Raw genomic sequence first — 72,089 nt, 5'->3', positions numbered from 1 at the left:
TATGAGGGCCCTCCAAAGCTTCACTCAGGAATCCACACTTATTCAATTCAGGAAGTGTGTGTTTAAAAACTCAGAAGAGAACCGTTTGACTCTTGTGTGTTTGTAGTGCAGGAGAGTGAATTGTTAGTGAGGTTTGTCGCGCTGCTTTGCGATGGAGCAATTGTGTAAACACAAGCCTCCCCAAGTCTGGCAACATTTTCATTTGTGTAAATGCATTATATGTTCAGTTGATTTTTAAATATTCAATTCAATTCAATTTTATTTATATAGCGCTTTTAACAATGGTCATTGTCTTAAAGCAGCTTCACAAAGATGAAAGAAATTCATAAAAAAATAAAAAAATAAATAATAATAATAATAATAATTTGTGTATGTGTGAGAAAAATGTGTCTAGATAATAACGAGATAAATATCACACCAGAAAGCAATATAAAACTGCAAAAACTGCCCCAGTCTACCTGAATCCCCCTAGCTGAGCACACAGGACAGGTAGGGGGAATTCAAGGCAGAATTTTTAAAAAGTTTAAAAATAACTAAGTATCATCACTGGACTCCTCCTGCGCTTAAGTGGTTCAGTTCATTATGTGTTTCATCAGGTTTGTGGTCCTGCCGCAGTACCTTACAGACTTTGACGTGTGTCACAGTCAGCGTTCGCTGTGCCAGTGATGCTTGGTGTATTTCCTGCCATGTGAGACTGACTGGCAGAATGTATCACACACAGATTTGTTCTTAAGATAACATGTACGCTTAAGCTTTTACTTCAGTTGATAAAAGGCTGCAGTGAGGTTTTACTCTTTATCACGGATCTGTACAATTTGTATTTCCTGAGCATAAACGTGAACACTCACAGCTCTAACACTAAAGACCAGGCAGTGTCTTCACCGGATGTGTGTAACGGTCCTGAGCTAACCTCAACTCACAGAGCATGTGAAGACGTACCAAGAAGAAGTGTGTGTGCATGCGTGTGTGTGTGTGTGTTTAAGTGTGTGTGTGTGTGTGTGTGTGTGTGTGTGTGTGTGAGACTCTATTTGATGACTCTGTGAGACTGTGAGTAAAGATGTCGGCGCTCCTGATCCTCAGCAGGGTGTTAATGCTGGTCCTGTTCAGTCTCAGCGTTAATACACACGGTGAGTTACAGCTTCACTCGTCCACTTCACACCATAATCATCTCAAATAGAATGAAATCATGTGACATCACTGTTACACAGCGTACTCCTGTACTACACTTACTTTATTAACTTTATTAGATAAATTCAGCCAATTAAAAATGCTAATGTTATTTATGTGTGTAAGAAGATTTAATAGATCATAGGCATGGACTTTAAATCCTTATTTAACGTGCTGCTCTTATGTTTTTACCATTTTTCTAAAAAAAGAATTTTAAAACCTTAAATCCAGTATAGTTAGAGTTTTAATTTCACTTTAACTCTGATTTAATTCTGTGTGACAGAAAACAGTGAAACGGTTTTAGTTTTTTTTAGGTTTTTTTCGTTTAAATTTACATAAAACCCAATAGAACTAACAACTGAACAGAGCACAAAATTCTTTTGGATGAAATCATAAAATCTATCAGAAAACCTTCAATTATTTACAACAATCATTTTTTTTTTCTTGTTGTTGCCATTTTATTGCCTGGATTTATTATTTTTTTTAACAACTAAATTTTTCAACAGAAAAATGCTCTTTAAAATGTTAATAAATAAATAACTATTTATATTACTTTGATTGAGCAAAATGAACATTACCTAAACAAAAATAAGATTTTTACTTTTTTTAAAAAAAAAAAAGCTAAATTCAAAGAATGAATTAATTATGAAGTATATTAGTTGTTTACGTGGACATGTACTTTTACTATAAGAATAATTATTCAATAGGTCCAGAGGTGAAAAAAATAGCTAATAAAAATTAAGATAATTCAGAAAAGAAATTTTATGTGACAAAAAAAAAGGTTTCTCAATATCCAAAAAGTATTCAGAAAGCAAAATATTTTATTGTTCATGGTTGTTCTTGCCGTCATTTTCGTGTCTTGCTTTTTGTCTGATTGTGTGTATTAAAGGCGGAGACTGACTGTATCACACCATAAATTAACAAAATTATTCTAAGTATTATACAAAAGACAACCCTCCCTGAGGTTCAGGTAATAAAAACTAAAAATTACTTTATTTAAATATTCACCTCTTTATAGACCTCGATGTAGTATCACAGCAGATACTAAAGCCTTAAAGTCTTCAGGTTACTAACGTTACATTTTCCACACAGATCCTGTAAGCACTGAAATCATTACAGCAGGTAAGGGGGCACTTACTTTTTACACATCACCATACAATCACAATCTCATAATCTTAATCTGATCTTAAATATTTATTGACATGTTCAGGTACTCCTGCTGTTCCAGTTCCAGTGACGGGTAAGTGTCCGAGTTTAAAAACAGACATAAACTTCACCAAAAGTCTTTAATCTTCTCCTTTATTCTCTGTTTAATCTTTTTATTTTGTCTGATCTTGTGTCTTGTGGTTTTGACATTTTTCCTAAATCTGGTCTTTTTTCTGTATTTGATCTAAAGTGTAATATAATTTAAACAATAGAGGTGACGGGTTTTTGCTGTTTTTGGCCCCAGACACTTGAGTCACCAGTGTAATACCCTGTATCAACACATATAGTGCTGATTTATACTTCTTTAATAAATGAAGAAATTATGCCTAAATACCAAAATAATGCATACATATCTGTATTTATGATGATGATGATGATGATAATAATAATAATAATAATAAATACTATCCTTAAGTACAATGAAACCTAAAGTCTAAAAACACAAATTATTATAAAAAATAATTATATGTATTATATGTATAATTATATGTATGATTCATACAAATTCACATTTCATACAAACTTAAATAATTTTTTTGACTGTGTAAAGCTGCTTTGCGGCAATGAAAATTGCTAAAAGCGCTATACAAATAAAATTGAATTGAAATTGAAATTGAATATGTATAATAATGTGTTACACAAAACTAAGTTCTCTCCTGTTTGAGAGAAAACACATTCCTAAAATCCTGTTTTTTGTCCTATTGGAGGATTAACTAAATTAAGGAGGTTGTGATGTGAAATTATAAATAAAAATACATTAAGGCATTTTAGTTTAACTGATTTATAAATGTTATTTACTGTTTAACAGGAATGGAAAATGATTAATTATTAACACTATGACACTATATTTTATTTCTCTATCAGGTGGAAAGAAATCTCTAAACGACGAGGTAAGAATAAACAGGAAGTTGTCTGTAAGCTGTTTCCTGTTGGACTGTAGATTCAGTGTTTGATGTGTTTATAGGTTACCATGACAACGGTGATTTATCTACCGGCAGGAAAATTCTGTGAAAGTTCAGGATTAACACAAATCTACAGTGAACAAATCTCCAGATGTCACCCAGATGTTTAGTGTGTTACGTTAGGGGTTTTACTATTGTTCTATAATTTCAATTACTGTTGAAGTTTCTGGACTTCAGTTAATCTTTTTATATTATAAATGTTATTTCGTTATTTCTAGAAGTTTTACCTCATGATTTTTTTTAATGCTGTTTATCAAATAAACCTTTTTATGTCTTTTCCATAATAAAAATAAACAAATAATAAAGTGAAGTGTTGTTTTGTGCCGTCTCATTGTGCTTTAATGTGCAGAGGGAGGAAGTGAGTTAATTCAGGTGAAAAAGCAGGAAATCAGTCATCAGTCAGGTTGTTTATGCTCAAACATCTTACAAATATGAAACAATCTGTTTCTCTGAAAGCTTTATGTAACGACACTGAAATCATTACACACATTACACTGAAGTTAAAACTGTAGTTACTCCCTGCATTATTCTTAATTCTTTACAGAAGTAAAGCACTAGGGTAACAATTTTGAGTTGTGAAAACTTGAACATAGAACTTAGTGTGTCAAAGGGTCTGATCATGTGGTCCACTCCGCCCATTTTTCAAATTAAACTCTGTTACAACAACAGCTATAGATGCAGAAATAAGGCGCTTGTCTTTTGTTTAAAAGAGACTTGACCTTCCAAAGAGCATCCTCTTTATTCTGGTCATCCTGGATGGCAAGGTCATTTGATGGACTGGCGAAGTTTTAAAAATCTGTCCCTGGTATTGTCTTTTCTGCCCAATACATATAAAGCTCAGTGTATTTGAGGGCAAGGGATGAAAATGGGAAAAAGCAAGTCCCACTGTCCCCTACAAAGGACATGGAATAAAATGTGTATTTTGAAAGGCTTAAAATTAACAGAATTATATTAAAAAAATTTAACGTGTGGACATAGCCTTAGACATGAGAAGAATAAATTTCACTGTGCTGCAATTTATATGAGACAAAAGGCTTCTTCTTCTAATAATCTTGTTCACCAAGTGTAAATAAAGACAGAATAAAAAATCTGTCTGGTTTAATTTTCTGTGTGCAGAGCCCTATGACCTGTTATATAGACTTATAGTTAAGCACTTGTCCTGCACAGTGTATAAAGATTTCTGATCATTTCTTGTGATATAATGATCACCAACTGTACATTTATATGAAGCCGGGGATCTACAGATGATACTACTGATTTGAAGTAACCAGTCTGCAGAATAAGCTGCTCCTGAACTCTTTAGACAAAACCTCAAATACACCCACAATGGATATGAACCTGATGCATTCACTATAGTTCAGTGTGATGCTCTCGCTGTGTGCTGGGTCTCTATCTCAGCCTAGTCACCCCCTTATCACTCATCAGGGACTGCTTCTGTCCTGTACAAATTTTCTATGTTGTCATATATGTCATACAATAGGTGGCCTTAAACAAATTGCACTCTAATATGTGTTTCAACTCTCACAGAGGTACTTAATCATGGCTCTACAGCCAATCAGGGGCGTCTGTGAGTTCACGCAAGTGGTAGGAGCGGATACACTGTCCTCTGAATGTGTTACTCCACCCCCAGCGGTGCGTGAGCGAGCAGTTCGAAAATATGCAGTCTGCTGGTGTCACGTGGCTCGGAGGAAGCACGTGATAGTCTTCGGCCCTCCCGACTGAGTGGTAGTAGTAGCCTTAACGTGGGAGCCCCCTAGTGACGGGAAGGAATTGGACTGGACTAAATGAAAAACCAACAACTTTCTTTAGCTTTGATTACACACTCTGTGGTATCCAGTTCATGTGTGTAAATGATTTCTCATGGTCCCAGAGCTGCTCTCTCACAATCTGTCTGTGTCTTCAGGGAATAAGAAAACTTCCATAAATGAGATACTCTGGTGATTCAGTACATTCAGGTGGTCAGCTGACTTCATTTTATTGCCCCATAACGTTACTGAGTCTCGACCTGAGTAACTGATTAACCCCAGATCATAACACTGTCTCCAGAGGCTTGTACAGTGGACACTATGCATGATGGGAGCATCGCTTCATGTCCTTCCCTTCTTACCCTGACACGCCCATCACTCTGGAATAGGATCAGTCTGGACTCATCAGGTCACATGTCCTTTTCCCATCACTCCAAAGTCCTGTCTTTATGCTCCCTAAAAAACGGAAGCCTTTTATCTAAGAGTCTCACTAGCGAGTGGTTTTCTTATACTGTAGACACACAGCTGTTTAGTCCCAGAGTTCTCATCAAATTGTGTGTGTTATTCTGGTTTTCTTTTCCAGCTGGAGGTTGTGTTTCAGCTCAACCTTATGAGAGCAGCCTTTCTGTCTCATTCTGTTTTCATCTGTACTGTATGTAGTGGTGACTCTCAGGAACCATTTAGGCATTTGGCAGACGCTCTTATCCAGAGCGACTTACAAAAAGTGCTTTAATGGAACCCACCACGCTTTTTTGGGAAGGGTTAGAGAACGCGAGAGCAGAGTTATTCTCGTAGCGGAAAGTCTGGGTGCCGCAGGCGGAGATAAACAGCCCCCGACTCCGGCCTTAGAGCCCTCACAGCAGGGCGAGTGGGTGACGACTCGGCGGCATTCTTGTTCAGCCAAAGCTAACGCTAGGGCTAGCCCACCGGAGCACACCTCCTCTGCACGTCACGTGTCCAACAGGTTTGCTCTCCTCAGTGATGCACCCACTGAGAAACCTGAAAGAGCTCTGGTTATAGGAGACTCTATGCTGAGACGTGAAATTAGCCAGACCTTTAGCGGCGCCAGCGGCAGTGGTTAGGTGTATCCCGGGAGCCAGAGCACCGGACATAGCAGGTAATCTTAGGGCTCTAGGACAGCACAGGTTCTCCAAGATAGTAGTACATGCTGGAGCTAACGATATACGCCTTCGTCAGTCAGAGGTTAGCAAGAATAACTTTATAGAGGTGTTTAAATTAGCGAAGGCGATGTCTGATGGAGTAGTATGCTCTGGTCCCATCCCAATGAGACGTGGTGACATAACTTACAGCAGGTTATGGTCGCTGAACCGCTGGATGTCCAGGTGGTGCTCCGAAAACAACGTGGGCTTCATTGATAATTGGAAGACCTTTGAGGGCAAAGCTGGCCTGTTAGGGCGGGACGGTGTCCATCCCACTCGGGAAGGTGCTGCTCTCATTTCTTGTAGTATAGCTCATAGTCTTAGAAAAGGCCTAGTTAATCGGTGACAATCCAGAGCCCAGGCCAGGGAGCAGACAGACAGGCTAAACCAACCGTCTGCTACCTGCATAGAGTCGTCACTCAGGGTTCACTTTATTGAGACTGTGTCTGTTCCCCGAGCTAAAATCAAATTTAGAAAGACTCAGAAAGTCTGTTTTAGTAATTTAATTAATATAGAGACCAAAAATTCAAAGCTCTAAATGAAGCTAGTCCTCCTGGATACAGCTACATACACCAGCCTCGGTTAACTGGTAGAGGAGGAGGCGTCACAGTTATTCACAATGATAATTTGACTATTGTACAAAAACACGGACACAAATTTAATTCATTTGAAATTCTTTATAGTAACATAAGTGTATTTAACTATATTAAGTCAGCTCAGTCGATCCCGCTAATTGTCATTTACAGACCTCCAGGGCCGTACTCGGAATTTCTTAGTGAATTTGCAGATTTCCTCTTAAACCTAGTCATTTCTGTAGACAAAGTGCTAATTGCTGGAGATTTTAATATTCATTTTGAAAACCCAGAAGACCCTCTGAGAACAGCATTTATGTCCATACTGGACTCGGTAGGAGTAAATCAGTGTGTAGTAGGACCCACTCATAAAGCAGGTCACACTTTAGATTTAATAATATTATTTGGATTAAGTATAAGAAATTTATTCACAATTCCACTATCTGAAGTTATGTCAGATCACTGTCTTGTCCCAATAGTAATAATGTATGCACAGCGCCGCGCTACCGTGTTATATGTACATTCACATCAACTACCAAACAGAGTTTTATCAGTAATCTCCCAGAGTTCCCAACTTCGATTAGATCACCGTCTGACCCCACAGAACTCGATCAGGCGACTGAATATTTAGAGTCGACATTTCACTATACCCTAGATAATGTAGCTCCAGTTAAAAGAAAAATTATTAGAGATAAGAAACTCGCTTCCTGATATAACGATCACACACACACTTTAAAACAGACCGCTCGGAAATTAGAACCTAAATGGCGTCAAACTAAATTGTTAATATTTGAAATAGCATGGAAGGAGAGCATCCTGAACTATAGAAAAGCTCTTAGTGTAGCTAGATCAACATATCTCTCCACTCCTTTTATCAGCGAAAATAACAAAAATAATCCAAAATATTTTTACTAGAAAAAAGACCACTGCAGAAATCTCCACAACAACTTCGTACAGTAGTGAGGACTTCATTAACTATTTTAATAACAAAATCATAAATATTAGGGAAAAAATTCAGAACATAGAATACTTTACTCCCCTTAAAAAGAATGAACTAATTTCATTATTGCTTCTTCAATATTGTCAACCTGTATATTAGATCCTGTACCAACACATTTTCTTAAACAGATAGTACCAGCAATAACAGAACCCCTGTTGAGAATAATTAATTCTTCACTCAGCATTGGTTATGTTCCAAAATCTTTTAAATTAGCAGTTATCAAACCAATAATTAAGAAACCTGACCTCGACCCCTGTCAGCTGTCCAGTTACAGGCCAATATCAAACCTCCCCTTTATCTCTAAGATTCTGGAAAAGATAGTAGTGGAGCAGCTATGCTCATATCTACATAGAAATGGCATACATGAACTGTATCAGTCAGAATTTAGGCCTCATCACAGCACAGAGACAGCACTCGTTAAAGTAGTAAATGACATTTTATTGGCCTCTTATCAGGGTTGTGTAACTATGCTTGTATTACTCGACCTCAGTGCAGCTTTTGACACCATTGATCACACTATTCTTCTTCACAGATTGGAAAATGTAGTAGGAATTAAGGGTACAGCCCTCTCCTGGCTCAGATCCTATCTGACCCATCGTTATCAGTATGTAGACTTAAATGGTGATTATTCTGCATGTTCTAAAGTGGGGTTTGGTGTTTCACAGGGTTAAGTTTTAGGCCCACTGCTTTTTCCCTTTACATGCTTCTTCTATGCAACATAATTCATAAGCATGGTTATTCGTAAGCATTAGTTTTTCATTGTTTCCTTCTGCTTAACCCAGATAAGACGGAAGTTCTAGTCATAGGACCGCATACAGATAGAAGTAAGATTTTAGATCACACCGTAACTTTAGATGGCCTTTCTGTTCCATCAAGTGCAACAGTGAAAGACCTCAGTGTGATTATTGATTCCAGCCTTTCATTTGAAGCTCATGTAGATAATATTACCAGGATAGCATTTTTTCACCTCAGAAATATTGCCAAGATAAGAATTTTTTTGTCGCTAAACGATGCAGAAAAACTAGTTCATGCTTTTATCACCTCTAGGTTGGACTATTGCAGTGGTTCTCGAACATTTTCTGTCATTCCCCAATTATATATTTTTTCATATCTTCTTTGTCTTTGGGCTGTTCCCTTTCAGGAGTCGCCACAGCGAATCATTTGCCTCCATCTAACCCTATCCTCTGCATCCTCTTTTTTCACACCAACTAACTTCATGTCTTCTCTTACTGCTTCCATAAATCTCCTCTTTGGTCTTCCTCTAGACCTCCTGCCTGGCAGTTCCAACCTCAGCATCCTTCTACCGATATATTAACCATCTCTCCTCTGAACATGTCCAAACCACCTCAATCTGGCCTCTCTGACTTTATCTCCAAAACATCTAACATGGGTTGTCCCTCTGATAAACTCATTCTTGATCCTATCCATCCTTGTCACTCCCAAAGAGAACCTCAACATCTTCAGCTCTGCTACCTCCAACTCTGCCTCCTGTCTATTCTTCAGTGCCACTGTCTCTAAGCCGTAGAGCATTGCTGGTCTCACCACTGTCCTGTACACCTTCCCTTTTAATCTTGCTGATACTCTTTTATCGCACAACACACCTGACTTTTCTCCACCCATTCCAACCTGCCTGTACCCGCCTCTTCACCTCCTTTGAACACTCTCCGTTGCTCTGGACCGTTGACCCTAAGTACTTAAAATCCTGCACCTTCTTTACTTCTGCTCCCTGTAGCCTCACCGATTCTCCTGGGTCCCTCTCATTTACACACATGTATTCTGTCTTGCTGCGGCTAACCTTCATTCCTCTGCTTTCCAAAGCATACCTCCACCTCTCCAAATTTTCCTCCACCTGTTCCCTGCTCTCGCTACAGAGCACAATGTCATCTGCAAACATCATAGTCCATGGAGACTTCTGTCTTACCTCATCTGTCATCCTGTCCATCACCAGAGCAAACAAAAAGGGGCTTAGAGCCGATCCTTGATGCAGACCCACCTCCATCTTGAACTCTTCTGTCACACCTACAGCACATCTTACCACTGTCTTACAGCTCTCATACATGTCCTGCACCACTCTAACATACTTCTCTGCCACTCCAGACTTCCTCATACAATACCACAGCTCCTCTCCTGGCACCCTGTCATACGCTTTCTCTAAATCTAAAAAGACACAATGCAACTCCCTGTTACCTTCTCTGTACTTCTCCGCCAGCATCCTCAAAGCAAATACTGCATCTGATGTACTCTTTCTAGGCATAAAACCATATTGCTGCTCACAAATGCTCACCTCTGCCCTTAACCTAGCTTCCACTACTCTTTCCCACAGCTTCATTGTCTGGCTCATTAGCTTTATACCTCTATAATTGCCACAGCTTTGCACATCTACCTTGTTCTTAAAACACTTCTCCTCCATTCCTCTGGAATCCTCTCACTCTCCAAGATCTTGTTAAACAAACTTGTCAGAAACTCTACTGCCACCTCTCCTAAGCACTTCCATACCTCCACAGGTATGTCATCAGGACCAACAGCCTTTCACTCTTCATCCTTTTCAACGCCCTTCTCACCTCACTTCTACTAATATTTGCTACTTCCTGTTCCACAACAGTCACCTCTTCTACTCTTTGTTCTCTTTCGTTTTCCTTATTCATCAACTACTTAAAGTACTCCTTCCATCTTCCCATCACCCTCCTGGCATCTGTCAGTACATTTCCATCTCTATCTTTAATCACTATAACCTGCTGCACATCCTTCCCATCTCTATCTCTCTGCCTTGCCAACCTGTACAGATACACCTCTCCCTCCTTACTGTCTAGCCTAGCATACAAGTCCTCATATACTTTTTTGTTTGGCCTTTGCCACCTCTACCTTCACCTTACTCTGCATCTCCCTGTACTCCTGTCTACTCTCTTCAGTCCTCTCAGTGTCCCACTTCTTCTTAGCTAGCCTCTTTCCCTGTATACACTCCTGGACTTCCTCATTCCACCACCAAGTCTCCTTGTCCACTTTCCCCTTACCCTCCTACCTTTCTCCCTGATCACATTGGCTGTAGTTGTCCAGTCAACTGAAAGCACCTCCTGACCACCCATAGCCTGTCTCAACTCCTCTCTAAAGACTTCACAACATTCTTCCTTTCTCAGCTTCCACCACTTTGTCCTCTGCTCTGCCTTTGTCCTCTTCGCCTTCCTCACCACCAGGGTTATTTTACACACAACCATCCTGTGTTGTCTGGCTACACTCTCCCCTACCAACACTTTGCAGTCACTGATCTCTTTCAGGTTACAACGTCGAGACAAGATGTAGTCCACCTGAGTGCTTCTGCCTCCACTCTTATGTCACCCTATGTTCCTGCCTCTTCTGGAAGAGAGTATTTACTACTGCCATTTCCATCCTCTTTGCAAAGTCCACCACCATCTGTCCTTCTACATTCCTGTCCTGAGGACCAAACCTGCCCATCACATTTTCATCACCTCTGTTCCCTTCCCCAACATGTCCATTGAAGTCTGCACCAATTACCACTCTCTCACCTCTGGGGATGCTCTGCATCACTTCATCTAACTCACTCCAGAATTTCTCCTTCTCTTTTAACTCACATCCTACCTGTGGTGCATAACCACTAACAACATTGAACATTATCCCTTCAATTTCCAGCTTCAGACTCATCACCCTATCTGATACTCTCTTCACCTCTAGAACATTCCTTACAAACTCCTCTTTTAGGATAACTCCTACTCCTTTTCTTTTCCTATCCACACCATGGTAAAACAATTTGAACCCTGATCCTAAGCTTCTAGCCTTGCTACATTTCCACCTGGTCTCCTGGACACACAGTATATCCACCTTTCTTCTCTGCATCATATCAACTAACTCTCTTCCCTTCCCTGTCATGGTCCCAACATTCAAAGTCCCTACTATCACTCCTAAACTCTTGCCTTTCCTCTTCTCTCTCTGCTTTTGAACACGCCTACCTCCTCTCCTTCTTCGACCAACAGTAGCCCAATTTCCACCGGCACCCTGTAGGTCAACAACACCAGTGGCGGTCGTTGTTAACCCGGGCCACGACTGATCCGGTATGGAAATTATATTCGTGATTCGCATCATTGATTTGGCAAATTACGGCAATCCGTGGCAGGGGGGCATTTTAGTGCATAACACCTGTTTGTGTACCAGTAAAGTTAGTTTTATATTCGCATCTCCGAATTCAATAGCTGCGTAAATAAACCCGCAAATAAGATACCCACTTATATTTCATCTCTACATTGTCTTTAAGCTCCATCCGCCTTAAATTACATGTTTAAAAGCATAAACACCATTATTCTCTACGGCACAACGAATGATTTAGGGATCATCGCAAATTGCCGCACAACAACAAAAAGCGTAGAACGATATTGATCTTTCCTTCTGTTTAGCGCCTGAAGGATCAAAAATACACTGGAAACTAGAAATGCCAGACTAGTACTGCCTGATAAAATATTAATTTTTAAACAAAAATACAGAAACATCAGCATACACATTGGAAGAAATGAAATGACATATATAATACCGAATGTTTCCCTATATATTGTTCCTCTGCAATTAACATGCCAACGTTAAACCGTTATTGTTGCACTATGGTTCCACTTTTTCTCTGATGTTATTTTAATTTACTTGTATTAATGATCCATTTCTTTGTGTGTCATTATTTAGTTTCGAGTGTCCGATTAATTAAATTAAGATTAAATAAATCAATAAAGAAAAGCATGAATTAGAATAGGTACTTTCCTATTATTTTCCACTAATTCCCTCCCGTTCATTGCGCCCCACCTGTCATATCTGTATTCCCCACTAGTGGGGCGCCACACACTTTGAGAACCACTGGACTATTGTAATGCCTTAATTAGGTGTTCAACTAGGTGCATAAACAAGCTTCAGCTAGACCAGAATGCAGAGAGTCCTCATAGAACCAGAAGATATGAGCACATCACCCCTATCTTATCTTCACTTCATTGGCTCCCTGTGAAATTCACATTGATTTTAAAATACTACTCTTGACATATAAATCATTAAATGATCTCGCGCCGCAGTACCTGAGCAGCTGGGGGCAGAGCTTTTCTTACAAAGCCCCAAAGTTATGGAATAGTCTTCCAAATAGTGTTCGGGACTTAGACACAGTCTCAGTGTTTAAGTCCAGGCTAAAAACCTATTTATTTAATAAAGCATTTTTATAAATAGATTTGTCTTGGGTAAAGGAGCAGATCTAGGGGACTCATGGACGTAGAGTATTATGGTGAACTGGTATGTTTAGATGCTGTCTTCCTCACTCTCATTGATCACTCTCATTGATGTTTTCTGACGGTGAGGTGATTGGTTGCTTTACATCTCAGTTCCCCCTCATGTTTATGTTTCCCTTTTGGCTCCTCCCTTTTAGTGATGATGTCATAGTTAGTCCTGCCGAAGTCTCTGCTTGCACTCTACAGTTAATATACATTATACATTGTGAGACTGTGACCATACCTAACTGTTATCTCTTCTACTCTTCTGCTCTCTCCTCTTCTCTTTTTCCTCTCTCTCTATCTCTCTCTCTCTGTCTAGCTATACATGTCTCTCCTGAACTGCCAGTGATCCAGACCCCCTCTGTTCTCTGTCTAACTCGTCCTGGTCTCCCTCTTCTGGTTGGAGATCTGGTCACATGGTCTGCCTGGGATGCGTGTGGTGACTGGAGATGGTTCCAGTTTACCATGAAGACGGACCTGTCCTTGGCTGATGTAGACAGCTGTTCTTTGAGGACTTGTAACTTCAGTCACTCGATAGTTCAGGATTGGAGTTTCCTACAGTCTACCTGAGCCTCCAAGAAGGAACTGGACACCATTTTAAGTTTAACACATCTCCTGTTATACTGAACTTTCAGCCTCACACAGTATGAGTGCAGATCAAATCCCTCCTATCTGTTATCACCCAGATGAGGATGGGTTCCCTGTTGAGTCGGGTTACTCTCAAGGTTTCTTGTCTGCTTTGTGACAATGTCAATTGTTAAAAGCGCTATACAAATAAAATTGAATTGAATTAAACATACATTAATTGTTATTATTATTATTACCTTCAAGTGAGTGGTTCATTGTTCAATATCATTGTTCCTATATTTATGAACACACTGTAAAATGTAAATGTCACAAGTAAGAGTAAGAGAGGTAAAGAAATTGCAAAAACATGCAAGAGTCAGGCAAGGAACAACAACAGAACATTAAGATCAAAACCAATAATCATAGTTAAAATCTAAAACGTCACAGACAAAACAGCAGCTTGCTGATGTCAGACTAGAGCTGTACTATACAGCAATACTTTGTATTGAACTACAGATCAGAGTCCATTAATTATTTGATGTCTGACTGAACACAGGTGCTGCAGGTTAATAATCAGGAGATCCTGAACAGAGAAATAAGTGTTGTTGGATGTTGTAGTCCTTGCCCTCCATGCTTGCCCTCCACCTTCAAGTCAAAAATATTAGACAACTGCAATTCACCGACCCACTACACTGGGAGTGTTAAAGTGATTTTAAAGTAATTTTTATTTTTTAAGCTCCACTGTTGTGTGTTAAACATAAATAGCAGTTTTTTTAAATTTAACATCAATAAATCCAGATGTGATATGATCCTGATATAGTTATTGGTGTTAAACATACAAGGTCATTCTCTATTTGTAATAATATATTTCTTTATAAAATTTTAAAGGAATTAAGGATGGCAGATATGAGTGATGAAAATTACAATCTTTCATATACGAGAGTCAAAAATTATCCGCACACTGGCTGTAGAATCTATTTTAATGAACTTTTAGACTTTTTGACATAATCTCAGGGGACCGAACAGGTGAGAGTCTGATGGCAGGATGATCAGGACTATGATTGAGGATGTTTCCGTTCCACACTCTGCCGTTTACTCTCAGGCTCGTAGCGATGCATCCGTGTCTCGTCACCGGTAACGATTTTCTTTAAGATAAAATTTCTTTGTTCTTCAAATAACTTGTTATACAGAATAAAGTTTCCCTCTTAATCACAGATCTGTACAGTTTGTATTGACTACAAGAGAATAAACACTAAAGACCAGACAGTGTTTTATTTGCTCTGTGAGAGATCTTCACCGGATGTGTGTAACGGTCCTGAGCTAACCTCAACTCACAGAGCATGTGAAGACGTACCAAGAAGAAGTGTGTGTGCGTGCGTGTGTATCTGTGTGTGCGTGTGTATGTGTGTGTGCTTATGTGTTTGAGTGCATGATGTGATGTCATGTGTTTGAGTGTGTGTGTGTGTGTGTGTGTGTGTGTGTGTGTGTGTGTGTGTGTGTGAGAGAGACTCTATTTGATGACTCTGTGAGACTGTGAGTGAAGATGTCGGCGCTCCTGATCCTCAGCAGGGTGTTAATGCTGGTCCTGTTCAGTCTCAGCGTTAATACACACGGTGAGTTACAGCTTCACTCGTCCACTTCACACCATAATCATCTCAAATGGAACGAAATCATGTGACATCACTGTTACACAGCGTACTCCTGTACTACACTTACTTTATTAACTTTATTATATAAAAAAGCAGATATTTATTTTTGTGTTTAAATGATTTAATGGTGACAATGGTTTAATGTATTAGTATAAATTTTTAATATAATATAATAATAACATTTATATAATTGCCTATGTAAACATTTAACACATTCTAGTTTTTACAATAAAAGAAAAAAAAAATCAAGCAATTTGAGAAAGAACTCACATGCGCCCCAAAAAAGATACATTTAATCTCAGCTTCTCAATATCCAAAAAAAAAAAAAAAAAAAAAAATCAGAAATATTTTGTTATTCATGGTTCTTCTTCTTTTTCTTGATGAAACTCCTAACACTCATTACCTCATGTCGTTTTGCTCTTTGTCTGATTGTGTGTATTAGAGTCCGAGGCTGACTGTATCCTGTCTATCAGAGTCCCGAGGAACACGGTGTGGAAAGTTAATGTAACAGACGTCCTGAAGATCAACTGTACTGTAGTCAGTGAACCACACTGCTGGGAGAACATAGCAGTGACATGGTGCAGAATTGATGATAATAAAGGTTGTAAACCTGTAATACACTCCAATCACATCAGTACTGAATGGATAAACATCACTGAGAGTGAAAGAATGTCAGTCCTTATTTTCCGGAAAATATCCGTACACGATGCCGGACTTTACAGGTGTAAAACAAATTCACCTACACCTTCTGTAAGCCATGCCATCAATGTTACTGTAACAGGTAAACACTACGACTTCTATATAAACACAATGTGTTCTAACTGTGCTTCCCTAAAAAGATTCATGTTGTTAATTTCAGCCGTTTTGGAGAGATGATTTTATATGTGCCCCCAAAATTATTCATATTTCTTTATGACTATTGATACTAAAATGCAGTTAGATGTGTATGACCTGTAAAATTTTTATTTTATACTGAATTAAAGCATTCCGTGCAAAATTAAGGATATTTTTCCCACAAATTACTAACAGTGGTTTTGTTTCAATCCTCCAAATTACACACACACCTTATGTTATGTGTTTAAATAACATAAGTTACACACACTTAAAATTTCAGGGCTTCGTCATGCTTTGTATGAGAGATAATTTGTAGTAAATCTGTAGTGTCCATAACCATGTAAAATTTATGTTGCTATCTTTAATAATTTTTTCATTTTAGAATAATACACTTTTTCAGTTCGGTCTTTTCATGTGAAATCTAAATTGGCCAAATTTGATCTGAATGACAGTTAAGATCATTAAAAGATTTGAACTCAAATAAGTTACAGACACTAAAACATAAAAGGGGATAAAATTGTATTCAGCAAATGTTACTTTTTATCTGATAAAAAAATATAAATGTGTATGAATATTTACAAAAAAGAAAGGAATTCAAACTTAATGTTTAACAATGTGGAAATTTTTTAAATACAGAAAAGTTCATGATCATGGAGATCTGATCGGGAGATAAGAAGCATTAAGTATTATGAGAAATTATGTTATACGATTCGATCTTAAAATTGACTTTTTTCACCTAGGTGAGACTTTTTAGCACCAGTACCATGTTTAGGACGTTTATATGTAAACCAGCTTAATTCAGTCATGATTGCTAATGACACAATAAGTGTTTACATTACAGACTAGATCGTTTTGTCTTATTTTTGGCAGATTTTTAATTTTTTCATATATTTAAACAGACTAACATTGTACACACTGAAATCTGTCAGGTCCGTAAATCTTTTATCAGCGACACAATTTTTGGAATTTGTGCGGCTGTACACCACCATCATAAATAAATAAATACATTTTTCATTGATTTGTAAAATTTCATCTTTAATTCCAAGGGCTTTAACAAAAATATTTTTGGGATAATAATAATAATAATAATAATAATATCATTATTCAACCTGACAGTCAACCTGATGTTCTTTGCTCCCTGATGTTCAGTTAAAACTGAAAAGAGCTTATTTATTTATTTATTTATTTATTTTAAATTTACCTCTTTATAGACCTCGATGTGGTATCACAGCCTTAAAGTCTTCAGGTTACTAACGTAAAATTTTCCACACAGATCCTGTAAGCACCGAAATCATTACAGCAGGCAAGGGGGCACTTACTTTTTACACATCACTGTACAATCACAATCTCATAATCTTAATCTGATGTTAAATATTTATTGACATGTTCAGGTACTCCTGCTGTTACAGTTCCTGTGACGGGTAAGTGTCCGAGTTTAAAAACAGACTTAAACTTCACCAAAAGTCTTTAATCTTCTCCTTTATTCTCTGTTTTTATTTTTTTTATTTTGTCTGATCTTTTGTCTTTTGGTTTTAACATTTTTCTGAATCTGGTCTTTTTTCTGTATCTGATCTAAAGTGTAATATAATTTAAACAATAGACGTGACGGGTTTTTGCTGTTTCTGGCCCCAGACACTGGAGTCACCTCCCGGCTCACATTAAGGCTGATTCCTCTTTAGTACAGTTTTAAATCAAACCTAAAAACCTGAAGATCTTTTTTTAATTATTGCTCAGTCTGACACTGACAAATGTTCTCTTTTTTTGTCAAATGCACTTTTTATTATTTAAAATTTCCAAATTTTAAATATCAAGTTAGAATTTCTAATTATTTCATTATTTTTTCTTGTATGTATTAATTTATTTGTTGCTTATGGTTTTATTAATTGATAGATTTTAATAGATAAAAAAATAGATTTTAAGGATATATTTCTAGCTTTATTTTCTTTTTAACTTCTATCGGTTATCAATTCTTAAGTGTGTTTTATTAGCAATTAGGATCCACTGCTGTTGTTGTAAATGTGATATTAAAATAAAGTGACTTGACCAGATCTTTCTTCTGAATCCCATTAATATTAAAATGTCTGTTTTGTTCTGTATCTGATCAGATAAAACCCCCCTGAGTGTTGAGGTTCAGTTCAGTGTGATCTACATCAGTGTGTTTGTAGTGGCTGTAGTCCTTACCGTTCCACTTATAATGAGCAGAGGTACTGACACACACTGAGATTACACACACACACACAAACACACAAAAATTATAAACTGTATATTAACAGTATGTTAATTCTGTATAATAATAATGTATTATTAACAAACATGTATAGTGCTGATTTATACTTGTTTAACATGGAGTTAGGAAACAAGAAATAATGCCTTAATGTTTTACATCATACAATAATGATGAATGTACAGAATCAACCAAAATAATTTATACATATTTATATATATTTATTATATATAATTTATAATTTATATATAAAGATAAAACTTGTATAAATATTTCATTGCTATATGTTTTATATTGATATATAATAATCATTGTCCCACAGGCTTATTATTCTTTTTTTGTTTATAATTCTTTTTCCGTACAAAAGTTTGGAACGTAACTAGCCCCATACATTTCTCTTAGACCCATGAATGAGGTTTATTATTTTTCTTTCTATTTTTTTTTTCCTTTATCTTCCATACAAAAGTTTTGCGCGTATCTTCTCTGGTAATGTTTTTCGTAGACACATGAATTAAGATATCAAATTGACTGGCTTATTTGGGAATGGGGTGCTATGACTAAGGGGTGGGTTGTAAAGGGGGCAATTAACCGTCCCAAAAAGACCCATAGACTTAACATTGAGACCAACTTTGATGGATTCTTGATTCTTAGCATGATGCTATCTATATTAGCATGTTGCTAGCAACATCATTAGAATGTCACTAACATGATGTTAAAGTGATTAGCATGTTGCTAGCATGACTCCAGTGTTTTGCCACAGCAAGAACCACTCACATTTTATTCAGGAAATGTACCTCTCTAGTATTATTAATATTATATTAAAATAATATACATCATACTATTTCTCTTTTTCTGTAGCGTGTATATATTTTTTTAGGCTGACTTTATTTGTCTATCTTTTAAATAATAAAAATAATAATAATAATAATAAATTTAAACATCATCCATCCATAAGTACAATGAAAACAAAGTATAAAAACTGTAGTGCAACAAAGTGCGATTTAATAATTGTAATTAAATTTAACATATTTTTCGGTAATTAAAGATCAGTTTATTGCCAAAAAGACTTCTGTTTGAGAGAAAATCACTAAAACCACTATATTGTATTTTTATTCCTGTTAGTTTTTTGTCCTGTTGGTGGATTAACTCAATTCAGGTCGTTGTGATGTGAAATTATACATTTCAGTTGACATTTTAACTGATTTATAAATGTTATTTTCTGTTTAACAAGAATGTAAAAATATTAATAAACACTACAACACTATATTTTATTCCTCTATCAGGTGGAAAGAAATCTCAGAAGGATGAGGTAAGGATAAACAGGAAGTTGTTTGTTAGCTGTTTCCTGTTGGACTGTAGATTTAGTGTTTGATGTTTTTATAGGTTACCATGACAACGGTGATTTATGAACCAGCAGGAAAATTTAAAATTCAGGATTAACACAAATCTACACTGAACAAATCTCCAGATGTCACCCAGATGTTTTAGTTTGTTACGTGTTTTAATATTGTTCTATAATTTCAATTATAATAAAAATTTCTACTAATGTTTCTGAACATCTGTTAATCTCTTTACATTATAAATGTTTTGTTATTTCTAGACCTATTGCCTCATGTGATTTTTTTGTTATAGAGGATTTTTGAAAAAACTCTCTAAAATCATGAAAAAGATATAAAGTGTTAAAAAATAAAGTGAAGTGTTGTTTTGCACTGCGTTTTAACGTGTAGAGAGCAGAGGGAGGAAGTGGTGTTAGTGTAGTTAATTCAGGTGAAACAGCAGGAAATCACAGCTTCTAGTGGTGAACAGCATCAGTCAGGTTGTTTGTGTTCACACACCTTACAAACATGAAACAATCTGTTTCTCTGAAAGTTCTGTGTAATGACACTGAAATCATTACACACATTACACTTTAACTGACACACACTGCAGTTACTCCCTGCATTATTCTTAATTCTTTACACAGTTGTAAACACTAGTGTAACAATATTGAGTTATAAACACTTGAACACAGAAGACTTAGTGTGTCCAAGGGGATCCTGACCTGTGGGGTCTCAGTATATATATATATACACACACACACACACACAGAGAAGAGGAGAGCGGTATATTCTGATTTACATCTCTTGAACATTTCTTTACATTTTGCGCTCGTCCTCATGTACACCTCCAGTACGTAAAGTTTAAATGTTGATGTAGCGGACTTTAAATAAATGGACTACTGACACCAGGCTCCTTAGTGAGATGAATCTGCTGTTTATTAACAGAGGACAGACAATTAACACACACACAGGCTGTTCTGAGAGAGCAGGTGCAACCGGTTCACTATCAATGTCACTCCCAGTATAACTCAAAATATTAATGATGAATAAAAATACCAGTTTTTCTTCTGTCCCATTAGATAAACAAATAAAGATCATAGACTTATAATAAAATAATATAAATGATTGTTTGTCTAATGAAAAAAAGGAAATTATTTCAATCGTTAAACAAAAAAAAAGTTTGCTGTACAAACAGTTACAAAAAACAAAAACAAACAACAACACTATACATACACACATTTTAAACTGGTTATTATTAATAGCTAATTAACAGCTCCCTTGTGCTCCTGCAGTAAACTGATTAAAAGAAGAAAAAAAAGAGGGATAGAAATGAAAAGTTAAAAAAATTGATCTTAGAGAAACAAACAACAAAAACACGTTTCAAACGGCCTGAAGTACCCTGCGAAGTACACTACACAGGGTGTTCAGCCACGTTAAGTGTAATTTCAAACTGCGGGGAGTGAAAATGTTCAGTTTAAAGGGAATTGTGAACGGTGTGGGGAACAAGTGAACAACAGGTGTTCACTTCACTGGAAAAGGAAATGAAAAAATGTCCCATCAGTCATTGCGTCTCAAAAAAAAATGGAGTTCGAAAAATATATTCATTTTCGATACTATCGAGGACGACATCATATTAAAAGGACACAACAATTTCAATTTTAATTTAATCAAGAAATCCTTGTATACAAAATCTCTGTAAATTTTTAATCAATTATTATAATTAATCAGTAATTTATTAATAAAAGTAATACACATTTATTAATATAAAATATAATTTTTATTAATATAATCAATATAAATAAAAGTTATACACATTTCAATAGTATGTTTTATAATGGTAACAGTTTTTATATACAGTACAGGCCAAAAGTTTGGACACACCTGCACTCATTCAATGTGTTCTCTTTATTTTCATGACTATTTACGTTGGTAGATTCTCACTGAAAGCATCAAAACTATAAATGAACACATGTGGAGTTCTGTACTTAACAAAAAAAGGTGAAATAACGGATAATGTTTTATATTCTAGTTTCTTCAAAATAGCCACCATTTGCTCTGATTATTGCTTTGCACACTCTTGGCATTCTCTCGATGAGCTTCAAGAGATAGTCACCTGAAATGGTTTTCCAACAGTCTTGAAGGAGTTCGCAGAGGTGTTTAGCACGTGTTGGCCCCTCTGCCTTCACTCTGCGGTCCAGCTCAACCCAAACCATCTCGATTGGGTTTAAGATCTCTTTGTTTTATCTTAACATGATTGAATCTAATACATGTGAAGTTGTTGAATTTCATGTAGAAACAACATAATTTATTCATGTTCATCTTGGAAACATGAAATTATTATGTACAAAACACATATTACATTTTAGTACATGTAACAGGTAGTCATGTTCATTTTTTTGAGTGTACATCTGCTATAGTGAGCTGGGACATATGACTACTTAAAACATTAGCACATTCCATAACAACACACACACACACACACACACACACACACACACACACACACACACACACACACACACCCACTGTGGGAACAGCAATTATCCTAACACTGCCTGTCTTTCCACCATGTGGAAAGAAACCAGAGTACCTGTGGAAACCCACCAAGCACAGGGAGAACATGCAAACTCCATACACACAGGTAGAAATCGAACCTGGACCCTGGAGGTGCCTGCAGACGGCCCTAACCACTACGCCACCGTCATAATTTACATTTCAGTTGTTTTAAAAATATGGAAGCTGGATTCCTAAAGAGTTTGATGCTAAAATTTGTTTACATTAAAAAATGTTTTAAAATGTACGAATTGATTCCAACGTGTACCTTCGGCTCCGCCCAGGTGCAGATTGTGACGCCTGTGTCTATCATTACCTGTGAATGATGGCTGATAATCGCCTGTGACACACCCACAGCATGACATAAAAGCTGATAATTGCATGTGATTATCTGCGCAAATACCACCGCCCGCCACCTGCCGCCCAAACAAACAAACAAACGTAATTTCCATTTCATATATAGATGTCAACACATTCAGGTAGTGTTTATTTCTAATTAAATATTACATTTTCTAAAATGAAGTAAGATTTTAATAATAGGATTCCTTTTTTACCGTTTTAAGGTAAAAAGCAAGAATAGATTTTTTAGGAAGAATGATTTGAGATTCAACGCTGTTGAGATTTAAAACATGATAATTTTTTCTTACCCATGGGACTAATGTTACAAAGCAAACAAAATGATCATGTCACCAGGCGTTTGGTCAAACATATAAATACTCTGTCTTTTGCTGTTAATGAACAGAGACATTTCTGACAGACAATGAGTTTGTGTGTTTGACGGAGTCTCTCAGTGAGCTTAATGAAGCACAGCGACAGACAGAGCAATTCATTTATTCATCTACAAAAATTTTTAACTTTACAACACTTCTTTTTCTATCCATTAAGTGACCACTAGAGTGGGTTAGTACATGCATGGTGCTGATGAAGGTAAGTAGACATGGAGGATGTTTAAAACAGATTTGGAAACGACATCAGGGTTTGATACAAACACTTTCCCATCAGTTGTGTTGTGTGTTAACAGAATGCTCCAGTACACACACACACGCATGCACGCACACACACACAGACACACACACACACACACACACACACACACACACACACACACACACACACACACACACAATTTCCCTACAAAACATGTACAGTACACAACTGAGGAGCATTTAAATACTTATCCAAAAGTCATAGAGACAGTTATATTAAATAAAAGGTTAAAAATAAATATTGAGAAAACTACCTCACTTAATTGTCACCCATTTTCTTAGTGAACGAGATGATTATTGACATAGAAATTATCTGATACTTATGAATGTGATTTAAATTACCTTAAATAGTCCATTCATGCTTAAAGACTCTCAAATTTGTCTGATTTAAAATAATTCTGCAAAGAAGAGTGGACCAAAATTTCTCCACAGCAATGTGAAACATTCATTGCCAGTTATCGCAAACTCTCACATGCAGTTGCCCAACAGTTATTAAATTAAGGGGTTAATTACTTTTTCACATAGGGCCAGGCAGGTTTGGACAGTTTTTTCTCCCTTAATAAATAAAATCATCATTTACTGTAAATACTGCATTTTGTGTTTACTTGGGTTACCTTTGTGTAATATTAAAATTTGTTTGATGATCTGAATTATTTTAAGTGTGACAAATATGCAAAAACAACAACAACAACAACAACAAAAAACAGGCAGACTTTTTTCACAGCAATGTATGTTAATAAAACATTAGTTTTGGCACACCAACAACTGCAATCAGCAGGTAGTCCTGTGGGACTGTGGGTAGTACAGGAAACCAGCAAACCAAGAAATTAAATCTTTTTTTTTACTTAAGTACATTCCCTGGACTTCGGCCATTGGCATACACAGACCCAGCAGCAATAGCCTTTACCTTTTTGGGTGCATTTTGGTAACCACTTCCTGGTAATTAATCATAACCTACAAAGGGTTTGAGTCCCAAACTTCATCTTCGGGATTAAATAAGGATTTGTGACCAAGTTGAAAACCTGAACCAGCTAAAAAGCATAAATACATAACTTTTAAAAAGATGCCATTTGCTACATGGTATGTTTACTTAAAAATATAATAGTAAACTGCTTTACATACATAATATATATATTAAATAAAAGTCTATAAAAAAGTTTGTTCCCTGGTCATTAGAAAACTCTGTCTTCTATCAAGCTGACTGATTTGTCAATCAGCATCTCTTTGCTTTCTATGAACCTGTATCCAAGCAATTTCATGGTGGGGCCGCAAACTTTCTGAACTATCTTCACATATTTAAGTGGTAAATTGAACCTCCATTTCTCAGCCTGCTGTGATGAGTTTCTTTTGGTGGAGTACATATCATCTTCATTATCAGGTGTTTGAGTATTCTGCAAGAGCCACTCCTTCACTTGGTCAGTGAACGGGATGCCGGTAAACTGATACATCTCAGCTGCTTTGCGCATAGGAAACAAGGCGATGTCCTCAAAACGCACTAGCATGTATCGCCCATTCAACCACGGGGGCCGTTTGAGACCCACTTCAGCAGCCATCCGGATGGACTCACATTGATCTCTGAGGCCGCCTATTTTGTTGTCATCCTCAGTAATGTCCCCGTCCTCTGTCATCTTCCGCCACTCCTCATCGTCTTGTGCGAAAGTCATCATGCGGGATGCTAATATGGCTCTGGGATCGCGGACCAGATGGATAACCTTCAAATCTAATCGTGGATCTTCTGTTAAAGATCGCAGTGTCTCTAGTCGCTCTATTCGTACAGACTTTATGGCATGATACTTTTTCTGCAGGCAGACTTGGGATGCTATCCTGATGTCCAGTGGACCGCAGCTCTGGTTATGACATTCGTAGGACCCGTCAGTTTCAGTCACAAATGGGGTGCAGGCGGGATAGCTGCACAGTGACTGGCTGGATTCAGGCCGAAATAATGTCATCTTTACAAGGCCCTTTTGTGGAGCCTCGAAGCTGTCCAGCATGGAAAAGTTGCATAAGAAAAGCTGATGGAGAGCGTCTCGATAAGCCTTTGTCAAAACCTCTTCTGGAACAAAATCGATTCCTTCACTTTCCAGCCTTTGCTGCACGTTCCAAAGAGGTTCAAACAGGTAGAACATTTCGTTGCCATGCTGGTTAAAAATCTCGCCCACAAATGAAGAGCCAGAACGTGTTGTTGCAAATATAAGAACGTGCTTCCTAACTTCACTGGGCTGTCTGACGTTCTTCAAAGGTAATTTTACTTTCAAATTGACCTCCAGTTCGGGAGATGCCAAATATCGACCTTTGATCTGGAGTGGACTCTGAGGTGTTGACTTCGGAGAGAGCTTGTCCAAGACCCTTATAACACAAAATCACAAGTTAGCATGCGGAAGACAACAACTCAGCTTTAACCTTAGTTTTCATGTTTTGTAATATAAAATTTTTCTATATTTCTAAAACTTTAACTGTGCCTCAATATCACATTTTTTCTATCAATGTCACATGATTCATTTACTTTGGACTTGACACACGTATGTTAATAAATGTCAATTTCAGTGGATACTGCCGTTGCCCCAACGTTGGTCCAAAAATTTCCCCTGTGTCACTTCTCTGCATTTGCTCTACTTGCTGACCATTGCTGTATGTATGTGTGCGCTTGTCAGGAATTATCACTACTTTCCACATTTCCACATTATATTCATAATTCTATAGTACACATGTGAACAATGTGTAAAAGGACAGACATTGCTTTTTTTTTGAGGATTGTTAGCTATTTTTGAGAATAATTTTTCCTAAATATTGTCTATAGAATTATTAATATTTAGTGATCACCCTTCCGTGAAACCAGAAAGTGCGCATCTGCTGACAGAAGTTGCTGGGGAATGGGGCCATGGAACTCTGCACTACACTACACTGGGTGAGAGATGCTATTACCCTCTCCTATGAGGCGCATGGGCTCACTTCGCCTCTAGGAACCAGGGATCATTTATCCAGGGGGATCGCCTCATCTACCGCACTAGCAGGAGGTATTCCCCTGCAGCAAGTGTGTGACGCGGTGGCGTGGTCCTTTCCGCACACATTTGTTAGATTTATAATCTGGATGTTCATGCCACTCCGGGCTCACAAGTCCTCGAGTCAGCTTCCCAGATATAGTTCAGAGACCTTCTCGGCCTTGTGCGCACACGCTGCACAACCTTGGGGTCCAGACACTTGCAGTGCGGTGGCGTTGGTATTCTCGTTCCCATAGCGTTTTCACGCAGCATCGAGTGTAACCTTTGAAAGGGAACGTCTCGGGTTACTTTGCTGTAACCCTGTTCCCTGAAAAGGCGGGAACGAGATGCTGCGTCCCAATGCCGCACTGCCTACGTGACCGGACGTCCGTTCAGACAAATTAATCTGAGAAATGTTTCCGGTTCACTCCTATTTATAACCTGCTGGTGCGTCTCATCAGATGCAGTCACCCGACTGAGTTATATAAGCCAAAATTTGGCGTGTTTGATACACACATGCTTTACAACCGGCAACATGACAAGATGTTTCCCATAGGGTTTTCACGCAGCATCTCGTTCCCGCCTTTTCAGGGAACAGGGTTACAGCAAAGTAACCCGAGACGTTCATTTTGGTACAGTTCATAAGGTATAACAGTTAAAATAAACCCCTGAATTTTTTTTCTTATGTTTTTTAAATAATAAATGCTTTGTGCTTAACTGTAAACAATGTCAAACAGGTCACTAGACCTAAAGAACCTAAAACCTCACCGAGATCAGGTTCTGCTGAAGCTAAACAGAAGCTAAAGTTTTGTGTCTCTTTGCTCCTAACTACAGGTGGGTTAATATTCCTTTAAAAGAGATGTAAATACCCTTGAGTAAGACATAAGAGTGTTAAGAATCTGTGGTGGTAACATAAAAAGCATGCAGTTTGTAGTTTTGCTGTAATATAGTGAGAAAGATGTTTACTTATGCACTATTATGCAAGGCTAATCGACCTGTTGCCAGTAAATACATTAGCATACTGAGCCAAAGCGAGGTTAGAACCATTATGGATTATTGCCATAGTATGTGCCAGTAACGTAAAAGGGCTAACATACAGTACATATTGTTTTGCATTAGGGCATTACATTTTTGCATGTTTATGCGGTTGTCAAATATATTTACTAAGGTAGTCGGCATGTAAAGCATATAATTTGACAGTTTTGCTAGGTTATTTACTGTTTGAATTGCTGTTTACTTTGTTTCATCTGGAGAAAAAAATGTGTGTGCTGTAAAACTAGAACAGTTGTTGAACTGAGAAATGTGGAAAACGTTTGTTTTTCTTAACATTTTGCTGGTCCAAAAGGAATATTTAGAAGAACATATTTTGAAGTCCATTTTAATGTACAATGCTCAAATCAATTATGTATTTCCACAGACTAGAGTCACTCTTCTCCAAAGATGCTATAATGTTGATGATGAAGATAATAATAATAAAGAACAGCGGAGCTACTGTACAGTGACCAAGCTAATGGTGAAAGTACCGAGGTGAATGATGATGAAAAAGATGCAGAGCCACCTGATATAAAAGACAATCTGAGGCAATGGGTACTTTGTATGCTTTATTTTCATTACTAGGTGTTTATTTTGTAGTTTATCATAATTATGGTTACAGTACATACATTTTCTTAGTTTGTAATAATTTTCATCACAAATACAACTAATAAATAGATTGGCCCTTCAGCAGTGTGCTATCTGGTAAGGAAAGAGTGAAAAGAGTAGTGTGGGCTGAATATTTCAGTAATGCATCTCAGCTACTGCAATACAGCAACTAAAATAGACACACACCCTTTTGTCAATACATTTTGACATTTAATATCCAGTCTTTCAGGTCATACAAGTATGGATGGAGAAAAAATGGATCATGATAGAGAAACATCATGATGCATATAGTGTGGTGTGTTTACAACAGCAACTTTGTATTATTTATAATTGAAATTAAAATAATTAAATAGTCTCAAAATACCTAAAAAAACTAAAATATTTGCCTGAATGCAGTACATGTACAATAAAGTTAAAATTCAGAAAAATTTGAAAATTTGAAAGTTGAATTGATGAAAAAAAAAAGGGGTAGAAAAAGGCTCACAAGCAACAGGGATTACCACAGCCTTAAATAGATTCTATTATCTATTCTTACAAGCCTTGGAATTTGTGGAACAGCCTGGCAATGGTTTGCTTCTTACCTAAAAGATAGGTTATATGAGGTAACATGGAGGGGATCTACATCTGCCCCACGTAGACTCTCTACTGGTGTTCCGCAGGGCTAAGTACTTGGTCCTCTTCTGTTCTCCCTCTATACCCAGTCTCTTGGTAAGGTCATATCATCGCATGGATTTTCATACCATTGTTATGCAGATGACACCCAACTTACTTTCTCCTTTCCTCCCTCTGACACTCAGGTTTCCACCTGGATCTCAGCATGTCTGGCAGACATCTCATCCTGGATGGCTGCTCATCAGCTGAAGCTCAATCTGTCACGGTCGGGGCTGGATAAGAGTGAACCCAAAAGCAGACAGTTCCTTCCAAGAGGTCTTATTAAAATCCAGGAATGTTTAGTGTGTTGGCGCAGTCCGAGCAGTGATGTGTGTGTGTGTGTGTGTGTGCTTGGTGACTGAAGGAATGGAAAAGCCTCTAGTGACAAGAGAGGAGGCGGGGCTATGACGTGAGGGAATCTCCACAATCCCGGAAGTAGAGAGCGGGAATCCTCTCGGGTCTTAGGGAGTGTTTCTTGATTTTAAAACGTTTAGCGCACCAAGGATGGAAAGCAGAAAGCGGCAATTTAATTCTTCTCTGTGAGAATGAAGGTCGTTGCGCAGCGCGAGCGCTCTCCTGTGATCCGCGAACACGGAAGTGTCTGTATCGTAGGGTGAAAGCCGGCTTGCGAAGAAGGAGACACGAAGGATGAGAAGAGTCGTCTTTACCAGGCAGGGGTCGGTATACCGGGGTCCAGTAGCGAGGGCGAACAAATCCAAATCCTAAGTACTTATCCGAAGTCCACAGAGCTTGCGAGGTCATGCACGTAAGAAAATACACAGGCAGATAATCCAAAGGGTTAGGCACAAGACGGAATCCTGAAAACGGGCGAGGTTGAACACAGAAATAGAGCAATGGGAAAAAACACTAATGAAACGGGACAAAAGGTACGCAAGTAAGATACATCGACGTGGAGTGAGATCTTCGCCGTCTATTTAAAGCCACCAATCTATTGCCAAATTGGGTATAGGTGTACTCAGCTAATCAGCCAGGGACGCACGGAAAACCTTGGGTGGAGCTATGATCTGGATGTGCTGGGTAGATTGTGCAGGTCTGTGACACAATCTAAGTAAAACCAAACTGTTGTTTATCCCTTGGGACTCATCCCCATGTCAAGACCTTGTGATATCCCTGGACAACAACCAAATCACTCCTTCAGCCACCACCCACAATCTTGTGGTAACCATGGACAATTATCTGTCATTTTCCCCACAAATTGCAACCTTACTCGCTCTTGTAGATTTCTTCTTTACAATATCAGAAGAATTCGCCCATTTCTTTCTTCACAGGCTACTCAGGTGCTTGTTTAGTCCCTTGTTATTTCAAGACTGGACTACTGCAACTCACTCCTGGAAGGCCTGCCTCTGTCCACGATTCGTGCTCTGCAACTGATCCAGAATGCAGCAGCACGTCTCGTTTTTAACCTTCCCAAGTTCTCCCACACCACAACACCACTTCTCCGCTCCCTGCACTGGCTTCCTATAGCTGCCCGTACAAAACGCTGATGCTTGCCTACAAAGCTAAAAATGGCCCAGCACCCACTTACCTCTCTGCTTTAATCACACCACGCACTGCACCACGTTCCCTCAGATCCTCCATCACTGCTCATCTCATCCCACCCTCTCTCAGGGATCTAGGGCGGCATTCATCCAGGCTCTTTTCTGTTCTGGCATCTAGGTGGTACTCCCCCCTGCCCACCCCCCCCCAAAAAAAAAAAAAACTCTTCCCAGTTGTGTTGGACTAATGGCACTTAGTTATTAACCTAGTTAACCCAGTGTAAGTATGTATCCAATGATTTTAACTTTAAAGCACTTTTTGTTAGTCGCTCTGGATAAGAGCATCTGCCAAATGCCTAAATGTAAATGTAAATTAATTGGGAAACTAAGCTATTTGTGGAAGATACAACAGTGGACTGCAGCTGAAGTCAGTGCTTCAAGAGCCACCACACACAGATGTATCCAGGACACGGGCTATGATTGTCGCATTCCTTGTGTCAAGCTGCTCTTGATCTAGAGACAATGTCAGAGGTGTCTTAACTGGGCTAAGGACACAAAGGATTGGACTGTTGCTCATTGGGCCAAAGTTCTCTTTTCAGATGAAAGTAAATTTTCTATTTTATTTGAAAATCAAGGGCCCAGAGTTTGGAGGAGGAAATGAAAGGCCCAGAATCTGAGTTGCTTAAGGTCCAGCGTTTTAACAGTTAGTGGTGGTTTGAGGAGCCATGTCATCTGCTGGCATTGGTCTACTGTGTTTAATCAGGTCCAGGGTTAGCGGAGCCATCTATGAGGAGGTTTTAGAGCACTTCATGCTTCCCTCTGCTGACCAGCTTTATGGAGATGCTAATTTCATTTTTCAGCAGGACATGGCACCTGCCCACGCTGCCAAAAGTACTAATACCTGCTTTAAGTACGATGGTGCTTGATGCATCAACCCTGTGCTTGATGGACAGGCAAACTCACCCGACCTAAACCCCACGGAGAATCTATGGGGTACTGTGATAAGGAAGAGGCAAGACACCAGACCTGACAATGCAGAAGAGCTGAAGGCTACTATCAGAGCAAACTGGGCTTCCATAACACCTCAGCAGTGTCACGAACTGATCGCCTCCATGCCTCGCCGAATTGCTGCAGTAATTCATGCAAAGTGAGCCCCTACCAAGTATTGAGAGCTGTACATGTTCATACTTTTCAGTAGTCCAACATCTCTTTGTTAATTATTTAAAAAAAAAATTCTTAAGTAATATTCTAATTTTCTAAGATATTGAATTTTGGGTTTTCCTCAGCTGTAAGCCATAATCATCGCAATTAAAGGAAATAAACACTTAAAATATATCAGTCTGTGTGTAATGAATCTGTATAATATATGAGTTTTACTTTTTGAATTAAATCACGAAAATAAATCAACTTTTTGATAATACTATATTTTATTGAGATGCACTTGTCCATTCGTGACTGTAACCATACAGTACCTAACTGTTATGTCTTCTTTTCTGTTTTCTTCTCTCCTGTCTTTGCTTTTCCCTTTCTCTCTCTCTCTCTCTATACCTTTCTCTTGTGCACAGATACATATGTTGCTCCTGAGCTGCCAGTGATCCAGACCCACCTGTCCTCTGGACCTGTCCGAGTAGTCCTGGTGTCTGGTTGGAGATCTCATCACATAGATGCCATTGCGGTCTGTCTGGGATGCGTGTGGTGATTGAGGATGGTTTCACTTTACCGTGTAGACTGTCCTGGCCCAGGCTGATGCTGACAGCTGTATTCTGAGAACATGTCAGCTGTGAGATGTAGTACCTAGTCATTGGGAGGTGGTTGTCTTTGCCACCATGCCTTTTTGGGCCTGTGTTGACTTCCAGCGCCCCCCTGTGTGGCAGCCTGCAATGGCAGCTCTGCTTGTTTTCGAGCTTCTTTCTTATTTTCCTTTTATTTTCGTAACTATTTATATTTAAGTTCTTAGCTATCTTTATTCTGACATCATGCACAACCGTTTCGTTATAGTTCTGGGCATTTTTCTGTGGTCTTTACTACTTTTTTCATCTGTGTTTGGAGATCCAGCGCGTGTTTCCTTTGTTAACACTCGGGATCAGCTGTTAGCTCTGCGCCCAGCAGCGGTGCTGCCGGCAAATATACCCAATATCCCCAGTGAGGTGAGAAGGAAGAGACGGGGGTGTTAAGTCGGGAGGGAGCGTCATCGCCTGAGAAGGAGACGTTACAGACCATCTATCCCATCTGTTATCATGGGAAATGTGAGGTCTCTCGGAAATAAGATGAATGAGCTGACAGCGCTAACCCGATCTCAGAGGGAGTACCGGCAGTGTAGCATCATGATGCTAACGGAGTCCTGGCTATCACTCTGCTAACACCGGACACGAACGTGGCGCTGCCCGGTTTCCAGCTGCTGCGAGCGGACAGGACAAGGGAGAGCGGTAAGAGGAAAGCAGGGGGGCTAGCAGTGTTTGTGAACGACAGTTGGTGTAACCCGGGGCACATCACTGTGAAAGAACAACTCTGCAGCAGAGACATTGAGCTATTAGCCATTAGCATGCGTCCTTACTATCTTCCACGGGAATTCTCACATGTACTCGCGATAACAGCGTATGTTCCACCCTCGGCCAATGCAGAGGCAGCCTTTGACTCTCTCCACTCTGTAGCCAGCAGACGGCAAACGCAATCGCCAGGAGCCCTTTTTTTTTTTTATATCTGGGGACTTCAATAATGTATCACTGGACTCTACACTGCCCACCTTCACCCAGTATGTGACATGCACCACCAAAGACAATAAAACATTGGACTTACTGTATGCCAATACAAAGGAAGCATACAGTTTATCACCTCTCCCTCCCCTGGGAAGATCTGATCACAACCTGGTGCACCTTGCTCCTGTGTACAAATCCCTAGTATGTAGGGAGCCACCAGTCACTCGCACAGTACAGAGATGGTCGGAGCAGAGCGAGGAGGCTCTAAAGGACTGTTTTGAGTCTACTGTGTGGGAGGTGCTTTGTGACGATCACGGGGAGGACATCGATAGCCCTGTCACCTGTGTGACGGACTACATTACCTTCTGTGTGAATAACACCGTACCCACCAGGACTGTGCGGTGCTTCTCAAACAACAAACCATTGTTTTATTACACTAGAAATAAAAGCTGTCCTTAAGCAGAAGTGGAGACCCTTCAAATCTGGAGACAAGGAGGAGCTGAAAAGGGTGCAAAGAGAGCTGAAAGGACTGATCAGGTCCTATAGCTGTCTTTCCTTTCATGGGAAAGACAGCTATAGGCAGAAGATGGAAAACCAGGTTCAGAGGAACAATATTAGTGAAGTCTGGAGAGGCCTCAGAACCATCTCAGGCCACAAAGATCAAAACTCTCTACCCATGGGGGATGTGGGGTGGGCAAATGAAATAAATCACTTTTTTAACAGGTTTGATTCTTCTAGGAGGTCTTTAACATTGGCTGCAGACACTCCCACCCCCACTGCTGCTGTTCCACCTCTGACCCAAGGATCACTTTACATCTCCTCTACACATCCTGCACACTTTTCCCCCACCCCCAACAACAGCATCCAGTACACATCCAACACACAGCTCCAGTCTGTCTTTCTCAGCCATTCAGGTCAGGAGGGAACTTAGGAGGATCAAAGCCAGGAAGGCTGCAGGTCCAGACAGCATCAGCTCAAGAGTTGTCAGGTCCTGCGCAGGTCAACTGTGTGGGGTGATGGAGCTCATTTTCAACATGAGCCTAAAGCTGGGGAGAGTTCCAAAGCTCTGGAAAACCTCTTGTGTGGTACCAGTGCCGAAGACTCCACATCCCATGGACTTAAACAGCTACAGGCCGGTGGCTCTGACATCCCATTTGATGAAGACCCTGGAGCGACTGGTCCTGGCTCAGCTTCGGCCCCTGGTGAGCTCATCACTGGACCCACTTCAGTTTGCTTACCAGCCTGGCACTGGAGTAGAGGATGCCATCATTCACTTACTGCATCGTTCCCTCTCTCACCTGGAGACTGCTGGGAGCACTGTGGGAATCATGTTCTTTAATTTCTCCAGTGCCTTTAACATCCTTCCAACAATCTTGAGGGACAAGCTGGAGTACACAGGAGTGAATCATCACCTCACAACATGGATACTGGACTACCTCACTAACCGACCACAGTACGTGAGATCTCAGGGCTATGTGTACGGGGGCTCCATAGGGAACGGTTTTGGCCCCATTCCTCTTCACCATATACACTGCAGACTTCACTCACAACTCCACCAACTGCTTCCTGCAGAAGTTCTCCGATGACTCTGCAAAAGTCGGCCTCATCACTGAAGGGGATGACAAGGAGTACAGGGAACTTAACAAGGACTTTGTAGACTAGTGCCAAAGGAACTACCTCCAGATCAACACTGGAAAAACCAAAGAGCTGGTGATACAAGGAAAAAAACCCTCTTGGCTGTCGCATCTGCTCTTCCTCCCTTATCTTTCCCCGCTTGCTTCTCTTGTCTGTCTTGTGATACTATTCAGAGACTCTCCTCGCCTTGCTCTTGAAAATAAAAAGGAATATGGATTTGATCAAGTGGTCTCTGAATAAAATTGACACGATCTTTTCGACGAGAAGTGTGGGTTCTGGGGAACCTACTTGTCCTGCTGGGACGTTTGCTGCTGGATACACGATGGACGGTTGGGAGAAGTGGCGCATTGTGCGCCTGGCCGCACTGTCTCTGGAGGATGTTAAAGATATCTACCTATTCGGAACTTTGATAACAGGGATTCTGCTGATTGGATTAAGTGGAATACTTGGATATCGAAAAATCTTAAAAGCAGTCAGTCTCAACCCCAAGAGACTGGCTGGCTGGGAAATATTGGTGACGAGAGCTGTCAGTAATCAGACTGTGGTTCTGGACCGCAAATTGGATAACATCTTGGTGAGACTAGCAGTTATGCAACGTGATTTGGACAAACCTGGAGACCAGTGATGGACATTAAATATCTGTGAAATTGGCAGATATTGACCGAAACCTGGAAAATATGATTTTCTTTTCGGCTGCCCCTTTTCCTTCCAGCTACTGCATTTCAAGGCCGTGGCTGGAGACATAACAAACTCCCCGAAGACCAAGATAACGAGACGCTCTGGAATCCTACTTCCCTTCCCCCCCTCAAGGACACCTGGCGCAGACTATTACGGGATGTTACAGGCTTACAACTGACACGCACGCACTCACGCACACACATAACAGCTACAGATAGACACTCTACCTTCCCCATATCCAACGCCTTCGTGTGCTTATTCCCTTCAGTGTGGGCAGGCGGAATCGGGACCAGCGCTCTCTAGCTGCAGGGACTGGAGCTGTTTGCCTACATTGGACATTTCCTATCCCCTGTACCCTAATTGTTGCAATGTTTATGTCTTGTGTTTACATGTTTTTATGTGCTCGTTGCTGAGGTATTTTTTGTACCCCTGATCGCACACTGCCCTTTTCGAAGGACAGTCTGGGAGGGGATTTTTTACCCTCGTTATCCTAATGTATCTATTCCTTATCTTCTATGATGTCGCCGGTTAGGTGGCTGCCGTCGCGACTCTGTGGTCGCACAAAATCATTTCACTGCATATTGTACTCTGTATTATTGTGTATGTGACAAATAAAATTTGAATTTTAATTTGAATTTGATAGACTTCCGCAGGCACAAACATCCTCCACTACAACCACTGAACATTCAAGGCATGGTCCTTAAGTCTGTGGAGAGTTATAGGTACCTTGGTGTTCATCTGAACAATAAACTGGACTGGACTCATAATTCAAATGCACTCTACAAAAAAGGGCAGAGCAGGCTCTACCTGCTGCGGAGGCTCAGGTCTTTTGGAGTGCAGGGCCCACTTCTGAAGTCCTTTTATGACTCTGTGGTGGCATCAGCTATCTTTTATGGTGTAGTCTGCTGGGGCAGCAGTATCTCTGCTGGGGACAGAAAGAGACTGAACAGGCTGATTCGGAGGGCCAGCTCTGTTCTAGGATGCCCTTTGGACCCAGTGGAGGTGGTGAGCGACAGGAGAATGGTGGCTAAGCTGTCATCCCTGTTGGATAACATCTCCCACCCCATGCAGGAGTATTTGACAGCACTTAGCAGCTCCTTCAGTGGCAGGCTGCTGCACCCACAATGTGGAAAGGAGAGATTCTGCAAGTCTTTCTTACCAACTGCTGTTAGACTGTACAACTTAGACTCCGACCACATACGCACAAACAAACGCACAAACGAACAAACACACACATTAAATACACCATTGTAGTTATGTGCAATATTATGACGAAACATTTAAAACTTTATAGTGATGTGCAATATCTCCAGTTATGTGCAATACTATGGTGGAATATGCAATTTTTCTTTCTGTCTCGGGGAACCACCATATCTCGGCAAAGTGCAATTTAAAACATTTAAAACATTTAGAATATTACTGTAAATGCCATTCACTCCCTTTATGTATACATATATTCATTGAGTACAAACATATTACTTAGTCAACTGTGTTTACTTATTGTCTAAGTATATATTTATGTAAATATTTTTTACTACACAGATGTCCATATTTTATAGCCAGATTGTATAGTATACATTTATACTGTTAGTATTTGTTATTTTATTTCCCCTATTTTTATTTTATTTTACTTTATTTTGTTTCTTAATTTTTAACTTTGTACTGTCCACTTGCTGCCGTGGCAAAACAAATTTCCCACTTGTGGGACTAATAAAGGTTTATCTTATCTTATCTGAACCACATGTAGAATTGTTCACTTCTTCTCTAAAGGAGACTTTCACCGGTTGTGAAGCACGTGTGTGTCAAACACGCCAAATATTTTGGCCTCTATAACCTCATGCAGGTGACGTCAACCGATGAGGTGCACCTGGAGGTTATAAATAGGCATGAACCGGAAACACCCTCAGGTCAATTTTGTCTGAAGGATGTCCAGTCACGCATGCAGTGCGGCATTGTAGCGCAGCATCTCGTTCCCGCTTTTTCAGGGAACAGGGTTACAGCAAAGTAACCCGAGACGTTCCCTTTCAAAAGCTACACTCGATGCTGCGCGAAAGCGCTATGGGAACGAGAATACCCACTCCGCCGCACTGCAAGTGTCTGGACCCCCAGGGTTGTGTCGTGTGCGCACAGTACCCCCAAGGAGTCCTAGACCCCGCAAGCCTGGCATCCAACCATGCCTGACCGATGTCTTGCGGGAAGGCAGCCTGCCGCATGCCATGTTTGGAAGCCCCTCTTGCCGGAGCAATAGATAAGGCAAGCTTCCTGGTCGAACGGCCCTAATCACTAGAGGCGAAGTATGCCACGCGCCTCATAGGCTAGAGCAATAGCATCTTTAACCCGACTCGTCTAATGGCGACGGCCCTTGGGCTGCGGCCCTACGACATATGAAACCCTGCTCTAATTTACGGCCCCGGCTTAATGCAGAGGTGCTCTGTAAATTGAAGAGCATGAGCTGGACACAGCGAATGAAGACTTACTGCTCCGGAGCTAACGGCGGAGGACCGAAGGCTTCGACTGTGGGAGATAGTTGGGTAAGAATGCAGAACGGCCTTTTTTTTTTTTTTTGCAGAAACTTCCAGCACTGTAACAGTTTGGCAGTGGACTGGGTCTACATGTTTTATGTCCTGGAATGTAAAAGATCCTGGAGGACAGAATTTGTCCTGTCCTCCTAGGCTAGGGCACTAGCATCTCCAACCCAACTCGTCTAATGGCGGCTGCCCTTCGGCTGCGGCCCCAAGACATATGAAATCTGCTCTGATTTACGGCCCTGGCTTAATGCAGAGGTGCGCTGTAAATTGAAGAGCATGAGCTGGACACAGCGAATGAAGTCTTTACTGCTCCAGAGCTAACGGCGGAGGACAGAAGGCTTCGACTGTGGAAGATAGTTGGGCTGAAATGTAAAAGGTCCCGAGGGACAGAATTTCTCCTGTCCTCCTAGGCTAGGGCACTAGCATCTCTAACCCGACTCGTCTAATGGCGGCTGCCCTCCGGCTGCGGCCCCAAGACATATGAAATCTGCTCTGATTTACGCCACTGGCTAGTGCGGTGGTGTACTGTAAATCCTAGGGAGCATGAACTAGACGCAGTTAATGAAGTCTTACTGCCCCGTAGCTGTAACGGCGGAGAACAGAAGCTTCGAAGACAACTGCAGAAGATAGTTGGGTGAGGATGCAGAATAGCTCTAGCTAGCCAATGGCAAAGCCCAAGCACAATAAGAAGGCTGATGAGGCCCGTGAATAAGCCTGCAACTAAGGGGTGCTTTCCACCAGCCCCATCAGTCAGGACGTAGGTGAGGAGCGGCTACGTATGTTCTGAGTGCACTAGGGCAAAAGCCTGAGGTCAATTTTCTTGCAGAAGCTCCAGCACTGAAGCAGTTCGGCAGTGGACTGGGTCTGCATGTTTTGCCATGTCCTAGTGTAGTTTTCCACGCTAGGACATGTTAACCTCCTGACTGCTGGAGGGAGTATTTCAGGGCCAGAAATAGAGTCATCGTTTCGGGGCAATTGATGTGCCACACGAGCAGATGACCTCTCCAGATCCCTTGGGCTGGGCGGCCATCTAAGGCCGCACTCCGGCCCCTAAGGGAAAAACGTCTGCCGTTAGCAACTTGCGACGACAGGACGGACCTAGAGTGGGACCCAGGGTCAAAGACGAGGGTCTGAACCACATAAAAAGGGTACGAAGCTCCCGGCGCGTAACCCTTATTACCTCTGGGGATTGGCCCTTGGGTGAAATCCCCAGGCACTTAGCCACCACAGAAGCGGTGAAAGTTACTTCGTGCTTAGCTTGAACTCCTTTAAAGTGTTCAGAATGGACTCGACGCGCGCAGGAGACAGCTGTGCCCTCATTGCGGTCGGATCTCACATGACACTCAATGTATACTTTGTGTAGGAAAGAGAATGCTTTCCGTGGCGTTGAGACTCGATCCTAAAGAAAACGAGGTGAGCTACGATGACATGTTAATGCCAAGGCGCTAGCTCCATGAAGAGGGTACGAAGCTCTCGGCGCGTAACCCTTGTTGCCTCTCAGTTGCTGGAGGGAGTATTTCAGGGCCAGAAATAGAGTCATCGTTTCGGGGCAATTAATGTACCACACGAGAAGATGACCTCTCCAGCTCCCTTGGGCTGGGCGGCCATCTAAGGTCGCGCTCTGGCCCCTAAGGGAAAAATGTCTGCCGTTAGCAACTCGCGACGACAGCACGGACCTAGAGGGGGACCCAGAGTCAAGGACGAGGGTCTGAACCACATAGAAAGGGTACGAAGCTCCCGGCGCGTAACCTATGTTGCCTCTGGGGATTGGCCCTTGGATGAAATCCCCCGGCACTGAGCCACCACTGAAACCACTCTGGGAGCAGTGACGTTACCACCTCGCCTAGCTTATACTCCTTTAGAGTATGCTTTAATGAGTTCGGCGCGCGCAGGAGACAGCTGTGCCCGCGTTGCGCTCGGATTCCACATGACACTCAACCTCATACCTCATGTAGGAAGGAGAACGCTTTATGGCGTTAGGGCTCCACCCTAAGAAGTGAGGTGAGCTAGGGCGACGTATTGACGCCGACGGAGGGGTGGTGATGGTGGTGGCTGTTAGGTGTTCGGTTTCCTGAAACACGGCAGGAGGAACCCGAGCAACTAACACTTTGTCCTGAGGATACTGGTTTTGCACAGTGCTTCGTGCTTAAGGAGACATAGCTGGCAGTAGGTTCCCCGCTGCCAGCCTCTCTAAAGGTGCACGAACTTTAACACCTCGGCTAAATGGGTGTATCACTGGAGACCGCTGCTCTCCGAAGAGGATTTTCTCTTTTCCCAAGAGGATGAGCTCCCAGGGAAGAGATAGCCCGTGAGCGTCTCTCTGATCTGGGACATCATCATAAAGGACCGCGCTTTCATCCATGACATTGGAACAAACCAAATGTCAATAGCACAAAAACACAGGATAAATATGGCTTATTCCATGAAAGAGTTAAATCATGGAGGTCGCCAGGAGGGGAGGGGCCATCACTGAGGCCCCTCCTCCTCCGGCCACCCGACAGACACCTGTCGGCTGACCGTGAGCGTTTGGGGGATTTATTTAATTAATTAATTTTTATTTTTACCGCGAATCGAGGTGTACGCGTCGGACCACGCGTTACCACCTCTAACACAAACTAACACACCGGCTCATCACTAGAGGAGCGCTCTGGAGTGATAGTTTCCATCTCCGCGGGAGCGAGAGAGAAAGTTCTTCCCCCCTTCACCAGAAGCGCCGAAGCGCGCTGGAGAAGTGGAAGGTAAAAGACCCATAATCCGGCGAGAGAGCGAGAGAAATGCGGCCAGATTGCATGCCAGAAATGCGCTGCGGGTCGCGGTTTCACTTTAAGACGGCGAACCCGAGCGCGCGGGACATTAATAGGGAGAAAATCGCAATACTTACCTGCTCCCTGAAGCCCGAGATAGCGTGCTCCTCCCCCAAACACTCAAACAGAAAACGCGAAGATCGCCCTCAGCGAGATATTCTTCTACACGGAGGGACGGACTCGTGTCTAACTCGGCCATCTTTCTGGTGAGTAGTAAGACACTTCTATTTTCGCTTTCTGTTAAAATGCTTGCACACACGCACACACACAACATGGATCCTGAAGAGAAAATGATCTGAGGGTGTTTCCGGTTCATGCCTATTTATAACCTCCAGGTGCACCTCATCGGTTGACGTCACCTGCCTGAGGTTATAGAGGCCAAAATATTTGGCGTGTTTGACACACACGTGCTTCACAACCGGTCACGAGGAATCGTTTCCCATAGCGCTTTCGCGCAGCATCGAGTGTAGCTTTTGAAAGGGAACTTTACTGTCACAGGCCTGTCACTGTCCTGTAGTTGATGATGGCCAGGGAGTGGCTGTGGATTGTCTGTGGGTGCACCCTTTGTCTCCTTGATGGCACGGGACAGACTGGTTCTTGCTGTTCTTAGGGCCACCTTGTTAAATGTTCTTAAGGCAGAGTCAACAACAATATAATTGATGCCCTTGCTAATACAACTTGTGTGATGTCACATACTCCTCCAAGTATTGATGATGCAGTTTGTTGCAGCCTCCCTGAAAATGTGCCAGTCAGATGTACTGTAGCAGATGCAATAGGGGGTAAAAAATGGAGTAGCTCAGTGGTTAAGGCATTGGACTACGGTTCGGAAGATCCAGGGTTCAAACCCCACAACCACCAAGTTGCCAGTGGTGTGCCCTTGAGCAAGGCCTTAACCCTCATCTGCTCAGATGTGTAATGAGATAAAAAAAAAAAAATGTAAGTCGCTTTGGATAAGAGCGTCTGCCAAATGCCTAAATGTAAATGCAATAGTCACCAGAGTCTCCATGCTGAGCAGTTTGCTGGTGTTGGATGCAGTAAAGTTTGTTTTCCAGAAAAGGGATAAATAGGAGAATGGGAGATCTGGTCTGCTAGGGTTAGTTTTTAGCCTAGCATGGAGCCTTGTTGGCTCTGATTTTTTACATAAAGCTTGTGACATCCTCTCCCCTGATCCCTGTCATCAGGGTATGCCAAAGCCTGGAGGCCTAGACCAGTGGCGTTTTCTCTTGGACACCAAGGAAAGCCAGGCTTCCACAGTTTTTTTCAGCCTGTACTTGTCATTGAAAAAACAAAACAAAACAAAAACCTTCAACAGGTGTGTGTGTGTGCTGTTGTTGACTGACCCAGGCAGGTTTAATGTGAGTATGAGTTTATCCACTTGCTCGTTGTAAATACGCTTGACTGCTTTTCAGCACATACAGCCATGGCCAAAAGTTTTGGCCCTTAATTTGATTAACAATATGCCAGGGTAAATTGCAGAAGTCTTGAAAAAGAAGTATCACCACTGCATACACTTAATGTAATTGTAAATAAAATCTTTGACACTTATGAAATGCTTGTAATTATACTTCAGTATACCAGAATAACATCTGACAAAAAGATCCTAAAACAAAGACACAGCAGACTTTATGAAAATGAATATTTGTATCATTCTCAAAACTTTTGGCCCCTGGCTGTACTGTATAATCTCTCCAGTGCGCGTGCGCACACACACACACACACACACACACACCTAAATCTCACTCTCTTTATTCCTCCCACTGACTCAATGCAGCAGATGAAACTCAGAAACTGGACATCTTTTACTCAGATTCATGTTCCATGCCACTCACCTGACCTTCACTCCCCTTACAGAATGGCGCATGACCACGCCCCCGCCACCACAATCACTCTCTGTTATAAACCTTTATTGATCTAATAGTTTTATTGTAATATATAAATCACATTTTCACGCAGTATGTGTTAATGAAATACGTGGATTCTATCCATGAGACATTTCATTTCTTGATTGCTTTAGGTCACAATGGTAAAAAGGAAATTAAAGGTGTTTTAAAATATTGTCAAATTTTTCATCCAGAAAAGGCTAAAGTGGGGGCAGGAAGAAGATATAAAGAGAAATACAGGAGGGAAAGTGAGTAGGCAGGAGAGACCAGGAGAGAGAATCAGAGGGTGAGACAGAAGTAAGCGGTGATGGTGAGGCAGACAGATGATCCTGCTGTAGTTCAAGTTGGACCTCAGGGTATGATTTCAGGCTAACTGTCGGCCGTCAGCTCTGTCAGTAGCAGTTAGTTAGTTTCCAGGCATAAAAGGATATGGTGGCAGAGCTAAATAACTGGTTAAAAAACTAAAAATCATCATCTGTCAGTGATAAATGGTGTTTGTCAAACTGTTGCATCAAAGCGATATCACACTCGAGGTCATTAAGCAGCTCTTCATGTTTATGAATTAGATTTTTCTTCTGTGAGCTACAGAACTGACTGCTCGCTTATCTTCATGAAAAAAATGAATTCCTCTGTTTTTGTTAATTCCTGCATAATCCCAGTCCCAGTACAAGCATCTGTTCACACCCAGACTCCTCTCCTTCATTCTGGTACATTTTTCTGACAAGCATTCTGATCAAAACAGTGCACTTCCTTTTCCTTTTATGTTTTATCTGATTAGAGCAGATGATCTGTTGATCCTGAAAAATATTGACCTTTGGCTTCTCAAATCTGGTCCAAAATTCTTCTCCAAATTTTAATCACTAATATCATTTCAGAGAAGCAGATCAGAACATTTAGATAATTAGAGGAAGCGTGCTTTAAGGATGTAGAGATAAATGCTTACTTGGAGAAGATGTTGTTCTCCTTCTCAACGATGACCACAGCCACGATGAACAACAAGGAGAAGATGTACTTCTTCATAACGTTGATTACTGTGTGCCCAACCTCCAATATTCTTCTCAGCTTTAACACACACACACACACACACACTGCCTAATTCTGAAACACAGCACACACAGAAACCAAAAACACATCAGCATGTTACCGAAGTGTGACAGACGCAAGCCTCCTGATGTTCCTTTTGTGATCTTAATGAATAATAAAAATAAATAAATAAAAAGTTGTAGGAAATGGGAGTAAAGTTTTGGAGAGAGTTAAGACAGGATTTTTATTTAGTTTTATTGGTATTTTTACTCCATCCACACTACAGGCAATTTGAAAACGCCAATTATCCTGATCTGCATGTATTTGGACTGTGGGAAGAAACCAGAGTACCCAGAGGAAACCCACCAAACACGGGGGCAACATGCAAACTCCATGCACACAGACCCCAATGCAGGAATCAAACCTGGATTCCAAAGGTACAAGGCCACAGTGCTAACCACTAAGCCACCGTGCACTTTTCCACAGTTTGTTATTTAAAAATTGATTAAATTTATAATTTTTCTCAAAATTGTACAAACAATACGACATAATGACAACGTGAAAGAAGTTTGTTCAAATTCTTTGCAAATTTATCAAAAATAAAAAATGAAATAATCATATGTACATAAGTATTCACAGCCTTTGCCATGACAAATTTTTTTTATCTCAGGAGCATCCTGTTTCCACTGATCATCCTTGAGATAATAAATCCAGCTGAGTGGACATGATTTGGAAAGACACACGGCTGTCTATATGAGGTCCCACAGTTAACAATGCATGTCAGAGCACAAACCAAGCCATGCAGTCCAAAGACTTCAAAAGGAACCTGAAGGACTCTCAGACCATGAGACACACATTTCTTTTTGTTGAAGCACCTTTGGCACCAATTACAGCCTCAAGTCTTTTTGAGTATGATGATCCTGGCTTTAGGTCAGAGATGCCGCCAGTGTATCTTATTTGATGCTGATAAGATTACAAAAATAAACCTTTGAGTGTTTCACATGAGCTGTGCTGTAAAATATAAGAGCAGCACCGTCTAGAGTAAATTGGATACCATTCCAGTCTTACAGGCCAGCCCCACCCTCGAAAGAATTCCAGTTGTGTAAAACACACAGCACCACCTGAACAGCCGGAACCCTTATGTAAGCTATTTTGTATTATAGCGATATTTATTTGTTAATATTGGGATGGGCCCAAAGCATTCTACAGCTACTATATATCAATAACTCTGACATGAATAATTAGATTTAAAACCCCTGGCTTGCTTTAGAGTCTAAGATTGTTGTCTTACTGCTAAAGTTAAAGGGGAACTTTAAATCTTATACCTACATATATCAGTTTAAAGGGACCTACTCTACAACAATAGATTTATTTTTATGGGTTTTATTTTATTTGTTATTTTTTTCCAGAATTATAAAGAAATTTAAATTGATAAAGCAAATTGCATTTGTTAACGTAACTGTGCCAAGATCCAGTTCTTTACACTATTCTATGGTCACAATGAAGAAAAATTAATTCTAGTGTAGTATTCTCCCCAAACTCACTGAATAAAGTGTGTCAATATAATTGTGTCAGGAAAGATGTTTCAACTCATTAGCAAGGAAAAATTTCAGATTAGAAGATAATCGAACCCAGTAAGCTGAGTTCACAGTGACCGATCCCAAGTGAAAAATGAGTACGCCAAGTATAACCATTTGTACAGTATACAATATAAAGTATAACTAAATATAACCATTTTTAGTTTTTGTATTTCTTTTTTTTTTTATGTTTTACAACTTTACATCTAGGCTTCAGCACACACCTTAAACTATACAACAGGCTACAAACGCAGATAAACGCTTACCTGAAAATATCTCCTCCTGGGACAGACTGATTTTTCAGGTTTCTCTCACAGGCTTTATATAACCAGCTTAGTCATTTTGAATATAACACATTTGCATATAACACATTTGCATATAACACATTTCAATGCAAAGTAATTTGGTTGTCTATGAACACAGTAGACATTCCAAGTAGGCGTGTAGTATCTGAAGCAGGGTTTATTATGACAAATTAAAAGAGAGGATTAAGTTATTAATTATAAAGTCTTAGAGACCAGCAGCAATAAGAAACGTATTAATAAACAAAGGAATAAACAAAACTAAACAAAAAAAGAAAGTGATCTAACCACATACAATATATATATAAAATCATAAAAGGTTTGATTAAACTTGACGTTAAATCTGAACAATAATTAAAATCTAAATGTTGAGTTGAAGTGATGTGCCAGATTTAATAACCTACTTTAAACTGCTGATTATTTGGTTGATGAAGAAAGACATACAACTCAGTATAAACAAGGCATAAGATACTCCACCTTAGAGAATGTGATTTCCTTTTTATCAATAATTACAAATTATTATAAGCATATAATTATTTGTGATTATAAATTATAAATATATAAATTATTATAAGTATGTAATTATAAGTTGATCAGCTGGTTTCACCTTTTAACAATTTCTACAAACTCTTTAAAAGTGAACAATGCGTACTAACGCTAGTACAGTACACATTTTTGAAAGCTTTACTTTAAGCTTTGTTATTAGTGTACCAAATTATTATTACTGAATTTTTAAACCTGGAAGAGCTTTTACTTGTTGGTCACTTGACTAACACGCCTTTAAGCAAAACAAGCTAAATTTTGACTTTTTTGATGAACATAAAAAAGTCACGAAAAAAATACAATTTGTGTATTATTATCTGAGTTTATCTTTAGCGCGCGCGCACACACACACACATACACACACGCACACACACACACACACACAATGACAGGGCGTTGGTGTCTTGGTGGCAGACTTAACCACATAAACCACATTGGCCACATAAACAACTGAGCCGAACGTTTCTCTCTAATCAGTATAAATATAACCTCTTCTTTCTGCACCTTTTTGCCCCACGTGGAAGTAACATTAGGTGACGTGACAAATTTGTAAGAGGAAACTTTTGCTTCCTTTCCTGGGGCATATTTATAAAGCTTCTACAAATCTTCTTAGAAAGCTCCTAAGTTATACCATTCCACTCAGAACAATTTGCTACTGAATCTACACCGATGCAAATTTGTTATGACCTCTGGAGAGCTCGGTAGAGGTCGGTAACGGCTCCGTACAGCCTCTCTTGGGCTCGGTGTGAATTCTGTCATGTTTGTTCTTAAGCACCGTTATTAAGCTCTTATTGATTCTTAAGCCTGGGTCTCGTCTCCTTAACTGTTCAGCAGCATTCGGCAACCAAAAATCCTTATACTAAATGTAGATGGAAGTAATGGTGGGTCCCAGTGCTGGATTTGCAAATATTAGAGCGGGTCGGGTGAGTCAGGTTCGGACTCTTATTGGGTGGGGTCAGGTGCAGGGAGGAAAAATGCAGCATACAGCACAACAAAGTGCTGTTAATTATGATATTATGAGCCTTTACTTTAAAACAAAGTCTATTTTGCCTAATTAAAAAAAAATCTAAACTGTATTACGTTAATTTGTGTTCATGGACGCGCAGCACTGGCAAACGTGGACATGTAAACTTTTGAAAAGCATGTGATTTGAGGCTGAGCTATAATTGTCAGGGAATCAGAACGGACACAAGTGCAGGTTTCCTTTAATATTTTATTTGTTGCAGAGATGCCTTGATTCAGGCAAAAAAATAAAGAAGAAGAAGGGAACAGGACCCAGCCTGGATGCAATTAGTGAAATCACTAATTGGATTTTTTCACATCATTTTTTCACAACCTTCCCACATTTGTTCTTAGCGAATCAATAATGTTTTTTAATATTTGCGCTCATGTGATTGGACCATTCTAAACGAGTCACCCGGCACTTTCACAAAAGTGGTGGATGCGGCCTTAACCCCACTTCGTCTGTCAGGTATCAGAGTCCTGAATTATATCGACGATTGGCTGATTCTTGCCCACTCTGCAGAAATGGTGGCCCGTCATCGAGACTTAGTTCTCGGTCACATCAGAGTGCTGGGGTTACGGCTAAACGTCAAGAAGAGTGTGCTTACCCCGTCATGCGTCACCTTTTATCTGGGCGTTATATGGGACTCCACTCGGATGTCAGCCCGCCTCACGCCGGCTCGCATTCAGTCACTCCTTCTAGCCATCAGGGGCATCAGACTAGGCCGTGCTGTCACTGTGAGGAGCTTCCAGCGGCTGCTGGGCCTTATGGCAGCAGCATCAAGCATAATACCGCTCGGCCTGCTGCACATGAGGCCGCTCCAGTGGTGGCTCAAAACCAAGGGTTTCTCCCCCAAAGGAAGTCCGTTCCGCGTAATTCGGGCTTCATCCCGTTGTATTCGGGAGCTAGGGGTATGGAAGAAGCCTGGGTTTCTGTCCCAAGGCCCTGTTCTGGGCGCCACGTGTGACACTGACAACAGATGCCTCAAGAACAGGATGGGGAGCGATCTACAGGGGCCGCTCCGCACAGGACCTATGGAAGGAACATCAGCGCGACTGGCACATAAATGCTCTCGAAATGATGGCAGTCTGGTTAGCGTTGAAGTACTTCCTTCAAGATGTCAGGGGCCAGCATGTGTTGGTTCGCACCGACAACACAGCGGTGGTCGCCTACATCAATCATCAGGGGGGTCTGCGTTCACGCTCACTGTGCAAATTGGCGTCCCAGATCCTCCTGTGGGGCCGGGGCAAGCTCATCTTGTTACGGGCAATGTTCGTCCCAGGGTGCCTCAATCAGGGGGCAGAACTTCTGTCCAGACAGAGGTTGTCAGCAACGGAGTGGCGTCTACATCCAGAGGTGGTCGAGATGATCTGGAGGGAGTTCGGGCGAGCAGAGGTCGATCTGTTCGCGTCTCGCGACACGACCCATTGTCCACTCTGGTTCTCCCTTATACAACTAGCGCCTCTAGGCCTGGATGCCCTAGTGCATCAGTGGCCACGCAGACGCCTGTATGCTTTTCCCCCGGTCGCACTGCTCCCGGCGGTTCTAGAGCGGGTCCGCCAGCGGAAAGTTCGGCTCCTTCTAGTGGCCCCTCGCTGGCCCACCCGGATATGGTTCTCAGACATAGTGTCTCTCCTGGACGGACAGCCTCTCCAGTTGCCGATCAGGAGGGATCTATTGTCCCAAGCTCACAGATCGATTCTCCATCCAAGACCCGAGCTGTGGAATCTATGGGCGTGACCTCTGAAGGGGCGCACCTCATAGACGCTGGCTTTTCCCAGGAAGTAGTCAGCACCATACTTAGCTCTAGAGCCCCGTCCACGAGAAAATTGTACACTGCCAAATGGGGGGTTTTCACCTCATGGTGCAGGAACCGGCTGCTGGATCCCGCTCAGTGCCCTGTCGGGACCGTACTGGACTTCCTGCAGGAGCGGTTCTCTGCTGGGTCAGCCCCGTCCACTTTAAAGGTTTATGTGGCCGCCATTTCCGCATTCCGTTCCCCTGCGGGGAAAAGATCTCTGGGCCGTGACCCACTCGTGTACCGTTTTCTCCGTGGCGCGTGGAGGTTAAGACCTTCAGTTCACTCCAGGGTACCCTCGTGGGACCTCACCATGGTGTTGCAGGGTCTGTCTCGGGCTCCATTTGAACCACTCACGGACAGTAACGAGAAGTGTGCAACACTGAAGACCCTCCTCCTCCTGGCCATCTCGTCTCTCCGGAGGGTAGGTGATCTGGAGGCGCTCTCGGTAGCACCATCCTGTCTTGAGTTTGCCCCTGGGCTAGTTAAGGCATTTCTACATCCAAGACCTGGATATATTCCCAAGGTCCCTACTAGAGTGACCAGGCCAGTGGTGCTCAAGGCCTTCAGTCCTCCACCCTTCCTGACGCCGGAACAGGAGAGGCTAAACCTTATCTGCCCGGTTAGAGCTCTCCGTCACTATGTCCACGTCTCCTAGGCGTGGAGACGGTCTGACCAGCTATTCGTGTGCTTCGGCCCCCAAAAGCGGGGTTTACCAGCGACCAAGCATACCCTTAGTAGGTGGATTGTGGAGGCCATCTCCATGGCTTATGGTGCAGTTGGTGAAGCCTCTCCGCTCTCAGTCCGGGCGCACTCCACCAGAGGTATGGCGGCCTCCAAGGCTCTGGCTGCGGGGGCGACACCTCAAGAGGTCTGCGACGCCGCCGGGTGGTCCACCCCGCACACATTTGTTAAATTTTACGCCGTCGACCTCGACCCAACTCCGTCCTCTCAGGTGCTCTCGGCTCAGGCCAGGCACCTATAAGCATGGCGTAGTGGGCATTCTCGTCCCCATAGCTGTCACTTCGTGACGCGGCTTGAAGTTCCCCTGAAAGGGAACGTCTCTAGGGTTATGTCCGTAACCCCAGTTCCCCGAAGGGGAACGAGACGCCGCGTCACGTTGCCATACTTATATGCGCCTGGGCGCTTGTGAGCTTTCGGAAGCTGTAGTAGGTTTGTCTGACAGCTATTTATACTCTTCCGCGTGCCGTATATATGAAGTTGATTAGATATGTCTTCAAGACGCGATTTCTGGAAGCAATCCCCATAGCTGTCACTTCGTGACGCGGCGTCTCGTTCCCCTTCAGGGAACTGGGGTTACGGACGTAACCCTAGAGACGTTTTTTTTGATACTTAAAAGTCATTTGAAATACCTTTTTTAGTTTTTGCATCTAAGAAAAGGTTTTAAAATAAGAATGTATGGCCCTGTAATGCGTTTAATTCATCTCAGTTAACTTTAAGCTATTCCTTGTATTAAGAATAATGACAATGTTTATTTTTGATAAAATGCTGTATACATTTAAAAAATAAAAGATTTTTTAAAAAAGAAAACCAATTAATCTATGTTTCTCTTATATATTTTACATTGCTGTTTAATTAAGCAAAATGACATTTTATCCGATTACTTGATTAATCGATTAAATTTTTTGGTAGAATACTCGATAACTAAAATATTCGATAGATTCAGCCCTACTTCATTTTATTTGTCTAACAAAACTTCAGGTTGTCTGACAAACACACAAACAAAAATTTGTCTGTAAAAATACAGGCATTAGTAGTAGTACTATATACAGTGTTAGTTTAAACCTGGTGTGTTAATTCTAGCTGTTACACAGAGACTGAAAACAGGCCAAGAGCTACGGAGCATTATACCAGAAGTTAAGTACATAAAATTTAACAATAACACATAAGACAATACATTGTATAGTTTAAACTATGTACTTAATAACAAACTATCTAACAAAAACCATGGAATGTAACTTATGCCAATGGAAAAAAAACAGCAATATATTTGAACTAACACACGCAGTGATGCAGCTTCTAGTCATTACATTCGAATAAGAAGTGGAGAAAAGTGAAGCCAATTAGAAACAGGCTGTGAGAAAGTGCCCGCCTTCAGTTCCTTACTGGCTGGTATCGATCTGCCTCTAGTCTTTGCGTGGCTGGAATAGTGGCGTAGTTATAACGCTGCTGAAATTCGGGCATGTTTTTCCAACAGTTTTGTGCTTTTTTTCAATGCAAAGGGTGTGAATACTTATGTACATGTGATTTTCTTTCGTTTTTTTATTTTTAATTACATTTTCTGTGATTTTAAACAAACTTCTTTTACGTTGTCACTATGGGGTATTGTTTGTAAAAAAATTTTCAGAAAAATAATTAATTTAATTAATTTTGAAATAAGGCTGTAACATAAAATGTGGAAAAAATTGAATGCTGTAAATACTTTCTGGAAGCACAATAAATGCCCTAGTAAACAGGTTTTAGGCCTGATTTAGGCTAGATTTAGAGAATACAAGATGGCGCCGGTGAGGTCGGCTGCCGTCACGACTGCTCCAACCCCCGTATTCTTTGTTTTTGTTTTTAAGTTAGTTTTCAGCGTTTTAAAACCGGCAAAATCACCACCATTGAGTACATTAGGTACGATAGAGACACTCTTGTTTCTATTGCTATACAATGTACTCAGAATTTGACGTTTTTAACTCCGGATCAGAGCTGGCTGAGGGAGATCCTGAGAGGAAACAATGAACGTGACGCGAAGCAGCGACCCCGAGGGAAACGAGCCGGCGTCAGGAACAGGCTGAGAGCCCGTGCACACTACACACCTCATGATGATCAAGGGCGTCTCCCAGTGATTTGTTTCCACTGGGTCCGCCACTAAGGAGAATAATCTTAGATGAATCTGCTGCAAATCAAAAGTCGGCGCCGTCCAATCTTTTTTCCATGGTCCTAAACTAATTTTAAGTGAAATGTAAACTGCCTGCCAAAAAAGATATCAATATATATGTATATCTGACCTAATGTAAATTGATGATTTAGCATATGGTTTAGCATACTTTTTCTTAAGAACACCCTTTACACTTTAGCTTATTATTCTGAGAGCAGCACCTTTCAGAGTGAGATGGATACCATTCCAGTCTAACAGGGCAGCCTCGCCCTCAAAAGAATTTCATTTGTCGAAAACACACGACACTACCTGAACACCCCTGGTGTGCCCTGGTGTAAACTATTCTGTATTGTGACGATATTTATTGTTTTGGAATATTGGGATGGGCCCAAAGCATTCTACAGCTATTACATATCAATAGCTTTGACGTCAGTAATCATAGTTAAACCCCCTGGCTTGCCTTAGAGCCTAAGATTACCTGCTACGCCTCTTAAATTCATATTTTCCTGTTGTCCTACTGTTAGAGGACTGTTAAAGGTAAAGGGGAAGTTCAAATCTAAAACCCGCATATATCATATTAGAGGGAGCTACTCTTAAAAATAAAATCAATAATAGATTTATTTTTATGGGTTATCTTTTCTTTTATTTGTTTTTTCCCCCCAGAATTATAAAGTTAACATAACTGTGCCAGGAACCAATTATTTTCACTACTCTATGGTCACAATAAAGAAGAATTAATTCTAGTGTAGTATTTTGAAGTAACTTCTCCTCAAACTCACTGAATAGAGTGTGTCCATATAATTATGTTGGGAAAGATGTTTTAACTCATTAGCAAAGGAAGATTTCAGATTAGAAGATAATCGAAGCTCAGTTCACAGTGCCTGATCCCAAGTGAAAAATAAGTGCACTAAGTATATTAAATCCTAGCATGCCAAAGCACACGTAAGTGGACTAATGACTAGTTGTAAAGTTTTTCTAATATTGTAAGACAATGTAATCTAATATGAAGATTCCTGTCCCTTGAGAACAGACCCCTCACTGTGCTTCCTCATGCCTGGTAACACCTTCTATATCCTGTATCCAGATGAGGATACATCCAAATGGCTCTTGTCTGCTAGAATTCTTTTATTTAATCAGGAGAATGCAAATGCATCTCCTCTCATCTGTCTGTCTCTAGGACTGACTTGTTAATGACTGGTTCTTTTGATGTTCGGGACGTAGCACCATTTAAATGTGCTCTCTTTGCTGAGTATTTCCAAGATGGCGCCGGTGAGGTCGGCTGCCGTCACGACTGCTCCGACCACCTTTTCTTTGTTTTTGTTCTTTAAGTTAGTTTTTAGGGTTTTAAAACCAGTCAAATTACCACCATTGAGTAAATTAGTTATGGTAGAGACACCCTTGTTTCTATTGGTATACAATGTACTCACAATTCAACGTTTCTAACTCTGGATCCAAGCTGGCCGAGTGAGATCCTGAGGGACAACAAAGGACGCAACGCGAAGCGGCGGCTTCGAGGGAAACGAGCTGGCATCAGGAAGAGGCTGAGAGCCTGTGCACACCGCAAACCTCTGCCTAGCATCCTGCTCGCCAACGTCCAGTCACTGGAGAACAAGCTCGATGACCTCAGGGCCAGGGTAAAATTCCAGAGAGACATCCGGGACTGCAATCTCGTCTGCTTCATCGAGACATGGCTGAACCCAGCGGTGCCGGACCACGCCATCCAGCCGGCCGAGTTCTTCTCAGTTCACCCCATGGACAGGACACGGGACTCGGGGAAATCAAGAGGAGGCGGCGTGTGTTTAATGGTGAACAGCAGCTGGTGCAACAGCGCGAGAGTTGTTCCTCTTACACGCTCCTGCACACCAAACCTGGAACTACTGTCCATCATGTGTCGTCCTTTTTATCTACCTCGGGAGTTCACATCAGTCATAATCAGTGCTGTTTATATTCCACCACAAGCGGACACAGACACTGCCTTATGCGAGCTGCATAAGGCACTCACACAGCACCAAACACAACACCAGGACGCTGCGCTTATTGTGGCGGGGGACTTTAACAGTGCCAACCTCAAATGCGCAGTGCCGAACTTTTATCAGCATATTTCAAGTTCAAGTTCAAGTAGGCTTTATTGTCATTACAACCATATACAGTTAGTACACAGTGAAACGAAACAACGTTCCTCCAGGACCAAGGTGCTACATGCAACATAAACTTACAACATAAATTAACAGAGACACTAAACTAGCTAACCAAGAGGCCTAGTTAACTGGCTAGCAGAGACAGGACAGAGAGACCTAACATAAATTACAACATAAATTAACAAAAACTAACTAGCTAAGTATAACTATTTTTACAGACAACATAAAGTGCACGTGCAAATGTGCAAACAAGAGCAACAACAAAGTGACAGTGCGCAACCACGACATAACAGAATATAAAATATGGTGTTGAGGTAGTGGGTAAACATAAACGTAACAGTTACAGAACATAAAATATGGTGTTGAGATAGTGGGTGGACGTAAACAATCTTTAAAAACAGCAGCAAGAATTGATTAGTCAGTCCAGTCCCAATATTTTGAGGTAGTTGAGTTAAGCTGTGTGATAATGTTTGTGTTAGTGTGTGTGTGTGTGTGTGTGTGTGTGTGTGTTTATCAGTCCAGTCCCTTTTTGTTGAGGAGACGGATGGCTTGTGGAAAAAAGCTGTTGCACAGTCTGGATGTGTGTGCCCGTTTGCTTCGGTACCTTTTTCCAGATGGCAGGAGTGTGAAGTGTGTGTTAGAGGGGTGTGTCCAATCAGCCACAATGCTGGTGGCTTTGCGGATGCAGCGTGTGGTGTAGATGTCTTCAATAGAGGGGAGAGAGACCCCGATGATCTTCTCCGCTGTCCTCACTATCCGCTGTAGGGTTTTGCGATCCGATATGGCACAATTCCCAAACCAGACAGTGATGCAGCCGCTCAGAATGCTCTCGATAGTTCCTCTATAGAAGGTGGTCAGGATCGGTGGTGGAAGCTGGGCCTGGGTCTTCTCAGAAAGAAGAGACACTGTTGGGCTTTCTTGTGTAGGGAGCTGGTGTTGAGGGACCAGCTGAGGTCCTTCTCTAGGTGGACACCCAGGAATTTGATGTTTTCGACGATTCCCACAGAGGAGCCGTTGATGCTTAGCGGAGAATGGTCGCCTCGTGTCCTCCTAAAGTCAACAACCATCTCCTTTGTCTTGTCAACATTTAGAGACAGGTTGTTGTCTTTACACCAGTCCGTTAGCCTCTGCACTTCCTCTCTGTACGCTGACTCGTTGTTCTTGCTAATGAGACCCACCACGGTCGTGTCATCAGCGAACTTAATGATGTGGTTCGAACTGTGTGTTCCTACACAGTCGTGAGTCAGCAGTGTGAACAGCAGGGGACTGAGCACGCAGCCTTGTGGGGCCCCAGTGCTCAGTGTGGTGGTGCTGGAGGTGCAGTTTCCGATCAGTACTGACTGAGGCCTACCGGTCAGAAAGTCCATGATCCAGTTGCAGAGGGAGGTGTTCAGGCCCAACAGGTTCAGCTTCCCAATTAGTTGTTGGGGGATGATCGTGTTTAATGCTGAGCAGAAATCTATGTACAGCATTCGAACATATGTGTCCTTCTTGTCCAAGTGTGTGAGGGCTAGATGTAGTGTAGTGGAGATGGCATCGTCCGTTGAGCGATTAGGACGATACGCAAACTGCAGTGGGTCCAGTGAGGAGGGCAGCAGGGTCTTGATGTGTCTCATGACGAGCCGCTCAAAGCACTTCATGATGGTGGGTGTGAGTGCAACGGGACGGTAGTCATTGAGACAGGACACGGTAGACTTCTTGGGCACGGGCACGGGCGCAAAGCAGCTTCACACAATCAAAAGAATTATTTAATTTTGTATGAAATGTGAATGTGTATGAATCAAAATGGTCAGTTTGTCCCTGGTGAGCAAGCCGAGGGCGACAGTGGCAAGGAAAAACTCCCTGAGATGGTAATAGGAAGAAACCTTGAGAGGAACCAGACTCAACAAGGAACCCATCCTCATTTGGATGAAACAGAAAGCAGTAAATGATCTGCATTTATACAGTGTGTTAGGTGGCAGGCAGTTCAGCTATAATAGCTGATGTTAATTGTAAGACTTGTAAGAAGTTCCAGTCTTGAACTATCGAACTGTCAAGTCCCCAGAGAAACAGTTGCCAACACCAGTCAATGCCAGAACCATTTTCTAGGTAGAGAGAATCATCCCCAGACACCAAACGCATCCCAGAGAGACACACGGGGCATTTATGTGACGGGATCTTCAGCCAGAAGCGGGGCACCAGGATGGGTCAGACAGGTCCGGAGGGCAGAGGGAGTCTGGATCACTGGCAGCTCAGGAACGACATGTGTAGCTCGACAGAGAGAGAGAAAGAGTGAAAGGGAGAGACAGGAGGAGAGAGGAAAGAGAAAGAGGGGGGGAAAGAGAAGAAGAGGAGAGATGGCAGTTAGGTATGGTCACAGTCACACAATGTATAATGTGAATGTATATTTACTGTAGAGTGCAAGCAGAGACTCCGGCAGGACTAACTATGACAGCATAACTAAAAGGGAGAGCCAGAAGGAAACACAAACATGAGGGCTTCCTGTGTTGTAAAGCAAACAATCACCTCACCGTCAGCAAACCTGAGTGATCAATGAGAGTGAAAAAGACAGCATCCAAACATACCAGTTCACCATAATACTCTACGTCCATGAGTCCCCCAGATCTGCTCCTTTACCTATGGCTAATCTATTTATAAAAATGCTTGGCTAAATAAATAGGTTTTTAGCCTGGACTTAAACACTGAGACTGTGTCTGAGTCCCGAACACTATTTGGAAGACTATTCCATAATTTTGGGGCTTTGTAAGAAAAAGCTCTGCCCCCAGCTGTATTTTTCATAATACGCAGTACTGACCAGCAGCCTGCATCCTTTGATCGAAGTAGGCGTGGCGGATCGTAAGACACTAGCAGTTTGCTCAGGTACTGCGGCGCGAGACCATTTAATGCTTTATATGTCAAGAGTAGTATTTTAAAATCAATGCAAAATTTCACAGGGAGCCAATGGAGTGTGGATAAGATAGGGGTGATATGCTCATATCTTCTGGTTCTAGTGAGGACTCTCACTGCTGCATTCTGGACTAGCTGAAGCTTATTTATGCATCTAGCTGAACAACCAGACAGTAAGGCATTACTATAGTCTAACCTAGAGATGATAAAAGCATAAACTAGTTTTTCTGCATCGTTTAGCGACAATAAATTTCTTATCCTGGCAATATTTCTGAGGTGAAAGAATGCTATCCTGGTAATATTATCTACATGAGCTTCAAATGAAAGGCTGGAATCAATAATCACACCAAGGTCTTTCAGTGTTGCATTTGATAGAACAGAAAGGCGATCTAAAGTTACGGTGTGATCTAAAATTTTACTCCTAGCTGTATGCGGTCCTATGACTAGAACTTCTGTCTTATCCGGATTAAGCAGAAGGAAGTTAATTAGCATCCAATTTCTTATGTCCTCCACACATTGCTCAATTTTAGTAAGCTGTTTTTCCTCATCAGGTTTTGCTGAGACATATAACTGTGTATCGTCAGCATAGCAATGAAAACTAATACCATGCTTACGCATTATGTTGCCCAGAGGAAGCATGTAAAGGGAAAAAAGCAGTGGACCTAAAACTGAACCTTGCGGAACGCCAAACTCCACTAGATAACATGCAGAATAATCACCATTTAAGTCTACATACTGATAACGATGGGTCAGATAGGATCTGAGCCAGGAGAGGGCTGTACCCTTAATTCCTACTACATTTTCTAATCTGTGAAGAAGAATAGCGTAATCAATGGTGTCAAAAGCTGCACTGAGGTCGAGTAATACAAGCATAGTTACACAACCCTGATCAGAGGCCAATAGGATGTCATTTACTACTTTAACGAGTGCTGTCTCTGTACCGTGATGAGGCCTAAATCCTGACTGATACAGTTCATGTATGCCATTTCTATGTAGATATGAGCATAACTGCTCCGCTACTATCTTTTCCAGAATCTTAGAGATAAAGGGGGGGTTTGATATTGGCCTGTAACTGGACAGCTGACAGGGGTCGAGGTCAGGTTTCTTAATTATTGGTTTGATAACTGCTAATTTAAAAGATTTTGGAACATAACCAATGCTGAGTGAAGAATGAATTATTCTCAACAGGGGTTCTGTTATTGCTGGTACTATCTGTTTAAGAAAATGTGTCGGTACAGGATCTAATATACAGGTTGATGAATTTGCAGAAGAGATGAGTGAAATTAGTTCATTCTCTTCAAGGGGAGTAAAGTATTCAAGGTTCTGATCTGACATGGCTAGATTAACATCTGCATCAATTACATTGTTCGGTTTCAAAACCTCAATTTTATGCCTAATATTTACAATTTTATTATTAAAAAAGTTCATGAAGTCCTCACTATTGCATGATGTTGTTGTGGAGATTTCTGCAGTGGTCTTATTTCTGGGTAATTTGGCTGCAACATTAAATAAAAATCTAGGATTATTTTTGGTATTTTCTATAAGAGTGGAGAGATATGTTGATCTAGCTACACTAAGAGCTTTTCTATAGTTCAGGATGCTCTCCTTCTATGCTATTTAAAATACTAACAATTTAGTTTGACGCCATTTACGTTCTAATTTCCGAGCGGTCTGTTTTAAAGTGCGCGTGTGATTGTTATACCAGGGATCAAGTTTCTTATCTCTAATAATTTACATTATCTAAGGTATACCAAAATGTCGACTCTAAATATTCAGTCGCCTGATCGAGTTCTGTGGGGTCAGACGGTGATCTAATCGAAGTTGGAACCTCTCGGAGATTACTGATAAAACTCTGTTTGGTAGTTGATGTGAATGTACGTTTCATACGGTAGCGCGGCGCTGTGCGTACATTATTACTGTGACACACTTGAATTGAGACAAGATAGTGATCTGAGATAACTTCAGATAGTGGAATTGTGAATAAATTCCTTATACTTAATCCGAATAATATTATTAAATCTAAAGTATGACTTGCTTTATGAGTGGGTCCTATTACACACTGATTTACTCCTACCGAGTCCAGTATGGACATAAATGCTGTTCTCAGAGTGTCTTCTGGATTCCATGGCCAGAGTACGGCCCTGGAGGTCTGTAAATGACAATTAGTGGAATCGAATGAGCTTACTTAATATAGTTAAATACACTTATGTTACTATAAAGAATTTCAAATAAATTAAATTTGTGTCCGTGTTTTTGTACAATAGTCAAATTATCGTTGTAAATAACTGCGATGCCTCCTCCTCTACCAGTTAACCGAGGCTGGTGTATGTAGCTGTATCCAGGAGGACTAGCTTTATTTAGAGCTACATACTCGTCCTGTTTACTCCAGGTTTCTGTTAAACAGAGTATATCAAACTCCTGATCCGTGATAAGTTCATTAACTATAACTGCTTTAGATGCGAGAGATCTAATATGTAACAGTCCTAGCTTCAGATCAGAGGTGCCGGCTGCGCATTCAGTATGATCTGAGTTTGTGGTCTTTATGTTAATTAAATTACTAAAACAGACTTTCTAAACCTTTCTAATTTTGTTTTTAGCTCGGGGAACAGACACAGTCTCAATATGATGAACCCTGAGTGACGACTCTATGCAGCTAGCAGACGGTTGGTTTAGCCTGTCTGTCTGCTCCCTGGCCTGGGCTCTGGATTGTCACCGATTAACTAGGCCTCTTCTGAGACTATGAGCTATACTACAAGAAATGAGAGCGGCACCTTCTCGAGTGGGATGGACACCGACCCGCCCTAACAGGCCAGTTTTGCCCTCAAAGGTCTTCCAATTATCTATGAAGCCCACGTTGTTTTCGGAGCACCACCTGGACATCCAGGGGTTCCGCGACCATAATCTGCTGTAAGCTATGTCGCCACGTCTTATTGGGATGGGACCAGAGCATATTACTTCATCGGATATCGCCTTCGCTAATTTAAACACCTCTATAAAGTTATTCCGTAAGCCGCGTTACTCGTAATCCGAGGTTCCACTGTAAGTTGTTTCAAAATAGCAAGCTTCAAGTATACTATTAGTCATTTGTTAATTTAAGTTTACTTTGGCATGCTAGGATTTAAGTATACTTAGTGTAGTTTTTTTCACTTGGGAAGATTTTTAATTAATTATAAAAGAATAAGTAGGCCTTCACACATACTTTTAATCACTTGTATAGAAGTTTTACAACTTTACATCTAGGCTTCAGCTCACACCTTAAACTATATGACTATACAAACTGTACGACAAACTACAAACAGACAAAAGCTTACTTGAAAATATCTCACCCTTGGACAAACAGGTTTTTTCAAGTTTCTTTCACAGACTTTGTAATGTTATAAACATTCATGTGCCAGATTTAATAATTACCTTAAACAGGAAGTGTAATTAGCTGATGACGAAAGACCTTAATTAATTAATTTGTAATTTGTAATTATTATTAATCATCATTAATTAATTATTTTTACTTCCTAATTAATTCCCAATTGTAAATTATTATAAGCAAAGATATAAATTATATATAATTATAAATTATTATAAATTTGTAATTATAAGCTCATTAGATACTTTTAGCTTTAACTGTAGCTCGACGCATACTAACGCTAGTACAGTACATATTTTTAAAAGCTTTACTTTAAGCTTTATTATCAGTGTATCAATTATTATTACTGAGTTTTTAAACCTGGTAGAGCTTTTACTTGTTAGTGATGACTAACACGCCTTAGCAAAATTTTGAAATTTCTGATAAACATCCCTGACTCATGGAGTACAATTTATGTATTTTTATTATTATCTGAGTTTATCTTTAGCACACACACACACACACACACACACAGCATGTTGGTGTCTCGGTGGTAGGCTTTAGAAGTCATTAGCCACATAAACAACATGCTCTCTCTATCAGTATAATTATAGCCTCTTCTCTCTGCACTTTTTTGCCCCACGTGGGAGTAACATTAGGTGACGTGACAAATTTATAAGAGGAAACTTTTGCTTCCTTTCCTGGGGCATATTTATAAAGCTTCTACAAATCTTCTCAGAAAGCTCCTAAGTTATACCATTCCACTTAGAACAATTTGCTACTAAATCTACACCGATGCAAATTTGTTATGACCTCTGGAGAGCTCAGTAGAGGTCAGTAACGGCTCCGCACAGCCTCTCTTGGGCTCGGTGTGAATTCTGTCATGTTTGTTTCAGCTTGTGTCTCTAGACTAAATCTTTTATTAACGCCGTTATTAAGCTCTTATTGATTCTTAAGCCTGGGTCTCGTCTCCTTAACTGTTCAGCAGCATTCGGCAACCAAAAATCTTTATACTAAATGTAGATGGAAGTAATGGTGGGTCCCAGTGCTGGATTTGCAAATATTAGAGCGGGTCGGGTGAGTCAGGTTGGGTGGGGTCAGGTACAGGGAGGAAAAATGCAGCATACAGCACAACAAAGTGCTGTTAATTATGATATTATGAGCCTTTACTTTGACACAAAAAGCCTATTTTGTCTAATTAACCCAAATCTCACTGTTTGAAAGTAACAGGAGAAAAATAGCTCGGCTCATTACTGTGATTGCTGGTGTGTATATTTAAGTGCAGGGGGTTGGTTTGTGTAGCAACACAGAAGCAAGTTTAAATTCGAATTCAAATTCAAATTTTATTTGTCACATACACAATCATACAGAGTACAATATGCAGTGAAATGATTTTGTGCGACCACAGAGTCGCGACGGCAGCCACCTAACCGGCGCCATCATAGAAGATAAGAAATAGATACATTAGGATAACGAGGGTAAAAAATCCCCTCCCAGACTGTCCTTCGAAAAGGGCAGTGTGCGATCAGGGGTACAAAAATACCTCAGCAACAAGCACATAAAAACATGTAAACACAAGACATAAACATTGCAACGATTAGGGTACAGGGGAGAGGAAATGTCCAATGTAGGCAAACAGCTCCAGTCCCTGCAGCTAGAGAGCGCTGGTCCCGATTCCGCCTGCCCACACTGAAGGGAATAAGCACACGAAGGCGTTGGATATGGGGAAGGTAGAGTGTCTATCTGTAGCTGTTATGTGTGTGCGTGAGTGCGTGCGTGTCAGTTTGTAAGCCTGTAACATCCCGTAATAGTCTGTGCCAGGTGTCCTTGAAGGGGGGAAGGGAAGTAGGATTCCAGAGCGTCTCGTTATCTTGGTCTTCGGGGAGTTTGTTATGACTCCAGCCACGGCCTTGAATGCAGTAGCTGGAAAGAAAAAAGGGGCAGCCGAAAAAGAAAATCATATTTTCCAGGTTTCGAACAATATCTGCCAATTTCACAGATATTTAATGTCCATCACTGGTCTGCAGGTCTGTCCAAATCACGTTGCATAGCTGCTAGTCTCTCCAAGATGTTATCCAATTTGCGGTCCAGAACCACAGTCTGATTACCGACAGCTCTCGTCGCCACTATTTCCCAGCCAGCCAGTCTCTTGGGGTTGAGACTGACTGCTTTTAAGATTTTTCGATATCCAAGTATCCCACCTAATCCAATCAGCAGAATCCCAGTTATCAGAGTTCCGAATAGGTAGATATCTTCAACATCCTCCAGAGACAGTGCGGCCAGGCACACAATGCGCCACTTCTCCCAACTGTCCATCGTGTATCCAGCAGCAAAAGTCCCAGCAGGACAAGTAGGTTCCCCAGAACCCACATTTCTCGTCGAGAAGATCGTGTCAATTGCATTCAGAGACCAGTTGATCAAATCCATATTCCTTTTTAATTTTCAAGAGCAAGACGAGGAGAGTCTCTGAATAGTATTCACAAGACAGACAAGAGAAGCAAGCGGGGAGAGATAAGGGAGGGAGAGCAGATGCGACCGCCTTCGTCAAGAGCCGAGAGGGAAAGAAAAAGTTAGCCTTCTTTGTCTTTCTGTTATTCTTCTCTCTGCTTAAACTCCTAAGGTTCTTAACAGGCCTCCTCACAGTTTTTCACTTTAAGAGCTCTTTTAAGAAATAAGATGGTTCATGAATAACTTTCCATGTATGCAAAGAAATATCTGTGTACAATCCGAATTCCGGAAAAGTTAGACCGTTTTTTTTTTTTATGAAAAAAAAAAAAAAATTAAAGAAATAAAAGACAAATCACATGAGACAATATTTTCTTTACAATAAAACATAAATGTTTATTAAAATGGAATACTTTAAAAACAACTTTCCTCAACATCAAATTGCAAAGGCTTTGCAAATCTCATCATCTGCCGCTCATGATACATCAAAAGATTCAGAGAAACTGGAAAAATCTGTGTGTAAAGGACAAGGCCGGAGACGTGATCTGAAAGTGAATACATTACACCAAATTATGTGACTATTCTATAAAAGAATTCCTTTTTAATTTTATTATTAGTGTGATGAAGAAGAAATGTGTTGCTCTCTCTCAGTGACTTCAACTGCAGGGTTTTTCTGAGGTTGATGAACCATGTGGATAAACTAGTTTTTATATTTAGAATTTTTTTTACTCCTGTCTCAGCTCTTTGTTAAGTTTATAAGGAAGTCTTTGGTTTTCCAGTTTGATGTTCCAAGATAAACAGTAACTCAAAACTGTCTTTGTTTTATGTAACTGAAAATAGACCACAGTCTAGGATTTGATTTATTGCTGTGTTGTTTTTTCTCTTTCCTTGATTGTTCTTTTAGCAGAAATGCCAGCTCTTTGGGGTGTTTTAAGATTCATTAAAATGAATTAAACACAGACTAAACTGTAACTTTGGTTACAAGAGGAAGGTGTGTATTAGAGTTAGATATAGATAATATTACCAGGACAGCATTTTTTCACCTTAGAAATATTAACAAGGTAAGAAATATATTGTCGCTAAATGACGCAGAAAAACTAGTTCATGCTTTTATCACGTCTAGGTTGGATTATTGTAACGCCTTACTGTCTGGTTCTTCAACAAGGTGCTTAAACAAGCTTCAATTAGTCCAGAATGCAGCAGCGAGAGTCCTCACTCGAACCAGAAGATATGAGCACATCACCCCTATCTTATCTTCACTTTATTGGCTCCCTGTGGCTTACATTGATTTTAAAATACTACTTTTGACATATTAAACATTAAATGGTCTCACGCCGCTCAGTACCTGAGCGAACTGCTAGTGTCTTACGATCACTGGAATAGTCTTCCAAATAGTGTTCGGGACTCAGACACAGTCTCAGTGTTTAAGTCCAGGCTAAAAACCTATTTATTTAGCCAAGCATTTTTATAAATAGATTAGCCTTAGGTAAAGGAGCAGATCTGGGGGACTCATGGACGTAGAGTATTATGGTGAACTGGTATGTTTGGATGCTGTCTTCCTCACTCTCATTGATCACTCAGGTTTGTTGATGGTGAAGTGATTGGTTGCTTTACATCCCAGTTCCCCCTCATGTCTGTGTTTCCTTCTGGCTCCTCCCTTTCAGTTATGATGTCATAGTTAGTCCTGCCGGAGTCTCTGCTTGGACTCTACGCTAAATATATATTTACTTTATACATTATGTGACTGTGAACATACCTAACTGTTATCTCTCCTTTTCTTCTGCTCTCTCCTTCTCTATCTTTCTCTTTAACTCTTTTTCTCTCTCTCTGTCTCATCATACATGTCTCTCCTGAGCTGCCAGTAATCCAGACCCTCTTCTGTCCTCTGGACCTGTCTGACTCGTCCTGGTGTCCCTCTTCTGGTTGAAGATCTCGTCACATGGATGCCCCTTGTGGTCTGTCTGAGATGCGTGTGGTGACTGGGGACGGTTCCACTTTACAATGAAGACGGTCCTGTCCTCTGTTCTGATGCAGACAGCTGTTCTCTGAGGACTCGTGACTGCAGTCACTCGATAGTTCAGGAGTCGAGTTTCCTACAGTCTACCTGAGCCTCCAATAACCAACTCGACTCCATTTTAACTTTAACACATCTCCTGTTATACTGAACTTACAGCCTTCCTACACACAGTATGAGTGCAGATCAATCCCTGCTATCTGTTATCACCCAGATGAGGATGGGTTCCCTGTTGAGTCTGGTTCCTCTTAAGGTTTATTCCTATTACCATCTCAGGGAGTTTTTCCTTGCCACTGTCGCCATCGACCTCGGCTTGTTTATCAAGGACACTCTCATCATTTTGATTCTTACACATTTACATTTTATACACATTCACATTTCATACAACTTCATTTCAACATTTTAACTTAAATAATTATTTTGATTGTGTAAAGCTGCTTTGCAACAATGACAATTGTTAAAAGCGTTTTACAAATACAATTTAATTTAATTGAATTAAATTGTATTATACTAAACAGTGTAATGAAGATTCATGAAATTGTGAAATTTCCAGTTCTACACGTGAAAGAGCACACACACACATACACACACACACAAACGTGCGCGCTTTCTCTCTCTGTGCACATGGCCATTCATGTTTGCGTGCCTTTCATACATATCCTTTGTATTCTTGGTAATGTATTAGGAAAGCATAGTGTATATAGGCTGTTGTGTGTGTTTACTTTTAAAAAGTTTAACATACGAGGTTATGGATGCTGAGTTTAATTTACTAAAACTTTTTACTAGTACTTTTTGTTCTTTCCTTCAGCGCCATCTATTGTCCAGCCTCTGTGTGTCAGATTTGTTGATGTATCACACTGTGGTCAACTGTTACCTGTCTTTCAATTATACCACAATTCCTAATAGTAAATAAAATCAAGGGTTTATATATTAAGTACCTGTCGAATCTTTTGGGACTTAGATCTAACATGTTCCTGGCCCTTCTTAACCCTAGACTCTAGCTGGGGCACATAACAGGACTCAGGGATCTTTGTACAGACAGAAGCAACTATCCAACACTGAATAGTCAGGTAATTAGCAGCACTGTGGTGTAGTGGTTAGAACCGTCACCTTGCACCTCCAGGGTCTGCATTTAATTCCCGGCCAGGCTTGATTCCTATCTCTGTGTGTATTATCTGAGTTTGCATGTTCTCTCCGTGCTTGGTGGGTTTCTTCCGGTTACTCCGGTTTCCTCCCACAGTCCAAAGACTTGCAGATTAGATTAATAGGCGTTCTCAAATTGCCAGTAGTTTGTGTGTGTGTGTGTGCCCTGTGATTGATTGGTACCCTGACCAGGGTGTACCCACCTCATGCCCCAAGTCTCCTGGGATAGGCTCCGCCCCCCTGCGACCCTGAATACAGGATAAAGTGGTATAGAAGATGAGTAAGTGAGTGAGTAAGTGAGTCAGGTAATTAAATTATTAATTTGTACAGGTTTTGAAAAAAAGAAATTACAACTAGATGTTAGGCCGTATCATGGGTTGATGCATCCTGACTGTTTCCTCAAATCAATTTCACTGTAGTCTCCTTTGCTTCAGCTGTATCTTTAGACTGGGGAAATATCTCTTTTATTACTGTACAACTCATGCAGATACATTTGTGCTGCTGCTACACTAATGCACGTATCGCAGTGTTTCATTATTGCTTAGATACCATCAAGGTAGAAAATTTTCTTAGTACACCAGAGTAGTGGTGATTTTGTCATTAAAAATATTAATGATTATATTTATTGACAAACTTTTTTTCCATGACTAAGATGAGATAATGACGTGACTGATTCTAGAACCTTCCTGAAAATAGTGTGAAAATGCTTTGAAGTCCACTGATCCACTGATGTGCCACCCTGATCCGGTGCCAGGCACCACAGCACAGCCCCAGAGATCTCGTGAAGTCAAGAGGGCTGCACAAAGGGAAACCCAAAACATAGGTGGTTTTAATGTAATGGCTGATCAGTATATACTGGGTGGTTGAGGTAAGAGGGGCTTCCCTGGCACTTAAGATTTTGTGATCTATTTTATTTAAAATCCGATTTTAAAAACTCATTCAGAGCTGAGTGTCCCAAATAGCCCGTGGCCTCTCCAGGGTGTGTCTGCGCCGACTGCAGGCTTCCAGAAGCTTCTTCCTGGGGCCGGGTGTAATGTTGATGTTCGCCAAGTTAGGCTCGGAGCACAGCGTCAAAGCTTTAAGGTCCATCCACTCCTTCAGGAACAGGGACAGGAACTCGCTTAGACCCTGAGACACTAAGAACACCTCCAGGGGAGAGGAGCAGGGCTGATCATCATACCATATTTCATCATCATCATCATCACCGTCATCGTCATCATTGGAACAATCCCACAGAAAAGCCTGCAAGATATCAGTACAACATGGAACTAAGCACATTTCACAGAAAACAGTGCTGCAAAACATCTCTCATATAGAATTCATTTGGATATCATGTAACAGTCACAGTGTATGCCACTGTGAGCTTTCAAAACGTACAACTTACAGAACAGCATATATTTTTGTAAATCGCATTTGCGCACAGAATAGGGCATATATACACAAAACACCGCATACACATACACAACACAACTAAAGCAACCCCAGATCCTTAGACTGCATTAGGGTTTTCTGACATTGTGTGATGCTTCCCATGCCTCTATCTCTTACATCTCTCTTTGTCCTCTGCCATGTGTCTATAAAACAACCACCTCATTGGGCTTCCACATTCCTTATATAGTAATACTTCCCTCTGTCCCTCCGAGCTTTGATTGTTTTTATGTTGTTTTTATCTAATGTTATTCTAAATGTTGACGCACTGTATGTCTATGATCAACAAACGCTTCTAAATCTGCGATCATTTGTTGAAAACTGTGCCGAGTTTCATCAGGCTGGACAAAAAATTTGCCCTCCATTACTCTCTGATGTACCAGCTTACCTGTGCCTCACGCCGGCTCCACCTGTGCGTAGGCGGCGTGGACGCCGTGGAAAACGCAGTGGAAGGCTGGTGAAGCTTAAGGCCGGCGTGTTGTTCTCTCATGCGGATTAAATCGAGATGACTCCATCGTCAGATCGCCGTTTTGTGTCATGGCGCTCTCGGGACCCGATTAAATCTAGCCTCGTCCCAGTGATAGGTTTGGATGAAGGGCCAGTGAATCGTCATCTCCCCTGTCGCCTGGTTCGGTGCGGGGTGAACCTCCACAACCTGCAGCCTCTTCCTCGTGCTCCACCGGCAGAAAAAGCACCGGGGCCTGATGTTGTCAGGGTAGCCCTTGTTAACGCTAGATTGCTAGCCAACAAAACTTTAATTTTGAAGGATTTTTTTATAACAAATGAGTTGGATTTCCTTTGCGTAACCGAGACCTGGATGTCTGCCGGTGAGTCGAGCGCTTTCTGCGAACTTTTACCGTCCGACTGCACATTTTTAAATTCCCCTCGGACAACTGGCCGCGGGGGCGGCATAGCAACTGTTTTCAAAAATAAATACATCTGTAAACAAATCATTCCGACCTCGTTTTATTCCAGCTTTGAAGTCAATATGTTTAAGCTTGGTCCATCTCTCCCAGTGCTTTGCGCTACTTTTTACAGACCACCAAAATATAACAAAGACTTCTTGGGAGACTTTACTGATTTCTTGGCTGGAATTATGCCGAATTAAGACCGGCTTTTAATTTTTGGTGATTTTAATATTCATGTTTGCTGTCCGGATAAACCACTGGTCAAAGACTTTTTAAATATCATTGACTCTTTTAATTTCGTACAGCGCATTGTTGGTCCTACACATGAGCATGGCCACACCCTTGACTTAGTTTTGACCCATGGTATTTCTGTTGCAAACTTAGAGGTGTACAATGCATCATTTTCAGGTCATATGCCTGTGATCTTTGATCTTCTGCTTCCACGCGCTCCTGCGCAGCGCCACCGTGTTGTTACGTCCTCCACTGCGTCTCAATTCTCCACTTCATTTAGTCAAATTTCCGTTGTTAATTCTTGTACTGCTGATGTTGAGGCACTTTTTTCTTGTTTTAATTCTAAATGTCTGTATTTCCTTGATTCTGTGGCTCCGGTGAAAACTAGACATTCAAAACCTAGTCCTGATCCTTGGCTGAACGATATTACACGCACAGCCAGGCGTGAATGTAGAAAAATGCAGAGAAACTGAAAAAAAGATATGTTACAGGTGTCCTTTCAAATTTTAAAAGACAGTTGGCGAACCTATCAGAAAACTGTAAAAATTGAAAGAACTAAATATTTCTCTGATATTATTGTTTCCAATTGTAATAATCCCTGTGTTTTGTTTACACCCATTAACACTGTGATTAATGCCCCACAAACAGCTTGCTTGGAATCTTCAGAAGAATTATGCGAAAATTTTTTGCACTTTTTTATAGATAAGGTTGAGAGCACTAGAGCCTTCATACACCATTCTTTGCCTAAGCCATCAACCCCAACTACACCTCCTGCTGTATTAGACCAATTTGAGCCTGTTGGTCTGCCCCTGTTAAAAAAAATTGCTGGTCATATAAAGCCCTCTGGTTCCTCTAATGATGTTCTTCCACCTCGTCTCTTTAAAGAGGTTTTTCCAACCATAGCCCTAGATGTACTCAGTATTATTAATAGCAGTTTGATAAATGGTATTGTCCCAGATGGTTTTAAGCATGCCGTAGTACAGCCATTGATTAAGAAGCCTGGTCTTGGCATTTCTGTCCTCTCAAATTTTAGGCCAATCTCAAAACTTTAAATTCAAAGATTTTAGAAAAAGTTGTGTTTACTCAGCTAAATGTGTTCCTAGAGGAACATAAAATTTTCAAGGTGTTCCAGTCAGGTTTTAAAACCAACCATAGTAGGGAAACTGCTCTGTTAAAAGTTTTTAATGACATCCTTTTAGTCACAGACTCTGGCCACTGTGTCATCTTGGTTCTGGACCACGACATTCTTCTGTCTCGACTTAAAGATTGTGTGGGAATCCAGGGCAGTGCGTTAGAGTGGTTTAGATCATATCTGACAGGGAGAAGTTTTAGTGTCCGTGTGGGGTCTGCTGAGTCCTCTGCTGCTCCCCTCACTTCTGGAGTGGCCCTAGGCTCTATTTTGGCTCCACTCCTCTTCTCCCTATACCTCCTTCCTCTCGGGGCCATTCTTCGCAAACACGGTGTCTTTTTCCATTTTTATGCGGACGATTCACAAATTTGAATGCCCTTAAAACAAAAGCAAATTCATTCTGTTCAACAACTTTTAGACTGTGTTGAAGAAATTAAATCCTGGCTGTCAGCAAATTTGTTACATTTTAATGATACAAAGACAGAGGTCATACTGTTGGGGCCTAGTGGTGCCTCTGTTGCTGATGTAGACTTGGGTGCTCTGACACAATATCAAAAGTCTATTGTAACAAATTTTGGTATAAAATTGGATTTAAACTTGAAACTTGATGCTCAGATTAGTGCAGTTGTTAAAACAAGCTTTTTTCAACTGAGACAACTGGCCAAAGCCAAATCATTCCTTTCTCGTAATTTTGAGATTTTAATTCATGCTTTCATTACAAATCGCTTAGATTATTGCAATGCACTTTATTATGGGCTCAGCCAGGCGTCACTTGCATGATTCCAGCTTGTACAGAATGCTGCTGCACAGCTTTTAACTGGTACTAAAAAACGAGAGCACATTACTCCAACCTGTCATGGTCCTGTCAAGTTCAAGTAGGCTTTATTGTCATTACAACCATATACAGTAAGTACACAGTGAAACGAAACAACGTTCCTCCAGGACCAAAGTGCTACATGCAACATAAACTTACAACATAAATTAACAGAGACACTAAACTAGCTAACCAAGAGGCCTAGTTAGCTGACTAGCAGAGACAGGACAGAGAGACCTACTGTAACATAAATTACAACATAAATTAACAAAAACTAACTAGCTAAGTATAAAATTTTTACAGAAAACATAAAGTGCACGTGCAAATGTGCAAACAAGAGCGACAACAAAGTGACAGTGCGCAACCACGACATAACAGAACATAAAATATGGTGTTGAGGTTAGTGTTGATAAACATTCTTTAAAAACAGCAGCAAGAATTGAGAAATAAGTGCAAAAATTAGTCCAGTAATGATCATTGTGCAAAAGATAAACAGTGAAGCATTTACAGGTTGGTGTGTACGATAATTTGGTGGTGTAGGTCAGTGTGTCTGCACTTGTGTTGATTAGTCAGTCCAGTCCCAATATTTTGAGGTAGTTGAGTTACGCTGTGTGCTAATGTTTGTGTGTGTGTGTGTGTGTGTGTGTGTGTGTGTGTGCGCGCACGGGAGAGATTATACAGTACAGCCAGGGGCCAAAAGTTTTGAGAATGATACAAATATTTATTTTGTGTTTATCAGTCCAGTCCCTTTTTGTTGAGGAGACGGATGGCTTGTGGAAAAAAGCTGTTGCACAGTCTGGATGTGTGTGCCCGAATGCTTCGGTACCCTTTTCCAGATGGCAGGAGTGTGAAGTGTGTGTGAGAGGGGTGTGTCCAATCAGGCACAATGCTGGTGGCTTTGCGGATGCAGCGTGTGGTGTAGAGGTCTTTAATAGATGGGAGAAAGACCCCGATGATCTTCTCTGCTGTCCTCACTATCCGCTGTAGGGTCCGATATGGCACAATTCCCAAACCAGACAGTGATGCAGCCGCTCAGGATGCTCTCGATAGTTCCTCTATAGAAGGTGGTCAGGATCGGTGGTGGAAGCTGGGCCTTCCTCAGTCTTCTCAGAAAGAAGAGACGCTGTTGGGCTTTCTTGTGTAGGGAGCTGGTGTTAAGGGACCAGCTGAGGTCCTTCTCTAGATGGACACCCAGGAATTTGGTGCTTTCGACGATTCCCACAGAGGAGCCGTTGATGCTCAACGGAGAATGGTCGCCCCGTGTCCTTCTAAAGTCAACAACCATCTCCTTTGTCTTGTCAACATTTAGAGACAGGTTGTTGTCTTTACACCAGTCCGTTAGCCTCTGCACTTCCTCTCTGTACGCTGACTCGTCGTTCTTGCTAATGAGACCCACCACGGTCGTGTCATCAGCGAACTTAATGATGTGGTTCGAACTGTGTGTTGCTACACAGTCGTGAGTCAGCAGTGTGAACAGCAGGGGACTGAGCACACAGCCTTGTGGGGCCCCAGTGCTCAGTGTGGTGGTGCTGGAGGTGCAGTTCCCGATCCGTACTGACTGAGGCCTACTGGTCAGAAAGTCCAGGATCCAGTTGCAGAGGGAGGTGTTCAGGCCCAACAGGTTCAGCTTCCCAATCAGTTGTTGGGAGATGATAGTGTTGAATGCTGAGCTGAAATCTATGTACAGCATTCGAACATATGTGTCCTTCTTGTCCAAGTATGTGAGGGCAAGATGTAGTGTAGTGGAGATGGCTTCGTCCGTTGAGTGGTTAGGACGGTACGCAAATTGCAGTGGGTCCAGTAAAGGGGGCAGCAGGGTCTTGATGTGTCTCATGACGAGCCGCTCAAAGCACTTCATGATGGTGGGTGTGAGTGCAACGGGACGGTAGTCATTGAGACAGGACACAGTAGACTTCTTGGGCACGGGGACGATGGTGGTGGCCTTGAAGCATGTGGGAACGACAGCGCTGCTCAGAGAGATGTTGAAGATGTCGGTGAGAACATCTGCCAGCTGTTCAGCACATTCTCTGAGCACTCTGCCTGGGATGTTGTCTGGTCCAGCAGCTTTATGTGGGTTGACTCTGCAAAAAATTTTTCCTCACCTCAGCTGTAGTGAGACACAGCACCTGGTCGTTCGGAGGAGGGGTGGTCTTTCTCGCCGCCACGTCGTTCTGCCTGTCAAACCAAGCATAGAAGTTGTTCAGCGCATCTGGGAGGGAGCCATCACTGTCACAGGCAGGTGATGTCGTCCTGTAGTTTGTGATGGCTTGTAAGCCCTGCCACATGCGCCGTGTGTCGTCGCTGCC

General features: G+C 41.2%; 1 protein-coding gene across 1 annotated transcript; it reads right to left on the bottom strand.

Moving 5' to 3' along the window:
- Window positions 1-23,795: 23,795 nt before the first annotated feature.
- On the bottom strand, window positions 23,796-43,239 carry LOC128540935 (carbohydrate sulfotransferase 3-like). Its single transcript, XM_053510933.1, has 2 exons — window positions 43,121-43,239; window positions 23,796-25,536 (listed from the first exon to the last, which is right to left on the bottom strand). Exons 1-2 carry the CDS (start codon window positions 43,195-43,197, stop codon window positions 24,363-24,365), a joined length of 1,251 nt encoding a protein of 416 aa, XP_053366908.1. The 5' UTR covers window positions 43,198-43,239; the 3' UTR covers window positions 23,796-24,362.
- Window positions 43,240-72,089: the final 28,850 nt, after the last annotated feature.

Source organism: Clarias gariepinus, chromosome 14 (assembly GCF_024256425.1).
Source record: "Clarias gariepinus isolate MV-2021 ecotype Netherlands chromosome 14, CGAR_prim_01v2, whole genome shotgun sequence".
NCBI classification, from domain to species: domain Eukaryota; kingdom Metazoa; phylum Chordata; class Actinopteri; order Siluriformes; family Clariidae; genus Clarias; species Clarias gariepinus.
The sequence above is the reverse complement of the archived record's forward strand: the minus strand, read 5'-3'. Positions and strand labels throughout refer to the sequence as shown.

Excerpts from the sequence above, each read along its gene's own strand:
- LOC128540935 (XM_053510933.1), bottom strand. The coding sequence starts at position 43,197 with ATGAAGAAGTACATCTTCTCCTTGTTGTTCATCGTGGCTGTGGTCATC. Across the intron at positions 25,537-43,120 it reads GAGAACAACATCTTCTCCAA|GGTCTTGGACAAGCTCTCTC; the intron begins GTAAGCATTTAT and ends TTGTGTTATAAG.